The 72,089-nt window shown below is 44.4% G+C and overlaps 1 long non-coding RNA gene across 4 annotated transcripts; it reads left to right on the top strand.

Moving 5' to 3' along the window:
* The first annotated feature begins 24,834 nt into the window (after positions 1-24,834).
* On the top strand, positions 24,835-69,542 carry LOC128342494 (uncharacterized). 4 transcript variants are annotated; one of them, XR_008315020.1, is made up of 6 exons: positions 24,835-24,972; positions 47,560-47,678; positions 49,022-49,105; positions 55,019-55,059; positions 65,532-65,696; positions 69,161-69,542. It is a non-coding gene; the product is annotated as an uncharacterized LOC128342494 (long non-coding RNA). The 4 variants fall into 4 exon arrangements; XR_008315019.1 differs by having other exon boundaries at positions 49,022-49,131; XR_008315021.1 differs by lacking the exons at positions 49,022-49,105; positions 55,019-55,059 and adding an exon at positions 61,533-61,633.
* The last annotated feature ends 2,547 nt before the right edge of the window (positions 69,543-72,089 follow it).

The raw sequence follows: 72,089 nt of genomic DNA, 5'->3' as shown, positions 1-72,089 counted from the left end.
ATGCAGCAATGGAAGTAGGCGGGTTTATGAGGTTGCACACTGTGCTATAGCCTTCCAGTGATGAAAAGATAGAAATGTGACTAACTAAGTCATGTGGTTTGCTTGGGCATCTGAATGAGCTTGCATGCAGGTGCTTTTGTGCAAGACCACCAAAAAAATACATTTTTTCCTCTGCAGAAATCCTGAAAATTTTTGATGAGAAGAACCACCCTGAGAAATATCCTCCCCCTGCCCCAGGGAGAGTATGAAAGTTCTTTTGGATTGATCACTGTGCTCAGTGACTGTAGATTGGTTTGATTGATCTCTTCCACATAGATATCCGTGTGCAAGTACTCTGGGATGTAGCCAGGGGGCAGGATTAATATAAATAAAACAGATACCAAGCATGCACTTGTACTTTTGTGTACAAGTACTCCTTGCCTACCTGGGCTCAAGGTGAATACACCAATGGGAAGCAGAAGGCAGGGCAACCCAACCCCCTATTGAACCCTACACAGTTGGCCTCTGAGAGGCCTGGGGTGGCCGCTGCGCCGAGGGGTAGGGCCCAAACAGGCCGAAGAGCTGGGCAAATGGGCAGATTTGGGCTACACTGAAGCCGGCAGGGGGAGGGGAAACCTCTGCAGACCCCCACCACCACCTCAAGGAACTCCCCTGAAGAGAGTAAAGTGTTCACAAAACTCCTAACAGTCGTGTGTGTGTGTATGGTCTGGGGTCGGACGAACAGGGAGTGGTTCAGTTCAACCCCAGACCATTGAACCAAACCAGCTCGACGTTGAACCCGTTTGACGTCGAACTAGTTTGCACATCCCTAGTAGCCAAGTGACACCTTCTGAAATCTCCCGAAAGGTATGAGTGGAATAACTGCAAAGCAGTGCCTCCTACACCCATTTCCCTCAAGAGATCCAGAAAGACTAACAGAGTCATACTCCCTCTGTCAATTCCCAGTTGGAGATCATCCATCAAGCTGACCAAGGCAGTCTCCACCCCATAACCTGCCCAAAATCCAGTTTGAAATGAGTTTAGATAATCTGTTTCATTCAAGACTGCCTGGAGTTTAAAGGCCACCACCTTCTCAATCATTCTGGCTAACCATAGGAGATTGGAGACAGGCCTATAATTGCCTAACTGAGGGATTAAGTATAAGCGTCTTTAAAAGGATCTAATAATTGCCTCCTTTAAACAAGAAGGCATTCTACCATCCCTCAGAGAAGCATTTGTTATCTCAGCCAGGCCCTCTTCAACAATCTCCCTGCTTGATAATATAAACCATGTCAGACAAGGGTCTAGAGAACAGGTGGTAGGACACACAGTTCCAAGCAGCTTTTTCACATCCTCAGGAATCACAAACTGAAACTGATCCAATTTAACTAGACAAGAGAAGTTGCTAGATGCTAAAGACTCTGCACCAACAGTGGAATCCAGCTCAGCTCAAACATGCATTTGTCCACAAAAAACTAATTAAAATTTCACAGTGGCTAACTGATGGTTCCAAAGCCTGTATATGTCCCCTTACCACCCTTGACAATTCCACTGGACATGAACCTGCGGTTGCAATACATGCAGCAAAGAATTGCTTCTTTGCCGCACATATTGAAAGAGCATAGGTCTTCAATTGTGCTCTGTGCTATAATCTGTCAGGTTCAAGTAGAGGCCTTCTCCATCTCAGCTCTAGTTGTCTATCTAGCCGATTCAACTCCCGCAGTTCTTCCATATACAATGGAGCTAATTTAGAAGTGTGCCGGAGAGGATGTTTAGGAGCGATCGTGTCTATCACCCTAGTGAGCTCATTATTCCAATTTTCCACCAGGGTGTAAAGAAGATCACTGGCAGAGGCAACATTAAAACCCTCCAAGTTTTCTTGGAATCCTATTGGATTCAATAGCCTCCTCGGACACTCCATCCTAATAGGCCCTTCACCCTTGCAGAGATTAGGGGTGTGGACAGAACTGGCTGTTCCTGTTTGGTTTGAGTCCAAACTGGACCTGAACCAAACCAGGCCACTTCAGTCTGGCACCCCCTCAAACCCCGGCTCCCAGTTTGGTCCAGCCCGGGGGGCAGAGGCATATCTAGGGAAAATAGCACCTAGAGCAAGCACTGAAATTGTGTCCCCCATCGAAACATCTGACACCCATCCTTCAGATAACTTTACCCTAATATCAGCTGAAAAATACAAGTCAAGCTTGTTAATCTTTTAATAGTTCAAAAAACTATTTAGCAGTGGACATAGCAAGACCAAAAAATGCTGGAAAACTGCACATTTCAGTATGCTGGGGCTCATGAAATACCCAAATACTACGTGGAGGTGTACTTGGAAAACTAAACAGAAGTGCCTGTCTAATTCTCTACTATGCATTGTAGCATCACTATTACATAAGTTTTAAAAATAAATGGAGAATCTGAGTTTTCCCAGATACTCTGAAAATAATTAAAGGATATGCAGAGTAAACGGTGTCACTTCTTGGAATATATTCTAGTCTTTCAGAAAGACAGTTAAAATGAGAGAAAGAGAGCAAGAAACTTCCAGTGGCCTTAATACTAAGGATTTCACACTGATTCAAAGACAAACTCACCATTAATAGCCATATTATTAAGACATCACATTTAACTCACTTATCACAAGAAGCAAAGTAAGAGCAAATGAATACAATCCTAGCTCATAAGCTTCAGCTCAATTTTCACAAGCCCTGATTCTCTGTACATAGTGCCAAACTGAATATGTGTACAGTGACTTATATTATATTAATTTTAATATATATATATACCTGTAGCCCCTTTGGGGGGCTTCCTAAAGGCCATGGGGGGGTCTACAAAGGTTCCCTCTCCCCCTGCTGACCTCTAGGGCCTCACAGGGACCATTTGAGCATGTGTGTTGGCCATTTTTAAAAATAACTTTTTAAAAAAATGGCCGCTGAAAACAAAATGGCCACCGAGCATGCTCAAACGTGAGGCCTGACATGGCCTAGAGCCTCACAAAGGCCATTTGAGCATGCACAGTGGCGATTTTGTTTTCAGTGGCGCACCCCCTTCAAGTGGCACCCGGGGCATGTGCCCTGCCTGCCTCACCCTAGATATGCCCCTGCTGGGGGGGGATGTTCACAGACCTTTTTAGGGTAAACTTTTTTAAAAAATAAATAAACTTACCTCCTCCATGGGGGTTCTCCAAGGGGGGGTTCCACAGAGGTTCCCCCTCCCCCCACCAGCCTTTCTTCCTTCCCAAATGGTCCCATTTGGCTGTTCTTTGGCCCATCCATGCCTTTTCCCTGGCCCAGGGGCCATTTTGGAGGCTGCCACACCTGTGCAATGGGCCTCCGCATGTCCTCAGCTTGACCCAGGCCATGGAGAGACCCACTGCACCAGCGCGGCAGCCTCCCAAATAACCACTGCACTGGGGAAAAGAGAACAGCTGAATGGGGATGTTTTTGAAGAAGGAAGGCCAGCAGGGGGAGGGGGAACCTCCATGGACACATACCCTGCTGCCTCAGAGTAGCGGGAAGGGGCAAGTTTTAAAAACATTCAAACCATTTTTTACCCCAAAAATGTCCATGAACCCTCCAAATGGGCCAGTGGAGTGGGGGTTGGCTTGACCCTGATCCTTAGAACCAAACTGGTTCAACTTCAAACTGCTTAGGTTCTGAATCTGTTTGCACATCCCTAGCAGAGGTGACTAGTGGCTGCAATCTGAATCTTCATCAGGTGGTGGTCCCTCCATGACAATGGGGAAATCATAGGCATCCCCACCCATGGAACACCTCCCTGATCCAAGCAAAAAACCAAATTGAGCATATAACCAGAAAGATGTGTCAGACCTGAGACCACTTGGGAAAGGACTATAGTTGTCATAGCCGTTATGAACTCCTGAGCTGCTCCTGCCAATTCATTCCCAAAGTGAACACTGAAGTCACCCACCAACATCAATTTGGGTTGCTCCAATGCCAAATCTACAACCAAATCGGATAGCTCAGTTAGGGATTTGGTGGTTCTTACAAACCAAAGCCACTCCACATCCTCTCACCTGCTCCACAAAAGAGTATCCCAGTTAGAAGCTAGGACCAAACTGGGCCACTAGCCTCTCCCAACAAGGTCTCTCTAATGAACCCCAGATCGGCTCCCTCATCCACAATCAAATCATGGATAATTTCCGATTTATTTTGGACCGACCTGGCATTGCAAAGGAGCAAGTTGAGATTCTGCAAGTAGTTGGTACTGCACCCCAAGGTCAAGTAGCTGACAGGGAAGCTTGAAGGGTAAACTGTTAAATTTCTGTTTCCCCTCCCCTTGTTATGGCCTGCTGACCTGCCAACACTCTTTCTTCAGTACCTCACCACCACTGGAATAGCCACCCCCTGCTGACATATCCCTCAGTCAAACTAACAGAGAGGCAGTCCCAAGACCCACTACAAGTCTTTCAAATGAATGTTACTGTACCCAGCCCTCAGTCCCACCACCCAAGGCCCAGCCACCCAAGGCTGGCCCCCTTTGGCAGCTGGCTTCAGCAGCTACCTATAGGCAGGCCATTGGCTGTGCCTTTGGCTGCCTTAAGTAGTCCAAGAAGAGGTGGGGTGGGCAACCAGCCAACCAGCCCTTCTGGCAGAAACTCAACGGCTGGAACAAACTGAGGGTTATCAACAGCAGGAGCGGCAGATTGCTAAAAACAATGCAAAACAAAACAACAGAGCAGGAATACAGCAACAAAGTCCTTAGCGGTAAGCAACAGAAGCAAGATCGAGAAAGTCAGCTCAGGAGCTTACTTCTGCCTCCCCCCTTATATATTTGCTTTATATATTCCTGCACTAACTTAGACCACTTTGCACTGTAGTAAAAACCCCAGTCTGGGAAACCGTCTGGAGAGCTGCTGCCAACCAATGCAGACAATACTGAGATGGACCAATGGCCTGACTCAGTATAAAGCAGCTTCTGATGTAACATTACCCAAATGCCTTAAAAAACTATAGTAAGCAAAGAACAACCAACCACCAAACTTAAATCTCAAGGTGTCATGAGTTAGACAGGCGAGAAACCTCTGAAAAATGTTGTTACATTTATCAGATTTTTAAAAACATATTTCCCAAATTCCTACCATTGTTTATTTGTTAGATTATATACTGGCCATCCTAAAGCCGCTCAGGGCAGTTTATAAGAATAATTCAAACCATTTAAAAGAAATTTAAAATTTAGTTTCGCTTAAGCAAGACCCTCTAAATCCCTCTTGAATGTCACTTTAACCAAATTTGTACCAAAGTTTTGCCTAAATTGAAATTGTATGTCAGCTCTATTATATTGAGAAGGGTGGTATTTTTCTTTTTAAAAAAAAAAAATAAAATAAACCCTGTGAATATTTGAGCACTTACAGAAGTTGTTGTGTCAATTCATAGCATTCTCTTTACCTCAGCCATTAATTCAGTGTTGAGGAAACTGCATAGGCTAGACTTGCTGTGGAATTTATGGATGCAGTCTTTACATTAAAAGGTTTAATATTTCTTCATAGTCAGCAGGCATTCTGCATCTTCTGCTTTTCTTTCTTTAATGGTACAGTGACAAATGCACCAGAGATAAGAATAGTGCTTATCATAAATAGCAGGGTGTGGGGGAGAGAGAGAGATTAAATTTCACTTACTGGTTGGTACAGAAAGTAGACATTCTGAGAAGAGGGTATATATATCAGGTCTTTGCCAACTTGAAAACAAGTCTATATCCAATTACTGACTTCAGTAAATTGCTGAATCATCCTGCTCTTATGTTAATTCAACATGTGAATTACTCTGACAGTTGCTGACATTCAGAGGTGAACCTGTGACTCATTGTTTGTAGGAATAGCCCATTCGCCATACTTGGATTTTGGACCCCAATAAATTGCAGAGGAGTTTTCAGTGTAAATTTCAGGGGAAAGGCTAGATGACATCTTGGTGTCACATGGCAGCATTAATGCATATATAGATAAATGGATCTCATGACTAGAGTTGTCACTGAACTTTGCTTGATGTGAATTCCTGCTTGGGCAAAACATCCATGCAATTATGACAAAAGCAAAGCGTTTTGCTAATAAGACTTCTGACATTTCTCAGGATTCCACACATCCCTAGCAATAGCATTGCTGAGCTTCACATGGTATTATATCAGAAGCTATGTTACTGCCTTAGGCAAATGGAGTCCACCCCTTGACAGATGTAGCAGATTTCCTTCCTCTGTGAGTGTCTGTAAAAGTTCACCATATAAATGCCTATCGCTATTCTCTTTCCTCTTCTTGTGCCATCATTCTCCCAGTACAATCATGGCTATGTGTGCATGCAAGCTGTTAGTGGGCTGTTCCTTCTGAGAACATAACCAACCATTAAGATCCTTAAAAGCTGTTTCTGCCCAGTGATTGTGAATGCAAAACATTACTCTCTCTTGGCAGGAAACTGTAGTGTTTATGTTCCATGGAGTCACTCCAGATGACAAGCAAAGGTGATGGAGAGCAAAGGTAATGGAGAGATCAGAAATCCATATGCTACATAGGTACCTTAGATCTATCCTATATTCGCTCAGATTCAATTTTGAGAGTGGCTTTCTGGGTCTTTTCTCCAGCACCTATGCAGAGCTGTTTTCATATCCCATCAAAAACGACTTATTATCCAGCTTGCCATGCCAAACTAATCATGTCCCAGAAATAGAGGCATATATCCCAATTCATTCTGATGCATTCACAATGGACAGTTCCAAAAGTGCTATTTCCATTACAAGCTCATTTGAATAAAGCACTTTGAAATGCCTAACATATGCATGCAACAATAAAAGTAATGCAATGGTTATGATGACCTCCATTAATAAATATCAATAGCAAATAGCTATGCCTGTTAGCATCATCTGAATGGAGCATTTATGGCTTAGGAACACAATGAATGATTAGCATGGTACACACGACACAAATAGTAATGTTGATGGTCTTGAGCAATAACCAGAATTAAAATGGAAGGATTCATAGTTCAAAGCCCTCAAGGGGAAAATGAATACTTTTATTATACTATTTAAAGAAACACCAAATGAAATGGCATGTGTCAGAGTATTAAACAAAATGAGTCTATCCCTTTTCAAGCAATATATATTTGCATGGAAATGATATGAGTGTTATCTAGTTAATGAAGTAGCTTCAACACATATGAAAGGATTTATTTTGTTTCTATACATGGATGGAAGCCACCACTGCTTAATTTGTAAGTTGCAGGAAACTGTAAAGTGTGTATGTGTGCAGATACAAACTGCAGAGATCACTTAGTAGGGTGTTTTGAGCTTGAAACATTTTGAGCTTGAAGCATTTCAACTCGAAACGGGTCATTTCGAGCGTTTCGAGCTTGAAAGAAAATGCCGTTAGAATAAAGGGCCTGTTTTGAGCTCAAAACAAAACAACCCCACTTTGACTCGAAACATTTCAAGTGCTTCAAGCACAATTTTGGAGGCCTGTTTCCCTCTTGCTGGTTAGTTTTCTGGCACTGGCTTTTGATCTCCTTGCTTCTTGGTTGGCTTGTTATCATCTAAAACAAGGGTTGTCATGGGCAACTGCCCCTATTGGCTGGCGGGAGGGAGGGGGAGCCAAAGGAGGGATTTTCAAAATGTATTTAAAAGGAATGGGTCAGAGAGCACTCTCTCATACAGGGGGACCTCATTATTCATGGTTCTGTGGATCTGTGGTCTGAAAACAGGCACCTGACCTTGGCATACACAGGTACAGAAAGGGTTAATAACCACATATCCATGGTTCCTGGGCAGCCGGAAGGTAATTTCCCAGCTAATTTCCGACCACCATTTTAGTTAAAGGAGCCATTTTGTGGCTCTTCTGTTGAGAGAGAAATAAAGGATTCCCTCCTGCAATTTATCGTGGAAAATTGGCCCAATTGATGGTTTTGGTGGGAGGGCATTGCTGGACAGATGGAGCAGCACAGTAGGCAACTTTATTTCCATTTTGTGTGTGGCCATTTTTCAGACTCCTCCCCCCCCCCCCCCCAATGTAGGAATCTCACCTCCCAGTTCCCTTTGCCCCAAGGTCTCCTTATCTGTAGTTTTGTTACCTGTGGGAATGGAACCCCACAGTTAACACTGCATATAATTGTTGTGTGCCTCTCAAAGGAGAAATGATTGGCAGCACAGACTGAGATGGGTGAACTGGGACCTGCTTGTGTGGAGAAAGACAGAGAGCGCCTGTGACTTATATCCCTCTCTCGTTTTCCTTTGCAGTGCCAACTGCTTATTATTATTTTTTCTATTTGTTTTCAATTGTACCTGAAGCCCCAGTGGCTTTAACTGGGTGCTGCTGTGGATTTGTTTTTCTTGTGTGGATTAAAAAAAAAAAACCCAAAACTATCTTGTAGCCAGCGCAAGTGGCTCTAATAACTTGGGTGCTGTGCTGACTTTCCCTCCCCAGCCCCAAGCCTTTGCTGCTGTTGTATGTCTTTTTCCTTTTTGATTTTTTGAGGTGGGTGGGTGCCAACCAGCCGAGAAGGTGGTGATTGGGTTAGCTGCTACTAGCCCAGCCAGATCACACTCACCACCCTCCCCAATCCCCCTTGGCAGTGCACGCCCTCCCCCATCTGAGACTGAGGAGGAGCAGGAGAAAGTCATTCTTCCTTTTCATGAAACTTCTCAGCCCCGGACCGAGGGCATTGGTGATGGTGTCCCCCAGAAGGAACCACCAGCCTCAGTACCACCAACATTGAGACAGACAGAAGGCAGCATGGTGTGGGATTACTGTCATGGTAACCCAACCCATGCTGTCTGCATCCACTGCAGGGCACAGGTAAGCAAGGGGAAGGACCATAAGCATCTTTTGATGTTGGGGATGTTGCTGCACCTGCAATGGTATCATATTGGCAGCAATAGGCCTGGTATGCCCTCAACTAACAGCAGCAAGTCAGCTGTTCCTACTTCCAAGAATGGGAAGTTGCCTGAGTAGTGGTGGGCAAGTGGTCTGGTCTCCCAGAGCTTCATCTCATCACCCAGGCCATTGCCGAGATGATGGCTTTGAAGGACCAACCATTCTTGGTGGTGGAGAATGTTGGCTTCTCCTCCTGCTTGCCCCTGACTATAAAACCCCCTCAAGCACCTCCTTAAGCAGGCAGGTGGTACCCTCCCTGTACTGTTCATGCAGTGAGGCCATGTATGGGCTGATGCGCACAGCAGCGCCTGACACCAGCATGAACTTCACTGAGGATCTGTGGATCAGCTGCAGTGGACTGCATGCTGCTCTCCTGACACTCACATTGCACTGATGGGGCATAAGAGCAAGGGGACATCTGCTGGTGGTGGCATGTGAAGAAACCACCTGAGAAATTTTTTCAAATGTTTCTTTTTGAGAATAATATTTAAATTATCTTTGGAGCAATTTCGATTCTAACCTTAGCCACATCACACTCCTTTTGAATTCAGGCTACAGTCGTTCCTCCCCAACCACAAGGGTTCCATTCCTGGAAACCCTCGCGGTTGGCAGATTTGCAGTAGATGAGCCATTGGGTTCAATGGTAAACAGGGGGTTAGGGGGATCACAGTCGTGACCAAAAACAAGGTAAAAAATTGAAAGAATCGCCCCCTTGACCCCCCATCACCTGACATCCCCCCCCTTTTTTAATCGCCAAACCATGGATACTCAGGTTCCAGTTGTTGAGGATGGTCACAATTTCCCAGTCGTGGATACTCAAATCCGCAATTGGGAAAACTGCAATAGGTGAGGGATGATTGTATATGTATTTATTCTTCAGAAGCACACTTATTTCCATCCCACTCACTGGTTCTGTGCACTGAGGGCCTTTCTACTAGGGATGAATGACAAAGGCACAAATCCCTTAGCTTTAAATATTAAAATGTGAACATACCTGTGTTAGTAACAATACTATAGCAACATTGCAATTGTCCTAGTAAGTACTGTCGGATCCAAATTCCCACCCTGGCATCTCCAGATAGAGCTCAGAGACACATCTGCCTGTAACCTTGGAGAAGCTGCTGCCAGTCTGTGCAGATGATACTGAGCTAAGGATGTGCAAATCAATTTGGATTTGAATTGATTTGACTCAAATCTGGCCCTAAAAGGGGTTACTCAAATTGGAATTGAACTGAATCTGGCTGATTTGATTCAAATCAATTTGAATTGATTCAACCCATTTTTAAAATTGAAGCTGGGGCGGGGGAGGGAAGAAGACCCTCCTTTTAAAGAGACATGGAGAGATGCTGAGGCACCAGGACCTCGCCTTTCAAGTTCAGAGAGCACAGTGGGGGAGGGGGGAGGCAGCAACAGGAACCCACCATGCCCCAGTGGCCCACTGGCCACTCTTAAGGAAGAGGTGCAGAGGTGCCTTTGAACCGCTCCTTGTTGGTGCTGCTGGTGCTGCTGAGCAGTACCAACTGCAGAGTGTGCAGTGGCGGGGAGGTGATGACCCGACTCACCATCCCCCCATGGCCCTCCGGTCACCCACCTGGCCTCTGTGCAGGCATGGGAGCAACTAGAATGGATAGCATAGTGCTCTTGTAGAAGAGCACTGCACTATCCATTAGTTTAACTTTAAAAACAGGTTGAATTGATTTGGATTTGGATTGAATCAATTCAATTCCAGATTGAATCAACCTGTTCCAGGGGTTACTGGATTTGAATTGAAACAATATGTTTCAATTCAAACTTGAATCAAATCACAATTTTGATTTAGTGTACATCCCTATACTGAGCTACCTGGACCAATTGTATAAGACAGCTTCCTATGTCCCTATGTAAAAATGCTCTTAAAGTATAGTGGGCAGCATCCAGATTAGTCTGTCATGACTAATCTTCATTGAAATCAATGTCTGTGTTTGCTCAAGTGCTTATGCATTCAATTAAAAACAATCAATTCAAAAGCTAGAACATACAATAAAAGAGAATGGATGGATTTTCAGAGAATAAAACCAACCTAGTAGTAGTAGTAGTAGTAAATTTATTACGGTCCTTAGACCAGCTTAACACAGAACCAACCAAAAGAACCCACCACTGTCAAACCACCTTAAAACTGCCATTTGAAAGATATATATTTATATGCATGGAAGATGGCAAAAACTGTCAGAGCTGCAAATAGTAGAAATGCCTAATATTCATAAAACATGGAATGGAACAATTGGATATCTAATAAATATACTCTTATGACCCATACATATTAACAATACATATCACCTAATAACACATCTATATATTTAATTCTCCTGGGTGTGCCTTGGAATGTGCATCCCAGCACCCAGCTGATTGGCTGGGTGGCAGAGTCGCCTGATTGGCTGAGGTGCACCCAGGAGGATTGGTTGCCACCGTGGCATCAGGCCCTGCTGCGGAGTCCAGAGGTGGCGGGCCCGGCCCGGCTGTGAAGGCAAGCGGTGGCAGCAGGCCTGGCCGCGAAGGCAAGGCCCAGGAAGGGGGGGAGGGGGGCAGAAGTGGTGGTGGGGAGGAGAGGTGGCTGCTGGGCCTGGCACGGGCCAGCCGTGGTCAGGAAGCGGAGACTGGGGCAGAAGGTGGGGGGGAAGAGGTAACCGCTGGCCCCAAAGAGCGCACAGATGCTCTGTGCGGGGTCAGCTAGTATCCATGAAAAGACAAATTTTACAATCAATCTGACCATCAGAACCACCAATATCAATATACAAGAAATATGAGAACTTGCAAATCAGTCTTTCATATGGCAAGTTTCTCAATAAATATTATAATAGTTCAGTGTAAATACAAGAAAAATCAAATGGTTCTTGAATTCGATGGTCCAGTAGGTTCTGAGTCTTATAGGACATAGGTGTTCATAACAGCTCACATATGTATTCACTTTTGCTAAATGTATTTACTTTCACCAGATGTGTTTCAGCCTATATCAGGCCTTCTTCAGTGGCAATGTAAGGCAAATTCCTGTAGTGTCTGAACAGTGACTATGCTTCTCACATGGAGTCCAATGTTTAGTCTGCAGTTAATCAGATTTCAAGTTTCCTCTATAAAAAGCACATATCATTTAAATAGATGACCATGTGTGAACACCATCAGAAGCCAACTAATGGCACAGCAGGGAAATGACATGACTAGCAAGCCAGAGGTTGCCAGATCGAATCCCCACTGGTATGTTTCTCAGACTATGAGAAACACCTATATTGGGCAGCAGCAATATAGGAAGATGCTGGAAGGCATTATCTCTACAGGAGATCGCAATGGTAAATCCCTCTACCCCAGGGCTCTATGGTTGCCAGGAGTTGACATCAACAGCACACTTTACATTTAGACACCATCACCACAATCCATATAGGGTCTACACATATAAAACCTCTGAATTGTTAACTTAATTTCATGTAAACCATCCCACTCTTCCTCTCTCCTCAAATTTGTAGCATAATATAAAGTAAAAGGTAAAGTGTGCCATCAAGTCAATTTCAACTACTGGCACCCACAGAGCCCTATGGACACCAGGAGCCCTTCCAGTTACAAAAGGATACCCATACCCTAGTAGGGAAGGGGTTTAAATACTTGAAGCCCAGACCCAGCCTATTAGGAACCTATTAGGAACCACCGCCACTCTGCCCCCACACTTTCTTTCCCCCTCCTGGGCCTTGCCTCTGTGACCAGGCCGGCCCCCGCCACCGCTTGCCTGCCTCCATGGCCGGGCCAGGCCCACCACCACCTCTGGCCTCTGTGGCCAGGCCAGGCCCAACCCACCACCACCTCTGGCCTCCGCAGCTGGGCCCGCAGCTGCCACGGCAACCAATCCTCTCTGCCACCCAGCCAATCAGCTTCGCACCGGGATGCACTTTCCAAGGCACACCCAGGAGAATTAAATATATAGATGTCTGTAGACAATGATGGAAGCAGGAAACAGAGAGGACAAGATGAATCTCACAATGGAGGGAAAGTCATAACCTGGATGCTACCCGTGAGAAGGATCTCTCCTGCATACCCACTACCTTTCCTTCTTATAGAGATGGGACAGGCAAGTGGGCCTTCCCAGATGACCATAAAGGGTGGTCTGACTGAATTTGTAGACACTTGTGGCTCCACTGGAGAAAAAGGGAAAAAATCCCAATGACTGCGAGAGTAATCTCAGGCAGCTCTTCCATATCAGATGCAGACAGCTGAGGTGGGGTGGGGTGGGGGGAGGTTCCTTTAAAAAATTATTACCAGTGATAGTGCCTGCACCTACTTACAAGCCGCTGGGAGCAGAGGTGCCCCAAACAGCATCCCTCACAATGGCTGCTGCGGCTATGATGCTCACCTGGCCTCTGCACTACAGTTTGCAGAATCTGGGAATCTTTTGTACTGTGATGCCATTCTGCAAAGGTTTATTCAAGGAACAGAGAGTCCTCCCTTTCAGGATTCTTAAAAGAGAAAGAAATCTAGGAACAGAATGAGCCAAAGTAGCAATTGGGAGCAAAGTAGAAAAAGGACAAAAATGCGGTACCACTGTTTTTGCACTGAGCAGGCAGTTGGAGCTTAGACACTTAGCTGTCTAAGGTCTATTCCAGCCCTAAAGTTCTGCTGGCCAGCAGAGAGAACACTTTGTCCATACAGGCTGGCATGAGCCATTAGAAGTGTTTGTTTCTATCACTTTTCTGGCTCATAGGGGCACCTTTCCTTAATTGCAATGGGAGTTGATTTTAGTGCATGTGGGCGGGTGTCAGTTCCTTTGCATGTAATTCAGATATTAGTTTAAAGTAGTACCTTGGTTGCATGTAGAGAGATGGTTCAACTGAAATCCCCCCCTCCCGCCAACACACACAATTAGGGAAAATCAACCAATGCACGTTGCATTCATGGAGTGTTCACTTCCTAGTCACAAATGGGTCAAGCAAACAAAGTATCAACTGTGTGGGCCTATGATACTAAGTAGTTATGAAAAAATTAAAGAGAAAAGGAGTGAAACCTTATTTTTAATCTATCTCATCAGGACAGAAGTTATAAAGTGCACTCTGGTATAGAATTCCTCTTCTGTTGTTTTAATATTTGCAGCTTAAAGCAGGAACCGGTAGTTCTTCATTAACAGAACTTACACAAAAAATGTAAGAGGCAAGGTCATCTATGTGCCATTACCCCACCCCCCACAAAAGCCTTTGTCACACAAGATACTGATTGTTAACTATGCAAGCTGTCTTTTCTCAGTAAAGAGAAGTGGGAAGACTGTTAAGTGTTAACCACTATCACCTGCTTTTCATAGCCTGCTATAATGAACCACTCTTGTTTATGGGCATTTGGTGACAAGACATAATGGTGATAAACCAAAACAGATGCCAAGTGCTTCACTTAGCGGGAATTTAAATCAGGCACTTGCAGTTATTTCACAGGAACTGTTCAATAGGGATATTTTCCGACAATTGCCAACTTCCTAGTAGATGATGTTGCATTAAATGAAAAAACTGGGTTTGTGGGATATTAGAAAGTTTTAAAAGGGAACTTAACAGCCAGTGTCTTCATGGGGGTCTTTTGATAAGGTAACCATGTGCTGCTGATTGTAAGTTTATGTGTTGCCTGAACTCAACGTTTGTTATTTGCTAACTCTATTCAAGTTAGTAATCTGCCCTGCTAAACCAGTAGTTTCACACAGAGCTACCAGTGAATGGGGGAAAATAATCCTAGCCATGATTTTTCTTTTTTGCTTTAAATCCATTTATTTCAATTTTTTAGACACAAATATCAAACATATATAAAACAAAAACAAACATAACCAATAGAGCAGGCCTGCTCAACTTAGGCCCCCCAGCTGTTTTTGGACTACAACTCCCATAATCCCCAGCCACAGTGGCCAATAGCCAGGGATTATGGGAGTTGTAGGCCAACATCTGCAGGAGGGCCGAAGTTGAGCAGGCCTGCAATAGAGCAACTTACACAGGAAAATCTGGGTAGCTGCTCCTCCTTCCTTGCTTCCACACAATCACTTCTCCCTCCTTCTCCTTCCTTGCTTCCACACAATCACTTCTCCCTTTTGTTGTGAACCCACACAACAAAATTGGGAGCACACACAGTTCCCAAACCTGGGTAGAACACAGTTTCAGCTTGTATGAATGGCCGCTATAAATATTGTCTCTATATAATATAGGGTTGTCAGGTACAGGTGGTGGAAATAGTTGAAATCTGTCACCAAAAAAGTGGAAATAGTTGATGCTGTTCACCAAAAAAAGTATCTAAAAAGTCTCCATTTTGCATTTTAAAATTGCAAAGAATTTACATATGCCAGTTGGTATAATATATGCATGCTTTGCTAAAAACAGGATAATTTGAGGATAAATACAACTCATACACCCCTTCCTCTACACAGTTCAAACACCATCTTTCCTCTGACTGGATCACAGAATCCTATGGGACAAATGGTGCATTTTCATTTTCAAGATGGAAGGAAATCACCACAAAACCCTTTCCACACAGTTCAAACACCATTAACCTCTGGATCACAGAATCCCATGGGGCAAATGATGCATTCTAATTTCATTTGGCGTTGGGGGGATGCACCCCTTCTCCACAGTTCAACTCTAGCGGTGGATATAGGGAAAGCATGTTTCCTGACCTGGAGGGAGCTTGCTGGCCAGCACAAAGTCCCTCCTTCGGGCCACTGGGCCAGTCACAGTGAGTCACTGAGAAAACGAGGAGGCAGGCTGCAGCAAAAAATGCTTGGCTGGGGAAGTGGGATGGGAACTGTCATCACAGCAGCAGCAGCATACAAATGAGCTCCTTCTGGGGCCACACAGCAAACATTACACATGAGTAATCCCATTGTTTCCAATGGGCCTACTTAGGGGTAACAGCTTCTGAGCAATTTAAGCCACTTGGCACTTGTAGCAGGATCACTGGAACTCCAGACATGCCCTCCAGCATATAAATGGTTGCAGGGGGTTTAAAATAGTTGCAAGTCCGGGGTAGAAGTCCATGTCTGGGAACTCTAATTATGTACTTGCCCATTTCATGTTGGATGAATAGCAGATGACAACTTTTGCATACTTGGTGAATGTTGCCATTTTCCAATAGCTATTTAGCACTGTTGTATACAATATAATGTGACTATTCCCCCAAATCCATCAGTATTTTAGTGGTTGTTAGCAGGTTTCAACTGTTTCTTTGACCCATCAAAATGAGAATGAGGTTGGAATGAATCTGGTATGACAACATATAGTGGAGTGCGGTGATGAATTCATATGTGAGAAGGAAGGAGCCAAGGAATAAGGAATACATCCACAGCTCATTCCTGATCTCCTAATCATGGATAGGATTAAGATATTGGAAATGTTAACATCTGCTCAGGGCTTAATAAATAGACAGTCATGTCTCTGAATCTGTGTAAAGATGGGAAAAGTCATAGAGTGTCAAGTGATAGCTTCTGATTTACACTAGAAGAGATATTCAGAACTGGCAGCATGGTGACACCCGACTTTAGAATTAAAGACTTGTAAATAATTTTCAGCACAAGTCCACCAAGCAGCTAACTTGGCTATGTCCTCCCTCTCTTTCTTTCAGTTCCATCCTTTCTAAATTTCCTTGCACTGGCATTCTTCATATGGCATTACCTAATTAAAATTCAGACAGGTTGTCTCTGCCTTGGTACTGGAAAAATTCAGATTTTCTGCTGCATTTTTATGTGCAATTTCATGCCATTTTCAGCAAATTATGCTGGAATAAATGGTTGTCTTTTAAAGCCATTTTACATCTAATTCATTGACATTCACAGTTCCAAGTTTCCCGCTTAATTGAAGTGCTGGGTCTGAATTACCAATCTGTAAAAGTTCCGTATGATGCACACAGGTACATATAGTGCACAAGACTGAACATTAAAAAGCCATTACTACAGCTCTCCTCTGTAGCACAGGGTAAGAGTATATTTTACATTGTGACCCTTGGAATGATGATGAAAAAGGACAGAAAAGTAAAAAACAAAGCATCGTGTTAGGTTTTGACTGTGAATGCAAGCTCATGCCCAATTTGTAAGACTCAGGGCATAATCTAGTCCAGGGGTGGGCAACCAACTGTAGCTGAAGATGATGGGAGTTGTAGAACAACTGGAGACCCCGAAGTTGGCCACCCTAGGAACAGTCCATGCAGTGGTGGATTAACGGAGAGGCAGAGTAGGCATTTGCCTATGGTGGCAAAATTTGAGGAGCAGCAAATTTTGCCCCTCCTCAAATTTTACTGCCCTTCTCTGTGGGCAGCAGCAGCTGCAGCAAGGGTGGAGTGGACGAGGAGAAAGTCCCCCCTTTTACCTTTTCTTTAAAAAGGCAAACCTTTTCTGTTTAAGGTAAAAGGGCAGCAAAAAGCTTAATCCGCCCCTGAGTCCATGCTCTCCATGTTGGGGAATAGCAGGAGTTGATGGTAGGGGAATCCTGCATGGTGGAGGAAAGTAATGAGGGATTGAATTATTTGCCTAGATCATTTCATGGAAACTAAGATGATTCTTACTAGCAGCGGGTGAGACTTTCCAGGCACCAATCCATTCCAAAAGGGCATCTATCTATCTATCTATCTATCTATCTATCTATCTATCTATCTATCATATTTTTATACCACCCAAATTTACGTCTCCATATAAAGCAAACTGAGTTGGAATTGACCTAAATTAGTTCATTTTAAGCTTCACTCCCTTTTAAGATCCAGGTTATGATGTTATCAAGAATATGCAAAGGGCTGGGGGCCTTCCATCTTTACTCCAAGCCCCTTATTTATTTATTATTTATTTTATTGTTCCATTTCTTTACCACTTTTCATTAAAATAAATGAATTGAACCCAGAAACAAATTGGTAGCCATTGCAGCTCTTTCAAAATGAGTGCAATAAGACCCCATTTTTATGGGGGAAAGACCCATGGTGGTCATTTTGGACATCATCATCATCATTATTATTATTATTAAGTTGGTTTCTATACTGCCCTTCCAAAAATGGCTCAGGGTGGTTTACACAGAGAAATAATAAATAATTAAGATGGCTCCCTGTCCCCAAAGGGCTCACATTCTAAAAAGAAACATGATGCTTGGGCATGTGTTGCCTAGGTATGACCCATGCAATACAGAGGCCCATTGCGCAGGTGTGGCAGCCTCCAAAATGGCCACCATGCTGGGGGAAAGGCCCAAATGGGCTGAAGAATGGCCAAACGGGGTCATTTTTAGAGGAGGGAAGATCGGTGGGGGAGGGGGAACCTCCACAGGCACCCTGGTGACCTCGGAGAACCCCTCTGGAGGGGGTAAGGTTTTTTTTTTAACATTTTAGTTTGTTTTTTTTTCACAACCCGGGGGGGGGTTCTGGGGGGGGCAGAACACACTGAACCAGGGTGTGTGTGTGTGTGAGGGAGTGCCATACCGAACTGGCCCAGTCTGGTTTGGGTCTGGTTTGGAAAGAGTAAACCTGGAAGTTTCAAGTTGGGCAAGTTAGCACTCCAGAAGAAAGTAGGTTGGGGGAGAATGATGTTTCACCAGTAAACATAAGAGGAAAAAAGGGGGGGAACCCCCAAAGGTGCTATAAAGGAGTTTGTAAATTCTTCATTCAGCACTTTTTGGTGTGTGTGTTGTGTTTTGAGCCCTCAAAGCTCTTCTTCAGAAGCAAATGTTGTATGAGTATTTCACATTTCACATTTTAAAGCAGACATTAAAAGTATTTTTTTCAGTTGTAAGGGTAGTGCATGCTTCCCTGTTTAATTCAGAAAAGTGGGGTGTCACCTATCAGAAGATTTGGAAAACACTGTCTAGACAGTGTTGCAGAAAGAGGTACTCATGTATTTGTTCCAAGTCCATTTGTCATGAATCAATTTCCAGCATGCATCTGTGTGACAAGAAATATGAGACTTATGGTGAAGGACATCTGATATGTCTCCAATCAATGTACACATTTGTCACTTGTTGATAAAACCTTAGTGCATTTTGTGCCAGAATGACAGTAAAATGGGTCAGACCTACTGATCAAAGCAATAAAGAGTGGGTAGAAGAGCTTAGGTGGTTATGCTTCATAAAGTGACTAACCAATACATAAGCAGGTGTGTTTATGCATTGCCAAAAATATAGGTACATGGTTGGGAAAGGTAGGCTTCTGAAATATAAGGGAAAAGCTATGAGTGTATGAGCTGGCTCTGTTTCAGCCGGGCTCAACATTGAACCAGCTTGGCTTGACAGGTTTGGTGTCAAACCGGACTGGCCTTGGCCAGTCCAAGTTCAAATCGAACTGAGCCTGGTTCAGACTGAGCCAGCTTGGAGCTCTACTGGTAAAGGGGAATCCAGTGAAGATACCTCATTACCAGTAAAGGGGCAGGGGGCTTGCCTAAGGGTAGAGTGGGCCAGAGGGAAGTAAGTAACTACTCACAAGTGCTGGTGATGTCTGTGGTGGCAGCCTCGGGGTGGCGGTGGCAGCAGGGTGGCAGTGGCAGGGTCTCCCCCGCCGTGCTTGTCTCCCCCAGTGTAGACAAGGCCAACAGTGGCTTGGTTCAGGCCTTCTCCAGACCAGTTTGGGCCTCTGTGCACATGTGGAGACCTTTTTAGTGACCTATGCACATGTGCAGAGGCCATTTGCATGAATACACACACACAAAAACATGTGCAGGAGCCCAAACCAGGCTGAAGAAGGCCCAAACCAGACCTCTGCCAGCACTGCCTACTCTGGGGGAGGCCACTGCCATAGCTGCCACCACTGGCATTTGTAGGTAGTTACTTACTCTCCTCCCACCTGCTTTACCCTCAGGTAAGCCCCAAAGCCCCTTTACAGGTAAAGGGGAATCCTTACCAGATTCCCCTTTACCAGTAGAGCACTGAGCCAGTTTGAAACGGCTCAGTTCAAAGTCAGACTGGGTCGGCTCAGCTTGAATCCAGTTCGGATTCGAGCCGGACTGGCAAAATCGGTTTTGTGCACATCCCTAGAAAAAGCTGCTTTGTAAGAATCACCTGCATAAGACAGGAGAGTTGGTTTTGTATTATTTTAAAAAAGGTAATTGTAAATACTGGTAAACATGTTCAACGTAGAATATTTCTGATGTAAAAAACATTGGGGTGTCTTCATAATCTGTTCATGTGTCCATCCTTTTTTAATGAGAGCAGCGTCACTGAAGTAGCTAATGTCTAAAACATTTTTTCAGGGGGAAAACACTCACTTGTTTTTATCATAAGAATTTTTAATCCTATCTGTTCTCAAGGTAGGGAACAAGTAGACTTCCAGGAGACCTGGGGATTTAGTCGAAGGAAGCTCTGTTTGCAGTTCATAATTAAACTACCAAAGTTTGTAATGGATCCTTACTTCATCTTGCTTCAGTCCAGTCATTAAAATGAGGATGTTATAATTATATACTAAATGAAATAGAGCTATTTCTGGACATTGGAAAGGCATTTTTCTCCCCAGTCCAAAGCCTTCACTTTTCAATTTGATGTGATTTATACAGAGGAAAAATATACTTTTTGGTACTTTAATTTTTTTTAAGCAAATCTGTATAACATTACAAGCAACATACTTGTAAAAACAATTGTCCTTGGCATTACGTTTTACAAACATTTTGTATATTTTAAAGAATATTATTCAGTACAGCCTACTATAATAACTTGGTACTTGCTAATAAATATATAATAGGTATTAGGGTCAAATTCTGTTTTAGTCTGAAAAATAGCCCTGTGAAAGAACATAGTTTGAAACATGTATAGGCAGGATTTTTTTTAAAAAGAAAGTTGAATGCAGTTGGTTTTTTCCTTGCACCAATAGATTGCTTCCACCTGCACCTTTTCTGCACTTGAGTCATCTTGGCTACTTACTAAATGAAATAAAGGAGATCATTCCTTTTGTGTAAAAGGGAAGCCATTTCATCATTTTAATCTGAATTTCTAAACAATGACCCTCTAAACCATATTTTTCATTGTAGCCATTAGAATGTAACAAGCTACTCAACCCAAGGACTATCAAATAAAATTCCCCATATTTTCTATTATGTTAATGTGAATTTGGCCACATTTTTAATCATTTTGGGCATCTTTTAAGTGAATCTTCACTTTTCTATAACTTTGGCTTTATAATGCAGTATTTCAGAAAAGTAATCTTTTCAAAATGTGCAATCCAATCATTGATATGTACAGTTGAATGCTCTGCTGAACTTAATTTCAATCAAGTGACAATTCAATCTCCATTGAAGATCCATATAAGGAGTTAATTTGTATGGGATGATGAATTAATGTGAATAATTAAACCCTTAAAAAGACCCTTGCAAATATCATATTTATTGTTGCTGGCCACGCATCAGCCTTAATGAATTGCACTCTCGAGCATCCTTTGCACAGTTTGTAATATTTATCATTTCAGCTGTAATGATTAGAAAAGAAATGCAAGCATATTATAGACTGTAGATGTAATTATGGTCCACATAAAATAATGCAGAGCAGCACACGAGCATTTAAAATGAGATGGAGAATCCCATTCTGTCTTGATTATGTGTCACAGAAGGTGTTGGGCCAGCAGGCAGAGATGATTCCAACTTTACAAATTAAAGCTCAAACTAGAAGGAATTCTGCAATCATTGTTCAAATCTTGTGAGAAAGTTCTGTGCTCACAGAAGTTTAGTTCTCATCTACACAACAAGGTGATAGAACTAAGATGGCATTCATTATATTACCACTTGAATACTACTGTTCTGTTTTGCCTTGCCTAGCCCAGCCCACTGAAACTGAAGAACAAAGCAGGAGAGGAAAGAATGGCCGCTTTGACATGTAACGTAGAATGAGTCCCGCCCCCCCCCGGTCTGCATTCGGATGTTCAGAAAAGCATCCCTCTGCAGTCAGTGAGACTGCAAAGAGGTGGGAAAGCTGGCCGTGCAGGCTTCCTTCTTTACAGAAGGACAGCCCACACAGCCAATCAGGGAGAGAGAGAAGGAGGAGTTTCCTCCCTCAACTCCAGTTCAGCCAAATGCAGCCTCCAGTGCTGCATTTGGATGAAAAGGAGGCTCCCTGGACCCTCTGTTTGGAGCAGCAAAACTCACTACAAACCGAGGTTTCAAATCAGAGTTTCATCAGTGCTACCTCAGGTCACGCTGCCAGTGGGACTGGAGTTGGCTGTGTTTGGATGTAATGGTAAGGAAATGGTGGGTCCTTCCAACTCCAGTCCCCCATTACATGCAAATGTGACCACTGTGTAATAGACCACTACTGATTCTTTCTTACTGCATGGAAGTGACACCATTGCCTGGGGCTCCATGTCTTGTGTTGTTTCAGTAACACAAACACATCAGGATCCTGTGGCAGAGACGAGAGTAATCATTGGGGATGTGCAAATAGGTTTTAATTTGAACAGATTTGAATTTGAACTGGTTCGGTTCGAAGGTTCAAACTCGAACCATTGGACTGGCAATGCCGGTCCAAGTTAGAACCAAACAGAACCTGGTTCTATTTGAACTAGTTTGAACCAGTTCCAAGGTTCAAGCCTTGGAAACTGGGTTGGGGTGGTAGGCATCCATGGGTGCCAATGACCACCCAAACCCAAAAGTAATCAGACACTCCTGCAATTTTTAATGATTGGGAATTTATTTATTTTTGCATTTCCCCATAGGGTATAATGGGTACTCAAACTGGCCCATTATTCCCTGTGCAAAGCACCTAGGGGGACAAACCTGGGTATGGCAGTAGGCACCCAGGGGTGCCTACTGCCTACCACCCACCACACCTCAACCCCAAGATTTTAGGGGGAAGATTTTTCCATTTTTCCCATTTCTCCCATAGGGAATAATGGGGATTTGAGGATGCCCCAACTGCCCCCATGGGGGTTGCCGGGGCACCAAAGTGGGTTTGGGTGCGAGGCAGGTATGGCCACAACTCCCCCCAGGAGCCCCAAGCCAGTGGGGTTTATTTTTTATATATTTTGAAAGATTTTAGCCTGTTTCAGTACAATGAATAGGAGTCCTTCCCCCATTCTTAAGTAGAACAGTGTGTGACCTTAATTGCTTTGAACTCTGAACTCAGAGTTCACGGCAATTAATGTCACACACTGTTCATTGCATCATTAAATCATGAAAAATCGCAGGAGTGTCTGATTGCTTAGGAGTTTGGTGGGTGGTGGGCACCCCAGGGGTGCCTACTACCCACCTCAGTTCTGTGCCCCTAGGTACTCTGCATAGGGTATAATGGGCCATGAAGAACCTTTTAGAACCAGTTCGAGTTGGGTTTGAACTCAAACCGAACTGGGGCGGGGGAGGGGGGCGGGTTCGAACAAGACCAAAATTGAATCTACCCACCCTGGTTCAAATTGGGCTCAAATTTGAACCAAACAGGCAAAACCAGTTTTGTGCACATCCCTAGTAATCATTCCCACACCAGATTCTCCCCACATTACATGGACAGAAAGAATGGCATATGAACATGCCTTATACTGAGTCAGACCTTTAGTCCATCAAGCTCAGTACTGTCTACATAGACTGGCAGCAGCCCAACTGGTTTCAGGCAGGAGTCCTTCCCAGCCCTACAAGGATTGAACCTGGGACCTTCTGTGTGCAAAGCAGATGGCCCATCTAGTCCAGCATCCTGTTTCGCACAGTGGCCCACCAGATGCCGCTGGAAGCCACAGGCAGGAGTTGAGGGCATGCCCCATGAGAGCGCTTGCCCCCATGAGAGTGAAGAATACACACACACACACACACACACACACACACACACACACACTTACACACTTCCATCTCCACAAATTCTGGCAATAAAAATGAGTGGGGAGATTCAGGCCAGGCCTAAACTGCAATGAAAATAAATATGGAGGTGGTTCCCACGATAAGTGGGAACCGCCAAAATGGGGTTAGTGGGGAGAGCGGGCTTAGCCCGCTCCCCCCAGAGATGACCCATCAGTCGGCTGCGGACGGATGAATTGGCCGCCCACACAACTGCCGGCTCCGTTATGGAGATGGCAGGGGCTGGGGAGTTTGGGGGCTATACAGCCCCCGGAAGCTCCAGCATGTCCTGCTCGAGTTTGCAGGGCATGCTGGAGAGACCCCCGAGCTGGGAGGCTGCTTTTTAGCCTTCTGGTCTGGGGTCCACTCATGAGCTGCCACGGCGCGGAGCCGCACCACAGCAACTCACGATCGGAAAGCCCAGGTTAGCTGAGCACTCGCTCCGCTAACCTGGGTTTAAGGCAGGGGCAATTAAGCGGGTTACCCGCTTTGACTCAACCAGGCTCGGCTGTGAGCCCGGTGAGTCTCACCATCGGTGGGAAGCGGACTAAGCACCCTTAGCCCGCTTTCCACTGATTGTGAGAATAGCTTCATGGTGTGGTTTTTCATGAGTCTAAGATGTGCCTAATTTGAAGTCTTGCTTCTACTACTTTGTCATTAGCATAATTCACTAATAGCATTGTACAGAATTTTATAGGTTTCCTTCACACAGAATATGAGTACCCAGCCCAGATAATTTTTGGAAGCAAACTTCAGTTGCTTTTGACACTCCAGCAGCAGTAGTTAATGGTGTTCAGTATATTTGAGGGATCAGGCTGGCATGACAGCATTTATACTAGGCCTGACAGGCAATCTAGTAAACTGTCACTCACCATTTGTGTGTCTCACCCAGATAGAACTCTTGCCGATAAGCTTACGTTTTTCTAGGACGGGAGATTCAGATATGATGAGCCACTTAACTGGCTAAGTGCAGAACTAAACCTAATACCCCTTTTATTTTGGAAACAAGCTGCTCTTGATTGAGAGCTAGGCTGGATGTTACACACACCATGTGGATGCCACTAATAATGAGTTTCTCTAGTGAGCTCTTTCTCTCCCTATTATAACATTCTGAAGAACTACCACATGACTTAGCATCATCACACCATGAGTTTCCCCAGTCATGTCACTGCTGCTTGAGTGGGGGGGAAACACTCAGTCGTGAGACTGAATGAAGGTGTTCTCATTGTGTTCAAATGTATTTTTCCTCTCCAGAGTCAACTTCCAAATGGAAAATGGTTCTGAAAATTTGTAGCAGAAGCTGACTAATTAAATGACACCCTTGATGTCACCAGTAAACCTCCGCATCATTGGGACAGTTCTGAACGTCAGTACAAGTTGAATGAATAAGGTAAGGTAATGAATGAATGATCAGAAGTCTATGTGGCCCTGTTGAAGTGCGGGAGAGTCTCAAGACTGACAGTTGAGCCAGTGTTCAGTTTGCTAGTATGTTTGACTGTCTATGGAATTGTGAAACTAGGAAGCTGAATTCTGTGGCTGAAGGACTTGCTGTGAGCTCTGCCTTTTGACTACATCTATCTCCACCGTTCTCACGACCACCAAAAAATGGGTTAAGGGAGCCTAGAGTGCTTTTTGGCAGTCGTGTGCTGCCACGGGAGCCGAGCGGCTCCCGGAAGCAAACCAACCTAAGTACTCCTCCCCTTAGCCCAGGTTAGCAGAGCAAGCGCTCCCAACTCAAGGGTTTCTCCAGCATGGTCTGCGCACTCGTGCAGAGTATGTTGGAACTTCCGGTGGCCGTGTGGCCCCCGAACGCCCAAGCCCTCGCTGGCTCTGTAACAGAGCCAGCAGTCGTGTGGGTGGCAGATCCAGCTGCCCAGGGTGGAATGACAGATCGTCTGTGGGGAGAATGGGCTAAGCCCGCTCACCATGCTCAACCCCATCTGGTGGTTCCTGCTGACCGTGGGAACCGCATCCATATGTCATGTGGTAAGTAACTCTTTATATAGTTATAGCAGGGAGGGGAAGAAGCAGGGGTGCCATTTTTGGTATTGCCACCATGGTGAGAGTAAGAGTCCAACCTTTATCAAAGCCAAAGGATTCTTAACACAATATCAAAAAAGGCTTATAAAGAAGTGTTTTGATCTGTTATGAATGTCACTAGTGAGGAAACCACTATTGAGTTTATTCAGTCCTTTAGTAGCTCCTTCGGTAAGCTCCTTCTTGAGGCAAGCAACTGGAGGCTGTTGAATAAGACCTTGCCCCCATGTATCTCTCTTATAATTGTAGTTTTGAGTGCAATTTTAAACTACTTCAGAAGCCAGTCTTGGCTGAAAAGTGGGCTATAAATATGATAATAATAATATTGATCAATGAAACTTTTTACCCATATTGTACGCTCTAGATAGATAGATAGATAGATACACAGATACATGTGTATGTGTGTGTTTCCCCAATCTTTTCTACCTGGCTGTTCTCATTTGTCTCACCCTACAAAGCATTATGGCTTTTATCTTTCCTTGGGGGCAGCAGCCAGAACCTTGTACGTTCAGCTCCTTCATAACTGAATCTTTGTTACTTCTTTTGGTTGTTCATTGCCTGTCACTTCACACTCCTCATGAGATATGTTACACTGTACACCCTTGAGTTGGCCTCCACTTCTTATAAATCCAATGTGGAACATGATTAAATGATTTCATTCCAGACATGACCTTTAATTTCAGCACCTCTGGTGGCTCAGCATTTCTAATGCAGTGGTAGGCAAGCAACTATTTAGTTTGCATGTTGAAAATGAAATTCAGTTATCTGACTTTGCACTTTGCTATCTCATCAGCTCTCAAACCAAGTAGTGTCAGGCCAGGTCATGCTTTGGACAGGGTCCAGGATGGCGTGTCATTCTCTCAAATGTAGATTCATGTGGTGTGGCTTATCTTGGACTTTACCATTTCTGACTACCAGTGTGAGATTATATATTTAAATATTCTTTTCTTAACTTATGTACACTCAGTATCAGCACCATGTTCTATGTATTTTTCCAGTTCCCGGCATGAAAAATAATAATACCAAATTCCTCAGGAAAAGAATTAAATTTTGAAATCAAATTATAATTCCAGCAACTCTTTACAGATTGATAACTATTTCTGCTGAGGCTAAATTCTGGAACATTTATGGCTTTAAGCTCTGTCTTTCTAGTCTAACACACTAGACTCCTGTATTGTCCTATCATATGTGCAAAATGGCAGTAGAGAGTTTGAAAATAAAAATATGATATAATGATTTTATACTAGCAGTATTATCCTTCTGCAAAATCGTAGATGGATGAGCTATACATCTGCCACCTAAATATTTCTTATTCAGTTTTCTGATGCCCATTTTATTCCACTTCTGTACCCTGTTCCCCACATCCAATTCCTGAACTAAACATGGGGTTGAAAACAGTGTGTATTTAACATTTAATCTACATTTTATTTATTTATTTGTTTGTTTCCCCCCACACACACATTTATATCCCCCTTTTCTTCCAAGGAGCCCAAAGTGGTGTATATAGTTATCTTTATCCTCACAACAACCTTGTGATGTAGGTTAGGTTGAGAGTTAAGGAACTGGTCCAAAGTCAGTAATATGTGGACAAAGTGAGCTTATACAGTTGCAGGGGGAAGATAAGCGTTAAATGATCCTGTGAATATCCTAATAATATATGACTGTATACTTGAGCTGAGTGGAGTTCTATGAATTTATTATTTTAGTGTGAATATGTACCTAACCTAGGTTTTCCTGAATTACATAGGGTGCCTTCGGCCATGACATTTAACTGTGGGTTCAACTGACCTGCAGTTTGCCTGCTGTCCCCCAGCGTGCTCCCAGACAATATCAATCTGCAGTTTGGGAGACTGCAAATGGGGCAGAACTGGCTGAGTGGGCTTCCTCCAATGCAGAAAGGAAGCCACGGCGGCCAATTGTGTTGCAGAGAGGGAGGAGCTTCCTACCCTTAACTTCAGTTTGTGCAGCTTGCACAAACTGAATGACTCATTTGGAGCCTCCAGACTCTTGGTGTGGTAAGTGTACTTTACTTCAAACCGAGGGTTCATCTGGAGATTTGTGGGAGGAATCAAAACTATGGTTGGATCTGGGAACTACACTAATAATCTGGACATCACAGAGGGGCAACCTGAGGTAGATTTGCCTCTGATTTCCCATGATGTCTGAAGGCGGCCATAGAGGTCTGTATTGAATCAAGGAGTCCGTACCTAATTAAAAAAACATAAATTGCATGCATTACATACTAGCCAGCAGAACTTTGCTATTATTTGTATTTATCTGTTAGAGATTTGAATTATTTGCATGGCATTTGAGTGTGTGTCACATAAAATTTGTTTTGATTTTCTAGGCTCTCTCAAAGTACAAGGCTATCAAATAAAAACCTAAAATCCCTTTTCTCCTGCATTTCTGTCCTCATAAATATTATATTTTCTTCCAGCTCATTTTCTTTAAAGGTTTTACACTTATTATAGTCCCAGTGGGTACTCTATTATTTGTGAAGTCTGCTAGGCAACAAACAGCTTTATGAGCTGAAGAATTCACAAGCTCAGAGGGGCTAGTTTTCAAGGATGTGCTGTTTTGTCAAAGATGACAGTGAGACTTCCATCACATAGTTTTCCCTCTTTTGATCAAGTCACATCCATAATGCAAAACTTGTATTTTTTAACCCAAGGAAACAGAGAACAAAGAAAGGGCCAATGATGACACATATAATCACTACATGAAAAGCTATGGACACATTCCTCTCAATATATTTACAAAATGTGCAAAAGGGGAATGAGATTGCATCTGCAGTCCTTGACCCCTATGGTTGCACATCCACAAGTACATCCTTACTTCATGGTTGTTCAGCTTCTGGTTGTCATCTCTCATTCAGAGCTTGACGTTTTCTGGATAGGGTTCCTCCTCCTTATAGAGCTCCTTGATTCCGGGTCCAGATCCAAGCTTCCTGCTTACAACAGGGTTTCCTCACCCCACTTGGATCTAGGCACAGACAGAGACCTTGCTGATGCTGCTAGTGCTACCCCTGTCTTACTGCCAGGTACCTTTGGGAGAAGGGCTTGCGGGTTGTGTCTAGCAAGTCACCTCATCCAATTGTTAGAATCCCTTTTCCAAATGATCATAAAGAATCCAAATTTTGTTCAAGTACTCACAAGGAAAGGTCACAAATTAGCCAATGGAAATTGTTGTGAGTGAAGCTGAGTTGGCCATCACTAATTCAGCATACACAAGGCCCACAAGAGAAATTGTGGATACAAATGAGCATATCTTCCAAACTTACGTTTGCTATTGACCTCAAATTTTCTTGGAAAAAGAAAAGTCCCATAGAAAATCTGAATACTTATATGCTAATTCTGCCCTTGCTTGGTGTCATCCTGTCTATCCAGTACTGCACTGGTACTTCCCCAGTCCTTCAATGGGAGGTTTCTACTCAGACCACATAAGTGTGCTCAACCATAATGAAAGAAAATGCACAGGGGAACAAGGCAGCAAGTGGAGGAAGAGTATTTTATTTTGTCTTAGTGGCTGTTGTTACTTGGCTATGGTTGGTTAGAGAAAAAGTAGTTCTTAGGATGCCCAGGTCACAAGACAGAGATGTATTTTGTAACCTGCCACTGAAACAGAGGGCAGCAGTACTGGACATCACGTTTTTCCCCTATCCATTTGTCCCTTCAGCCCAGTCCTTTCATTCATTCCCTCTCACTGTATGCTGTGTGATGTAAACACCTGGAGTCCTGCTTGTTACAGGACTGGAGGAGAAACTAAAGCTGACCCTTCCTCAATTTAATTAGTGAATTTAATTGTAGACTCTGGGTTGTGACTTGGGAACTCTAGTACTGTGTTTTTGACCCCCACCCCCCCAAAAAAAACCCTCATTGGAACTCCGCTTAATTCTGAACTGATTCAAATGAACAGCCTCCCCAACACATGATCAAGTCAGGGCTGCTATGGGAACACATCCGCTATGACATTGTTAAAAGACGTGCCGATGCATTCTCAGCATGTCCTTTACTCGTGTGTACTGTATATTATTATCATCCAAATAACCCCTCTATATGCACTCTAGGGTGATCAGCCCTTCCTCATGAGTAAAGGATGGGCTGAGAATGCTTTGGCATGGCCTTTTATTTATTGATTGATTTGATTTGATTTGATTTGATTTATATACCACCCTTCCGAAATGGCTCAGGGCAGTTTACAATTAAAACAGAAAACATTAAAAACAATTAAAACAGAGATACAAATATAAATACCAATTTAAAACAACTTAAAAAACAATTAAACTATCAAAACAATTAAAACCCTGAAAACCAGGTATTAAAACAATTAAAACTGATTAAAAACCCTGAAAGGCCAGGCCAAACAGATAGGTTTTAAGGGCTCTCCTGAAGGACAGTAAAGAATCAAGATTACGAATTTCCGCTGGGAGTGCATTCCACAGTCCAGGAGCAGCTACAGAGAAGGCCTGCCTCTAGTCGTCACCAAACGAACCGGTGACAACTGGAGACGGACCTCCCCAGATGACCTTAATGTGTGGTGGGGATCATGTAAAAGAAGGCACTCTCTAAGATATCTTGGACCCAAGCCGTTCAGGGCTTTAAAGGTAATAACCAGCACTTTGTATTTTGCCCGGAAACATATTGGCAGCCAGTGTAACTGTTTTAAAACAGTTACACTGTGGTCATATGGTCTCTCTGGGTTGCCCCAGAGACCAATCTGGCTGCCGCGTTCTGAACTAACTGAAGTTTCCGGACTACGTACAAAGGCAGCCCCACGTAGAGCGCATTGCAATAGTCAAGCCAGGAGGTTACCAGCTGATGCACCACTGTTTTGAGGTCATCCTCTTCGAGGAATGGGCGCAGCTGTCGAATCAGCTGGAGCTGACAGAAAGCACTCCTGGCCATGGCCTCCACCTGAGATACTAGGGTGAGGCCTGGGTCCAGGAGTACTCCCAAGCTACGCACCTGCTCCTTCTGGGGGAGTGTAACCCCATCCAGCACAGGAAGATCTAACTCACCCCTCAGATTCTGAGCCCCCACAATGAGCACCTCCGTCTTGCTTGGATTCAGCTTCAATTTGTTCTCCCTCATCCAGCCCATTACTGCCTGTAGGCAGGCATTTAGAGAATGAGTGCCATTTCCTGAAGATGAAAAGGAGAAGTAGATTTGGGTGTCATTAGCATACTGATAACACCCAGCACCAAACCTCCTGATGACCTCACCCAGCGGTTTCATGTAGATGTTAAAAAGCATTGGTGACAGAATGGAGCCCTGAGGGACTCCATATAACAGCTCCTGTTTTGAGGAGCAACTGTCACCAAGCTCCACCATCTGGAATCTGCCCGAGAGATAGGAACGGAACCACTGCAAAGCAGTACCCCCTATCCCCAACTCGCCCAGGTGATCCAGAAGGATAACATGGTCGATGGTATCGAACGCCACCGAGAGATCCAGAAGAACCAGCAGAGTCACACTCCCTCTGTCGATTCCCCGGTAAAGGTCATCCATCAGGCCGACCAAGGCTATCTCAACTCCATAGCCCGTTCTAAAGCCGGTTTGAAATGGGTCTAGATAATCAGTTTCCTCCAAGACTGCCTGGAGCTGGTCAGCCACCACCCTCTCAATCACCTTGCCCAACCAAGGGAGATTGGAGATTGGCCTGTAGCTGTCCATCGCTAAGGGGTCCAGGGAAGGCTTCTTTAAGAGTGGTCTAATCATTGCCTCCTTCAGGCAGGGAGTCACCCTACCCTCCCTCAGCGATGCATTTATGATATTAATTAGGCCATCTCCAACAATCTCCCTGCTAGACAGAAGCAGCCAAGTCGGGCAAGGATCCAGAGAACAGGTGGTAGGCCGCACTGCCCCAAGCAGCTTGTCCACATCCTCAGGAGTCACAGATTGAAACTGATCCAATCTAATACTGCAAGAGGGATTGCTGGACACCTCCTCCATAGACCTTGCAGAAATAGTGGAGTCCAAGTCAGCCCGAATACAGGAGATCTTATTCGCAAAGAACCCATTAAAGGCATCACAGCAGAGCAACCCCGAGGACTGATTGGAAGTAGAAGGAGGAGAAACCAAACTCCTCACAACCCGGGATAGCTCCGCCGAGCGTGAACCTGCAGCTGCAATGCGCGCAGACCAGAGTCTCTTTTTCGCTGCGTGCACTGCCACCGCATAAGCCTTCAAATGGGTCACGTGCTGAATCCTGGCAGATTCGAACCGAGTTCTCCTCCACTTGCGCTCTAGTCGCCTACCCAACCGCTTCAGCCCCCGCAGCTCCTCAGTATACCAAGGGGCCCTTTTTGCAGCAGGTAGGAAGGGATGCTTAGGAGCAATCATGTCTACTCCCCTGTTGAGTTCCCTGTTCCAGGTTCCCACCAGGGCATCGACAGAATCACCGGCTGCACCAACGTCAAAATCCTCCAACGCCTTTAGAAATCCCACACTGGGTCCAGCAGCCTTTTCGGAAGGATCATCCTTATAGGCCCACCACCCCTGCAGGGGTGGATTGCGGCTGTGAGACCAACCTTAACCAGGTTGTGGTCCGTCCATGACAATGGGGAAACCACTGGATTCCCCACCCACGGAACACCCCCCTGATCCAAACAAAAGACCAAATCGAGTGCATGGGCGGCAACGTGAGTCGGTTCAGAAACTAGTTGAGATAGGCCCATAGTTGTCATGGCTGCTATGAACTCCTGAGCCACACCAGACAAGCCAGCCCCATAGTGGATATTGAAGTCCCCCAGCACCAAAAGTCTAAGAGACTCCAACACCAACTCCGCGACCAGCTCCGTCAGCTCAGTTAGGGAGTCAGTTGGGCAGCAGGGTGGACGGTACACCAACAGAATCCCCAATCCCCTAATGATGTCAGAATCCCCTAATGATGTCAGAGCAGGCATGTTCTCACAGTAGTTCCTGTGTTTGTATGTTGGGGCTGCTGCTTAACTGGCCCTCTATTTTATTTTGAAATTGAAATAATAATAATAATAATAATAATAATAATAATAATAATAATAATAAGAAGAAGAAGAAGAAGAAGAAGAAGAAGAAGAAGAAGAAGAAGAAGAAGCATCTCTCTCTTTTTCTGTGGGGTGAGGGAGAGGGGAAGAAGCACCTATTGGATGAAATCAGGCCCAGCATCAGCACAAGATATCCTTCAGCAGCTGCTGAGGGTCCAGTGCCCTGGGTGACCCACTGCTAATCCCTGCCCTGCCCCGCCCTGTCCACCAGCTGAGTGAGCTACTTCTCCTTACTGACATGAGGCCTCTTCAGATATTCAAAACAAGGGATTCTGTACTTGTGTACTGTATCCTGAGAGCCTGCAATCCCCACCCTGGCACTGATGTGCTCAGAAATCCTCACCTCACCGCCCCGCATTCTCTATGCTTATGTTGTTTGTCTGAAGAGGCAAGTGCCATAAGCCTGATGGCAGTTGTTTCTGTGATTCAACTGCCATCATTCTTATGGCACCAGACAAACATCATGGGGCCTTTCTCACAATCAAACGTGAGGGTGAGTGGGGACTGGGGAGGAAGCCTTGGAAAGCTTACTTCCCTTGCCAATGATCATCCTATTGGTGTTGGGCATGAGGATTGTGCTCGCAGATACTCTGCCCCTGCCCCTGGTAGCATGGAAGTGCGGGGGCTGGGATACATTGTCCCATCCCCCAGAAATCCCAACTGCACCAGTGTGCAGTGCATTGTGGCGATCCTCCAGCAACAGGCAGGCACCCATCAGTGTTTCAGCACTGACTGAAAGTAGCTGGTGTTGACATACAGTCAGGTAAATGGGGTTAAGGCAGCACTCGCTCCCTTAACCTCATTTAAGAGGCGGGCTCCCTAGGTGGGTTTGCCGCCGAGGTGCCACCTGGAGCTGGTCGACTCCTGGGAGTTCCCACGGGCAGCCAAGCCAGGGCTTAGCTGCCCCAGCCCAGTCTTGGCTGCTCATGAGAATAGCCTCCAGAAGTCTAGAGACCACAGTGGGTTGAAGCTCTCTGAATGCATCAGCACCCAGGCAGGACTTATGGGTACATTTTGGGGAACTTGAGCACAGCATTCCATTTTTTGATCCTCTGAAAAGGGCTATTGGTTTCTTTCATTCTTGGTGGGCCAGCATTCCAGCCAGCAACTATTTCCCTCCCCTACTGACAGTGCCCTTCTGTGATGCAGCATGGCTGGTGGCAGCCACTGGCTAAAGCACTGTCTCAGACCTGGAGGAGGCTCTGAATGAAATAACACCATAGATATCAGCTCTGACAAGAGGTCACATCTGACTGCTTCTGTGTTCTGCAGAACCAGAAAAAAGTTCCTTATAGGCTTACACCATATGTAAAAAGGAATGCAAGGCACTCTGGTGTGTGTGTGTGAGAGAGAGAGAGTGATTTGTCTGGTGCTAAAGGGGAAATATTAATTATTTTCTTATTCATCATCAGCTGTATTCATACATGCCTCAAAAGCAGATTATATAGGATAAGGCACTATTTGAATAATCCAGTTGCACATATACTATCTCTGTGAAAAATGGTTCTGCTTATTCTACACTAATAACATCTTGGAGGATTCTTTTGCATTCATCTGTTCCTGGGAGATAATTGTAAGAGGACCATAGAAAAGATTTCACAAATATTTGAGAGACTGTAGCTAAAATTCTCTCTCCCAACCCTGCACCTCCTTTTCAGCTATAGTGCAACAAACTGATGAGGAAAAAGCCTAGTTCTCACAAAGAACTTATGAGGTGGGGAACCCATGTGTGGACTGTACCACTTAAGATGTTCACATGATTGAATAACCTTACACTAAAAAAAAGTTGTTCTAGTAAGAACTAATCAGCCTACTTTCCTTTCAATGTCTCTACAACTGGACTACGTTTGGTTCAAATCGAGGTCCACAAGTTAGGTTTCTTGCACCTCAAATGTCCATGCATTTGTCATCTTGGATTGGAGTGGATGACATCATTACAAACTACCTGTGTGTCACTCACTACAACTGTACCAAATTTGTTTCAAATTGGTTAGACAGTCCTCATATTAGTGCACTTTTGCCTCAAAAGTTCAAACGTGCACCATCTTGGATCAGGGTGAATGACATCATCACAAACTACACCATTGGGGAATCCCTATGTGTCCATACAGCTGTAGCAAATTTGGTTTAAATTGGTTAGACTGTCCACAAATTAGTGCACTTGTGCCTCAAAGGTTTATGTATCCACCATCTTGAATTGGGCTGGATGACATTGTCACAATCTACGACATTGGGGTGTCCCTATGTGTCCCTACAGCTCTAGCAAATTTGGGTGAAATTGGATAAGCAGTTCACGTTAGGCCACTTGCACCTCCAAAGTTTACACATCTGCCATCTTGAATCAGTAAGGATGACATCATCACAAACTATGCCATTGTGGTGTCCCTGTGTGTCACTCACTGCAACTGTACCCAATTTGGTTCATATGGGTTAGACCATCCACAAATTAGCCGGCTTGCACCTCAGATGTTCATGCATCCACCATCTTGAATTAGGGTGGATGACATCATCACAAATTATGCCACTGAAGTGTCCCTACGGCTGCAGCAATTTTGGTTCAAATCGGTTAAGCGGCTCACAATTTAGCCCACTTGCGCCTCAAAAGTTTACGCATCCACCATCTTGAATCTGCATGGATGACATCATCACAAACTATGCCATTGTGGTGTCCCTGTGTGTCACTCACTGCAACTGTACCCAATTTGGTTCATATGGGTTAGACCATCCACAAATTAGCCGGCTTGCACCTCAGATGTTCATGCATCCACCATCTTGAATTAGGGTGGATGACATCATCACAAATTATGCCACTGAAGTGTCCCTACGGCTGCAGCAATTTTGGTTCAAATCGGTTAAGCGGCTCACAATTTAGCCCACTTGCGCCTCAAAAGTTTACGCGTCCACCATCTTGAATCTGCATGGATGACATCATCACAAGCTATGCCATTGAGGTGTCCCTGTGTGTCACTCACAGCAACTGTACCCAATTTGGTTCAAATGGGTTATGCAGTCTACAGATTAGCCCGTTTGCACCTTAGATGTTCATGCGGCCATCATCTTGAATTGGAATGAATGACATCACCACACACCACACCATTAGGGCATCCCTATGTGTCTCTACAGCTGTAGCAAATTTGTTTCAAATTGGTTAGGCAGTTCACAAGTTAGGCCACTTGTGCCTCAAACGTTCACATGTCTGCCATCTTGGATCTGTGTGGATGACATCATCACAAATTACGCCACCCCTATGTGTCTCTCACTTCAACTGTACCTAATTTGGTTTAAATTGGTTAGACAGTCCACAAATTAGCCTGCTTGCACCTCAAAAGTTCACTCACCCACCATTTTGGTTTGGGGTGGATGACATCATCACAAACTATGCCGTTGAGTCCCTACAACTGTACCTGATTTGTGTCCCTATGTGTCCCTACAACTGTACCCGATTTGGTTCATATTGGTCCAGGCGTTACAAAGTTGATTTTTGGGGTGGGGACACTCAGACTCACACACACACACACACACACACACACACACACACACACGGAAAAATGGACAAATACACACAGAAAGCCAGGTGATCTCATAAGCCTACTGGAAAATAGGCTAAAAACACCCTCCCTATACATGGGGCAACTAGATAAAGAGAAGGGTTCTAGCTTAGCCTTCTCTTCAATATGATGGACTTCTGTGTATAGAATTCCATCACCAGAAGTCTGAAGTGGTTAGTCAACATAGATTTATCACTTCATACTGTCAGATCCTTTACTGTCATGATTCTGTCAGCATCGTTCAATTCAATAGTTTTTGCTTGACCCTCACCTAACAGTTTTAACTTGTTTTTTACAACTCTGAAGTGAGAAGAAAACTGTAAAATGTTGTCTTTATCATTTCCTGTGCCAAGGTTTATCATCTCTTCATTATCATAAATAGTAAAACAAAATCCAACATAAGCAGATGTATAAGTAACAAGGAGAGGTAACAAGCTGAGACTGAATCCAGATAAGACGGTGGTACTTATTGTGCAGGGTCGGAACTCAGAAGATGATTTTGATCTGCCAGTTCTGGATGGGGTCACACTTCCCCAGAAGGAATAGGTACACAGTCTGGGGATGCTTCTAGACACAAAACTCTCCCTGGTGTCCCAGGCTGAGGCAGTGGCCAGAGGTGCCTTTTATCAGCTTCGGCTGATACGCCAGTTGCACCCGTTTCTTGAGATAAATGACCTCAGAACAGTAGTACATTTGCTGGTCACTTCCAGGCTTGATTACTGCAATGTGCTCTATGCGGGGCTGCCTTTGTACGTAGTCCGGAAACTGCAGTTGGTCCAGAATGCAGCAGCCAGGTTGGTCTCTGGGTTATCTCGGAGAGACCATATCACTCCTCTCTTAAAAGATCTACACTGGTTGCTGATAGGTTTCTGGGCAAATTACAAGGTTTTGGTTATAACCTATAAAGCCGTAAACAGCTTGGACCCTGGGTGTTTAAGAGAACACCTTCTACACTATGAGCCACACCACCCATTGAGATCATCTGAAGAGGTTTGTCTGCAGTTGCCACCAGCTCATCTGGTGGCTACTCAGGAATGGGCCTTCTCCAGTGCTGCCCCGAGGCTTTGGAACACACTTCCTGCTGAAATAAGAGCCTCCTCATCTCTTAGAACTTTTAAAAAGGCAGTCAAGATGCATTTGTTCACCCTGGCTTTTAATTAGATATTGAGGCTCTTCTCATGATCAGTGAGAAGAGCGTGGATAGGGTTTGCGGGGAGAGTGGGCTAAGTCTGCTCTCCCCGCAGACGAGCAGTCAGTCTGCTCTAGGTGGCCGAACCAGCTGCCCACACGACTGCTGGCTCTGTTACGGAGCTGGCGGGGGCTGGGGGGATCGGGGGCCATGCAGCCCCCAGGAGCTCCAGCATGCCCTGTGCAAGCACGCAGGGCATGCTGGAGAGACCCCCCGAGCCAGGAGGCTGCTTTTCGTGAGTTGCCGTGGTGCAGAGCCATGCCACGGCAAGTCACAAATCATAGAGCCCGGGTTAGCGGAGCGCTCACTCTGTTAACCTGGGCTTAGGGGAGGGTTACTTAAGTGGGTTAACCGCATGGAGGCCACTGGGCTTGCCTGCGAGCCCAGTGGTTCTCACGGTCAGGCGAAATCAGGCTAGGCTCCCCTAGCCCAGTTTCGCCTGATTGTGGGAAATCGCCTCATTGTTTTAATTGTGTTTTTAACAGTTTTAACATTTTAAATTTTAATTAATTGTTGTGCTGTTTTAATCTTTTTATCTGTTTTTGTTATTTTGTTGTGAATTGCCTGGAGACTTGCATTTTGGGCGGTATATAAATGTTTTTATTATTATTATTATTATTATTATTATTATTATTAATAATAATTTCATAAATAAGTATAATAGGCTGTTGATGCAAGAAGCAAAGATATATTTTTGATGTAGCTGTTTTTAAAGGAAGTTGATTCTGAGTAGTAAACCCATCAGTGGGCTGGTTCAGTTATAACATGGAACCATGGTTAAGCCTGGTCCTGTGCAATGGAGAGGTGTTCGAGCCAAACCGGCAAATCCAGTCTTGTGCACACCCCTAGTGCAATGTCCCAAAGGCTTGGAAGGACATGTTCCCCCCTCCCCATGTATGCACAAGCACTTCTGAAAATAGAATAAACTAAGTTCAGTCATGACATCCCAACCAACCTTCAGTTTCTTCTAATCTACTTACTTGAAATAAACTGCAATCTGTAACTCACTTAAAATCTTGAGTACAGATCTACTTATTGTATTCCAAGTAAGCAGATTAGACTAAAGCAAGGTTGGTTCAACTTCAGACATCACAACCAAATTTTTATTCTAACCTGAATCAAAAGTGGACTGTTGTGCAGGTATGGAAGGAGGGGAGCATGTGCTCCTGAACCTCAGGGAGATTGTGCGGGACCAGACTTAACTTTGGTTCTGTGTTTACATATGAACAAGTTCAGTATGTACAATCGCATCAAGGATATTTTTTACAGTGTTTTTTTAATAAATGCAGACAAGAGCACATTCACATTTTAAAAATACTGTACAAAAACCCTGATATTATCATCTGGGGGCTTTTCATGTTTTATGCATGTAATGTAGAAAAAGAAAGAGACTAAAATTGAAAAGGGTTGCAAAATTCAGAGGCACAACACTTTGTACAAAATCCAGACCTAAGCATTCAAACAATGGAGTAGAGCTAATAAACTGAACATCTGGAGAGAATTTAGTTGAGAATAATTTAAGCCATCACCCTAAGTTAGGGATCGACAGCAGAGTTTCTATCCATTCGTTCCTGGACTTCAAAGACCACATCAGTTCAGTTCAGTTTAGTTTATTGCAATCTTTGATCAAATATACAATCTAGATCAAATAAATCTACCCTGAGGGTAGATATCAATATAAACACATACATGCATATACAGGGCCATCCTAAGGGCGGGGCCACTGGGGCAATTGCCCCGAGCCCCGCACTGGCACAGGCCCCGCTCTGGGCACACTGAAGTGCAGCTTGCCCTCCTCACTCCTCCAGTCCCAGCCACTTATCTTTCCCTGCAGCCGATCTTTTGTGTCTGTATGCAGCTTGGAAGGCTCCCAGGCAAGCTGCTAGAGTTCCATTCAGTGGGTGGTCAGGGCTTCCAGAAGCCTCCATGCAGGTCTCCCTGAAGCCTGAAGCTCAGGAAAGAGGCAAGCAAGCAGGCAGGCAGAAAGGCAGAGAGTGTCCAGCACCAGAACTGTCTGCAGACCCTCTGCCCAGCCAAGCCAAGCCTTAGTAGTGGAGGTATTATTTGATTTCCTTTTTGTGGTTATTCCCCACCCCTTGAATATTTAGGCATTGGCTTGCCATAGGGCTTTGGTATTGAGCAGAGATGTAGGGCAGGGTGGGAGGAATATGTAACTTTAAATTAAAGTGGATTGGACAAATTGTTGGTTTTTAATTTTTTTAATTAATTTTTTAAATCCATCCAAAAAGTCCTATAAGTGGCTTGTTTCATGGCAGAAAATGACAAAGATGTCTGGAACTGAAGCCCCCGCCCCCAGACCATCACTCCCATATGCAAGAATCTGCCCTTTTCCTTCATAAAAAAAGGTAAAACACCCCCCTTTCTGCCCCAGCCTTTAGATCACCTGACCTGGAATGACTTGGCATAGGGCTTTGGTATTGAGCAGAGATGTAGGGCAGGGTGGGAGGAATATGTATATTTAAATTGAAGTGGATTGGACAAATCGTTGAATTAAAAAAAAACACCACCCAAAAAGTCCTATAAGTGGTTGGTTCCATGGCAGAAAATTACAAAAACTTCTGGAACAAACAATATATAATATTTGCTTATTTATTCATTCATGAATGCACTATGCTCAAGTTGATTTGCAACCCAAAAGGTCTGAGAACTGTGAAACATGTGTTGTGCTTTTTATTTTTATTTCTTTAGAAATGCATTATATGTCCAAGCAGAAACCTCACTCACACTATTTACACTGTATGTCATCATCAATCAGTATGATTCTGTAATGATATGAAATGTTAAGGAGGCCCGGCACATGCTGATTCGCCCCCAGCCCCACATCGCACCCCACTAGGGATGGCCCTCTGCATATACATGTGTAGAATCAGTTACATAGAAGATTGAGATTAAAAATATAGGATAAAACAAAATTAAAAATAAAAAGAAGGGATGATTAAAATTGACCGTTTCTGACACACCATGAGCGAATTTTAATCACAGCCATACAGAATTTGGCTACTGAGTATGAGACATAAGTATGTTTATCAGAAAGAAATAAGTTCATATAAAATTCATCCTAATTGTCAGGGTATCTAAGAATGAGAGGAGCAATATATTTGGAATGCAGCTCATGATAGAAAGAACAATACAGAAGCACATGGCCAACTGCTTCAATATTCCCACTTCCACAAGGGCATAGTCTTTCCAAACAGGGACCTCTCCTATACCTACCCTCTAGTACTGAAGAGGGCAACACATCCAGCCAAGCCAATGTCAGGGCTCTTCTGTGTGCTGGATATATCAGGTCATACAGGTATTTATCTGGTTTTTGTGAGGGATTGGTGCCTGGCTTAAATCTGTATGGTGTTCCATATCAATAATACACCTCTTAAGGATCAACATAGCATTATCATAGCCCAGGAAGAGAAGATAATCCATTGACAGCCCATATGATTTTAGCTTTTCAGTAATTAGATGCATCCAATCTGAGGGATGTTCATCCTTAAAAATTAGGGGAGCTAGACCAGAAGGGGGAAAATTCAATTTCAACCAAAAGTTGAAGATAAAAATCCAGGCACAGGACTCCCAAGTTTGACAAGCCCTCTTCCAAAGGCAACTTTGCATTTGGCAAACAGCATGGGGTTGAAAAGACGGCCCTAAGGAGTTTAGACCGGACCCTCTCAAGTGGATGGAAATCACTTTATATACAGATCTGAGAGCCATAAAGAAGCTGGGGAATAACCTTGGCTTGAAAAACCTTGATGGCAGAAAGACCAGATCTTCCACAGACCCTTGAGTTTTGTTAAGCAGCTAATTAGTACATCTTTATTCTATGCCCTCTTGAAATGGCAGCAGGAAGATCAGGAGTAGGAGTTAGTTATAATAAGGATGGTCAGGAAGAAGAAGGTCACAGCACTCAGAATATGATACAGTTCAGGGGGGGGAAAGCCTAAAATGCTCCTATGAGTGTAAATATTTTATCATTGTGCAGGCATTAATCTCCAGCTAGCTGTGCTGATGCTCAAGATTCTAACATTTTATTGTAGTTATAGAATTTTACGGTCTTAACTGCACACCGCCATTTCTCAAATTAATGTAGAAATCTCTGACAACTGTTGATAACTTCGCCATGTCTCAAAAAGGTAATTTTAGTATGAAGGGCAATCTCTTTTTAATACTGCAGTAATGAAATCTAGTAATGCAAAAGGAAATATTCTGGACTATGCAATTATATTGCTGATGCATCCATGCTTTTGTAATTGTCCTTTCCAATCCCCCTCTAGTCACAGTTTTAAAAAGGTATTTATGTATGACTAATTGTACCAGAATATTGATATGTGCACATTCAAATTGCATTGAAATTGATACCCAATGAAAGCAGTGCACCATAGACCGAGAGCACTGATACATGAATGCTGATTCCAATATGCATTTGAATGAGCATCATATGTATCCATCATTGCTGAGTCAAGATGATACACAGTGGGGGCCTGCTTACATGAATCTGTTTAACTGGATCAGGTACATATCTTCATGGAATGGCCAGTGAAATCAGGAAGAAAACTGGAAGTATGTTTAAAGTCTAAGAACAGGAGAAAGTTCAATTTAAAATAGTGGATGAAAAACAGAGGCATTATTTTTTTAGAAGCAGCCATTTTCTATAAGGGTGCTTTAAAAATTTCTTCCTCTGAAATGTTGATGTTCCAAATTGTCCAAGCCCAGTTGTGGAGCAGCACTGATGTACTAATTTATTTGCCATTCTTTTGAGTTTAGATTCCCATACTGTGTTGAAAGCACTGCACATGTGCCTTTTGCTACAACTTTCCCTTCTATCTGTTGGTGTGAATGGTTTTCCCTCTAGGAAAGCCATGCTCATGAGCATCCATGCACATTGAACAGTGCACATCCGTGTGCACATCAAGTTCTCCTTTTCTATGGGGCTTTCTTTCAGCTTATAGGCCCTGATCCATCTCATGTTCTGTGGTTTAATGTTCTGGTGCTTTGCATACAGCATCCAACAGACTGTGACCTATCCTTCTAGAACTTCCCTTTCCATTCCCCTAGTGGACCAGCCTGAGATTGTGAGGGTATTCCAAAGCATTGGCCTGGATCAAGGAATTGATTAGTTACAAGCCTGATCCCAGTACTGCCCTAGTGGGTAGCCCAGCTTTTAATCCTGGCCTTTAGACAGGGTTAAGGCCATGGGGTCATTTGTATGCTCACAGCCCAAGCACATTATACAGAGTAGGGTGCCTAGAGTGTCCAACTCCAGAGGGAATCCCCCAATGCACTGGGCTCATCGCGTGTTGCACTCTGGGATTCCTGGAGGCCAGGAAAATGAGTCCCAGCCTCCAGCAATCTGTGCTGCATGGAGCAGCATGGTTTGTGTGGGTGTGCAGCAGTGCGTCAAAGATGTGACAGAAGATCATCTGTAGGGAAGGTAAATGAAACCCTGCCTTCTCCCCCACCACCCTCCCTGCCCTGTCAGCGATCATGTACATAGCTTTATTGTTTATGACTAGAAAGAAATGATGGTTTTTTTAAAAAAAGAGAGTTAGTGGTGGTATATTGGAACCACCGTTGCCTTTTCACATTCATCCTACTATTGTTCCAGTTTTCATAATACTTTGGAAACCTGCCAGATCTGTTTGACCAAAGATGAAAGCGGGACAAAAGAAACAGATGAGTATACCATAGGTCATGATTCCTCTATTGTATCATATCAACAACAACTTCCTTAGAACTTCCTGGCTGTCTGTGGGCTTTGAAGAAAAATATATTGGTTGCAATGGAACTTGGGTATCTGACTGTGCACCTATAAAGGCTAATGGTATCATGTTAATTGTTATGTGGAGATGAAAATAGGGTATTAGAACAAAATCTTTTTTTTCTTTCAGTGCTCAAAGGCTGAAAAACCTTTTTCTCCCACTCATGTCAAGCTTTTATTCTGCTAACATGAAAGAGAGAGAGAGAGAACACGTAAATTTGTATTTACTACAGAAAATTAATGGAGGCAGAGAAGAAACGCCTTGTTGTCTGTAGGACCGTTCAGCTGAAAGATTTACTGAATCTCTGTTTCACCATAATAAAAAGAATCAGAAGTGGATGATTTAGCTTGGAGGAAGAAGGGGATCAGAGGTATAACGAGGCAGCCCCTCCCACTGCCTGCAATCGTGGTCTTGCTGCCACTACCTACATGCACTCTACCTGCCCGCTGGCCTGCCAGTACTGGGACCAAGCACCACACTTGGCCTCAACTCCGCACTGGCCAAGCCATCCAATGACATGACTGTGCTGTCCCATGCAACACGAGAACAGGCCTGCCTTAATGGATCACCTGTTCTTGCTGGGATAGGGCAGTGAGCTAATGCTGGGCCCAAGCAAGTGGACAGCAGGGAATGGCAAGCACACAGAGCACACAGTGGCAGGGGGGTAGGTGGCTCCCAGTTTTTGTACCCCCTGTCCAATGGTGACCATGCCACTGACGGGAACCTGAGGATGATATTCAACAATTTAAAGTTATTTGACTAGGGATGAGTCTGCATTCTGCCCCACTGGAATCTAGGCTGGGAACATGGCTTTGTGGTGGTGGGTTGTATGCAAGTTTTATTGCCTGAGTGGGCCAAATCAAATCTAGCTAGCATTGACCATGAAACGTCTCCCAGCTCAGGGAGGCGGGGAACACACATCAGTATTATTCAATATGATTAACATCTGAATATTGTAGCATATTGTTTTTGAGCAATCTTTTAAATTTATGTTTAAATCATACAAGTTTTGCAATCATTGGGTAATACCCAGACTAGTCTAGTGCTAGCATAAGTAGTGTTGTACTAGTGTTAAGATGTAGCATTTGGTTGCTGCACAAAGAAATTCACTTCTGTTTTAGAATACGTCTTGCACTAGCACAACCTCTTGCACAACCTCTTGCCCATAAATGACAAAATGGGGAACTCCTTCTGCAAATGCATTCATCTGGTTTTGCTTCCATTAGCAGTAACTCAGCTCTGTGGAGCATCACAATAACAGCAACAAGTCCTTCAGTTAGCACATCTGTGGATGCTACCCATGCATTTGGGGAAATGTCTCAATACTCAATTAGAAATTGGCTTATGTGACAGCATGAGCCCGAATGTATTGCTTATCTGTGTGTCTTGCAGAAGCAATATGCTTGCAAACTATGTCTACAGATATGCAAAAAGGAAAAGGAAAAAAACCCACCAGGGACTCAGTATGCAAGATTTAAAGTTAAGACTTCTGTGCATGACTTGGGCTGGCGTTAGGTGGGTCCTTTTGAATGAAAACCATGTGAAACATTAAAGCAGATTTATTTTACCAGCAGATTTTTGAATGGGGAATAATTGTTTTATTTTTTGTTTTGGAAGGGGAATAATGTGTAAGACTATTGTGCATGCAATATGCAACAATGATGCTCAATAATGATTCTGCTATTGTGAACATCATACCAGTGCAAAAACTGTATGTACATTTTTGCCAATAAGGCTTCACATTATCTCTAGTGGCCCCTTGATGGAAACTAAGTGACTACGCAATTAACTCTAGGAAGTAGAGTTAAAAGTATTATTAAAAATAAAGTTGGTGCTCCATGTTTATCAGAGCACATGCACCCAAACTTCCACATTGCCTGATTCCATGTATTATGAAGTTTTAGGAAATTGGCGAGATTTGAGTGATGCCTGAATGCATTTATCATGCAGTTGTGATTTGTATATGGTTTGTTTTAAGGTTGTTAAAAATGAAGAACTCCTTCTGAAAACAGATTGTTAACATTTCATGAATAAAGAGAGTGCCATTGCACATAATAAGCAACAAATTAAATTCTGTTTCTGGCAGTCACATTAAAAGCCCACAGTAAATAATTCTCTTTGAAAACTCATTGGCGCTTTGTGTTCTGTTGAGATTTTCATGCCACTGATTAGGAGTCCTAATGCAGCACTAATATTTAGCACACTATAGCAATATCTGTTGTGTGCCTTGCTTTAATGTCACTTCATTAAATTTTTATTACTTCGATTCTGCAGACTCAAAAATGTGCCAGCCCAAGATCTAATGGCATGTTCAGAATTTTTAAGGATTGCTTTCATTTCTGTTGTGTTCTTTCTTTTGGTGCCATAATGGCTTAACAAATTGGCTTGTGTTTTGCTTGACCATGCATGGCTTCTGCGTGTATGTCCCACATTTGGCAGGGTATGAAAGCAACCCTCCAGTTCACATGGTCATTCCCTACTGCAGGCATAAGGTTGCTAACATGTGTACATAGATATTCATGAGTAGGCTCAACTCATGTCTGCAACCAAAAGTGGTTTGGTTGGATTATGTCCATGAGGCCTATTCAATATGCCTGTGCATATTCCTCCAGTGTGCATCCAACATAGTATGAGGCTATTCCCACGATCAGGAGAAATCGGGCTAGGGGAGCCTAGCCCAATTTCTCCTGACCATGGGAACTACCAGGCTCAGAGGTGAGCCCAGTGGCCTCCAGGCGGTTAACCCACCAATTAACCCTCCCCTTAACCCGGGTTTGCGGAGCGAGCACTCCGCAAACCCGGTTTTAAAAATCTCCGACGGGAGGCTGAAAAGCAGCCTCCTGGCTTGGGGGTCACCCCAGTATGCTCGCGCAGGGCATACTGGAGCTTCCAGGGGTTGCGCAGCCCCCGAACTCCCCAGCCCCCGCCAGTTTCATCACAGAGCCGGCTGTCATGTGGGTGGCCAATCCGGCCGCCCAGTGCTCCCGCCCTGCTCGTCTGAGGGGAGAGTGGGCTTAGCCTGTTCTCCCCACTTACCTTTCCAAACCAAGTCTCACTGATCATGAGACTCGGCTCTATGTGTCGTACAATCTCAGCCATGCTGTGTAGAGTTGCTCGCATACTTCATTTTAGTTAGTTTTGTTTAAATATGATGAACTAAGGAATTAAGTTAAGGATTTGTGGAAAAGAGATTTGAAGGAAGCAAGACAGGCTTAAAAGGGAGAAAACTGGCTATTTGGGACAGGGCTCCTGAATGGTGGCTCCAGAATAAAAAAACTTCCTCTGAAGAGATGTTCCTTTGCTCCTTCCCTGCTGGTTTTTGATGCCAAACAAAGACCATATTCATATACACACATGACCAACTATGTTTTACTGTTACAAGGATGAGTAGAACTGAAGAGCCAAATCTCAGGCTTCTGCCCTCTCCCCTCCTGTGTCCTGTATGTGCACAACTAGAGCCGATTTATAGCTTTTGCTTTCCCATTTCTCATTGTGTCAAAAATCAAAGAACAGTTATTTTTTCTGTGTTAGTTTACAAGCCAGCATCCAAAACCAGACTCAACCCATGGTTTCAGGTGCTGTTTTGCTGATTAAGTACTGCTGGACAAACCACAGTTCCTTGGGGCTGGAGAAAACTGGGAACTGTGACTTGTTCAAAAGTGAAAGCTTTCAATAATCTCCCCAAGTGTGTGATGGAGGAGGGGGTATAATCTTGAAGCTCCACTCTCTTTGCTGCTGCTCATTTCCATGATAATAAACCACAGTAAGGCTCTCCACATGAGCAGTGTGAAGAGCCATGAGTGGGTTTGCGGGGAGAGCGGACTTAACCCACTCTCCCTGCAGATGAGCAGGGAGCTCTCCCTGGGCAGCTGGATTGGCCTCCCACACGATTACCGGCTCCATCACGGAGCCAGTTGGGATGGCAGGGATCAGGGGCCTCCCGGACCCCAGAAGTCCCAGAATTCTGGGGAGCCCCCCGATGCCGGGAGGCTTGTTGTAGCCTCCTGGTTGAGGGTCTCCTTGTGAGTTGCTGAGGCACACAATCCAATAAATGGGGTTAGCAGAGCACTCACTCCACTAACCTCATTTAAGGGGAGGGGCATTTAGGGAGGTTTGCTGCGGGGAGCTGTGTGGCTCCCATTGCAGCACACAGCCAGGCGAAACCAGGCTAGGCTCCCTTAGCCCAGTTTCAAATGGTCATGAGACTAGCCTGTTTGTTCTTGTGCACACATGCAGCCAAAGACAGTTTAGTTTTGGATGGCTTTTGTGGCTCTCTGGTTATGTCATGCTGCAACCATTGCTTTGTCACGCTGCTCAGTTGGTTTATCTGTTAATTTTGCTTGTAGATTTAAAAAAAACAACACCTGTAGTCATTCAGAGTAACCATGCTTTATCATTTGTATTGCAGTTTTGTTGTTGGCAAGCTGCCTGAGGAATTCATTGAATCAAAGGTAGAGTACATGAATTTAGGCATCCTAAAGAGAAATTTCACAAATCCACATTAAAAGTCCTACTAATATCAGCAAGGTCAGTAGTGCAGTGATTGAATTTGCAGTTCCTTAATTTGCTCTAACACTCTTGTTCTTCTCTGCCTTTCTGGCAGGCAATATGTTCTCAACCAGCTTTCTTGTGACTAATGAACATAGACTGAGTTATTCGTTCACTTCTAACGTATCTGAAAAGAAAGAGGTGCATCTATCAACAGGAACAATTGAAACACATTTACTAGTGTGATTTGAGATGCAACTTTCTTTTCCTTCCCTGTCAAATTTAAATAATGCTTTTCCTTTGCTTAAAAATACGTTTCCTTCAGCCTGATAAATTCAGTGTAATGCACTTTCGCCTTCTCTTGCTCACCGACAGTGCTGAAAATCTTCTTTCTTTTCAAAAGGAAAGGCTTGGCAGTATATCTTAACTAAAAACGGCCTTGGAAACCAATGAGCTGAGATCATTTGTAGGTTCAGGAAATTTAATTTCCCAGGATGTTATCTGTTTCCTTTAAACAATGCTAATTATATTATGTGCCCACTTTTGAAGTGATTTAATCTATTGTCATCATCATTGTATAAGCAGTGTCTGTTGTTAAGGACTCACTTTTAATGTAGCCTTCAAAGTTTTTGAATTTGAAAGCACCTTTTGTCTAAAAGTTTTAATATAATGGAGGCAAACTTTTTTTAATCCTTGATAGTTTGGCTTCCCATTCTTGATCTTCCTACTGTTCTTTATTATAGTTAAAATGCCTGACAGCTGAAAGCAATCTTTCTCTCCTGAACAATTTACCTGACACTTCACTTTTTCAACTCTTGAAAAATTACGTTAGAGGTGTTTTGCATTTTCCTGTTACCTAAGCAGATAAAAAAATGTCTTCCTGGATCAGGCCAAGGGATCTTCTAATTTTGAATTCCCTACTTCTTTTGCTCAGCCTGTGAATAACAATTTTGCTTTAACAGTCTTCCATGCAGGATTGAAAGGAGGGACAATGAGATGTGTTATTTCAGATTCCAAACACAGTGACTACACCAGTTGACCGGTGATTGGCTAGTCAGTCTAGCTGGCCAATTGCTCTGTTTGAGAGGTGGGACTCAGATGGGCAATTTAGCCCTTCTTCCCTGCATCCAAGGCTTGGTTTTAGCACAGCACACCATTCTCACCTTTAAATATCACTTGTAAACATGGTGGGCCTGCTCTCCCCACAAACCCCATCCAGGCTCTTCTCAATGATTATGAAAAGAGCCTCATGATGTTGACTCTGATGTGACATATGGTTGTTTTGCTGTTACATCACCTGTCAAATGTTTTGAAGGTCTAAATTATCTTAGGTTTGTTCTGCTTTTTCATACCATGTTCTTATGTTGTTTGGACCTGGATAGAGTGGCTTTTGCTTGGACCTGACTATACACCTGCAATGGGAGAAGAAACTGAAAATTGCCCTGTGTGTCCAGCTGCATACCAAGGTTGGAGTGGGTCCGGAGATGAGATGGTAAAATGGGCCCCTCACTGCCTTCCTCTCCTTCACCTTCTACTAGGTGCAGAACAGATCTCAGTACACAGTGGGGGTGGCACTGGGACAAATAAAAAAGTGGCTACCCTGCCCCACTTTAATATAAAACCTGGCAGTTAGTTGAATCTATGTCCAGCACTAAAAAACAACACCCCCCGAGTTATTTCAAGGCAGATTCCCCCACCTCCACGCAACTTGACTTAAGCCCTATCTGTCTTAACCTCCTGTATACCGTCTCATGCCTAACACCAGGATTTGGGGCTTGTCTGTGAGCCGGGTCTCATGATCAGTGAGACCCGGTTTGGGGAGCTCAGCGAGGAGAGTGGGCTAAGCAAGCTCTCCCCGCAGACAATCAGGGTGGGAGCCCTGGGCAGTCAGATCGGCCACCCACATGATTGCCGGCTCTGTGACGGAGCTGGCAGGGGCTGGGGAGTTCAGGGTCCATGCAGTCCCTGGAAGCTCCAGTATGCCCTGCATGAGCGTGCAGGGCATACTGGGGAGACCCCTGAGCTGGGAGGCTGCTTTTCAGTCTCCCGCTGGGGGGGTCTACTCATGAGTAACCACGGCACAAAGCCGCGCCGCGGGTACTCGTGATTTAAAAAACCAGGTTTGCAGAGCACTCACTCCGCAAACCTGGTTTTAGAGGCAGGCTACTTGAGCGGATTACCCGCTCAAGAAGCACCGGGCTCGCAGCCGAGTCCAGTGGTTCTCATGGTTACAGAAAATTGGGCTAGCAGAGGCTAGCCCGATTTTCTGCAATCATGTGAATAGCCTCATTGTCTCTCTTTAACATTCAGCCTGAAAAAGATAACTTCAGCATGTGCTTGTGATATTTTAGTTGGTCCCAATAAAGGTATTACCTTACTTTGGAAGTTTTCCCTTAATAGACCAATGACCACCTACTGGTCAAATTCTGGCCACCCAGAATTTCCGGGGCCCTATCCCAACCCTATCTGACAATGCCATGGATTGAACCCTGGACTCCTCTTCTGCATGCAAAACATGTGCTTTTTGACAGAACTAGAGCCCCATGATCCCTAACAGACAATCGTACACCACAGTTAACACAGATTAGGGATTCCAACATAAAACACAGAACACTGGAAAACAGAACTGCACGAACACCTAGTCAAAGGGAGCCATGCTGGTAATGAACACCAAGGCTAAAGCTAAGCAATTAGCACAAGGCCAGCTATGGTAGAGATGAGTTGTTGTTGTTTTTTAACTTGCTCTTGTTAAATTAGTGAGAATCATCAGTTTTCTGATGCCAATCTACCCAATGCCTGCGTCTGCTTTAACATACCACAGGGCTCTTTGTCTGCTCTTTGCCCCTCTGCTCTGATTCTCACCCTGTGCTGCTGCTCTCCTGCTTTGGATGTCAGCCAGCCCTCTGCACCAGCCTTCCACCTCTTTTCTTTCATCCATGTGCAGGATGAATTTTGTTTTGGGCAGCAGTATCAAGGCACTGTGAGCAAATTTTGTCTGCCATTATAGATACAAGTGTACAAACACACACATATCCACAAATATGAAAGAAAAAAATGGATTTCACAGTTTTTTCCTTTCTTCCACTTCACATTGGCACATATATCTCAACCAACTGATAGGGAGCAGATTCAGTACTGAACAAAAAAAATATCTTGAGTTCATCCCAGTGAACACAGGTTTACTATGGAGTAAGTGTGTGTGTGTGTGTGTGTGTGTGTGTGTGTGTGTGTGTTTATGCCAGCCAACCTTAATAATGTTTAGCCACTCCAGACTTGTTTCATAGCTAAAATAAGGAGCTTAGTCTCCTTTGTTTCCTGCACTCAGTACCCCACTTAGATAAAAGCCTGGTTAGAGTGCTGGATGAGAATTGGGTTCAAATCCTTCCATATTCAGCCAGGAAGCTCAGGGGATAACCTAAAACTAGATACTCTCTCTCATCCTAACCCACCTCACAGGACTGTTGTAAGAATGAAAGTAGGAAGAAACAAACACTACTCTGAGCAACAGAAAGAGCAGTCACCCACCAGCAATCAGCAGTCACTTTAGACAACTCCCCCCCGCCCCGCGCTCTCTCTCTCTCTCTCATCTAATTTGATTTCAAACCAGACATCAGAATGGAATACATGGAGTCATCCGATCCCAGTTTCTTGGGATTTAAGTAGTAAGCATTTCAGGGACAGGAGGGAAAGGCAGCTTTTAAAAAAAAAATCGCCATCATCAACTGATTTGCAAAGTCTTATTTTGATGCAAGTCTCTCTCTTTTTTAAAGCATTTATTCAGCAGCTCTTTAGCCCCTTATCAAATGGGTGACTCAGCCTGCAGGATCCCAGCATTGCACACCAACTGTTCTCTCTACCTCCATCATGCCTACTTTTAAAAATACAAGTTGCTTTTACCTCCCATCGTTCCTCCCCTTCTTGGGAGACAGCAGTAGCAAGGCAGCCCCCACCCCTTTCTCATACGCTCTCCCTCTTTTTTCAATTGGTTTTCTTCACATTCCACTTGTTCCGGGTGGTTACTTTTAAAAATAAAAGTTTCTTCTTTACCGTCCTCCCCCTGCCTTGCCTTCTTGAGGCTCAGTCAGCACAGCAGAGCAAGGCAATTATGCCGCGGCCCTCCGGCAATTTCTTCCCCTCCCCCTGCCTAATAGGACTTGCATTTACTTTACTCCCTGCCTTCTTGAGAGTCAGCCTGTCAGCAACAAATACAAGGCTTTTCTGCACCCTCCAGGCAGGCTCCAGCCAGCAGCTTGGCTTCAAAGCTCCAGCACTCCCTCTCGCTGCTGCTGCTGCTGCTGCCTGACTCCTGCCTGCCAGACGCCACTCATTCGGCATGCTCTCCGTTTCAGGGAGTGAGTCTGCGCAGAGCATGGCCGGCCGGGAGCAGCCATGCTGAGAGGCAGGCAGGAGGCCAAAAGAAGAAGTGGGTCTTGGGTCACTTTGCTGCTGCTGCCGCCACCGCCACCGCAGCAACAGAAAAAGGAGAAGAGTAAGAAATGGGGGGAAGAGAAAGGGCAAGGGCTGGCCTTGGGGGGGCCCTCAGAGGCTGTGGGCCAGGAGATATTTGTCTCCCTTTGCCTAAATAATGGTACACCCCTGTGTGTGTCTGCCATTGTGGTGTCTCAGTACATGTGACCTGAGATTCAATATGGCTTAATGATGTGAATCTGCAATCTCTGACTCCGTTCTGTATTACCATTCAGATTACAAAGCTTGTTGACATTTGAAATTCTCAGAAATACCAGATACTAAAAAAAAAGAGAGAGAGCAATTAAGAACCTCTAAAGTGGCTTCCAAGACAGTTGTCTGAACCAGTTATTGTCATTAATGTTATCTGTCACAGTTTTTTCAAAGTGTTTCTCTTTCCACCCCCACCCTTACCTCCCATGTTTTACATTTCAATAAAATGGTTAGGGAAAAGTCCATTTTGCCTGTAATTTGCTCATCTGATTGTAACAGCTGTGTCGGAGCACGACTCTCCAGTCCCAGTGAGCACCAACCGGGGTGACCAATTCTGAGGCGAGACAAGATCCACTACCAGCTTCTGCTGCGTCAGCAGCACTGGGCCAAGAGCAGAGTGGCCGTAGGAACTCATAGGGACAGGGGAACTGGACCCCACTCCTGCCTGGTATGCATAGGTGCCACAATCCAGACAAGCCTGGGCCAATGGGAGTTTGCAGCGGCATGGGCAAGCCTTTGCATGTCCGGGAGGAGTGTTTTTACAGATCGTGAGTAGCCACAGCACATCTCTGCAGCACAGTTACTCATGAGTAGACCCCCAGAGGGGAGGTGAAAAGCCACCTCCCGGCTCCAGGGGTCTCCCCATTATGCCCTGCACACTTGTGCAGGGCATACTGGAGCTTCCAGGGGCCGCGCGGCCTCCAAGCTCCCCATCCCCCACAGGCTCCATCACGGAGCCAGAAATCATGTGGGTGACTGATCTGGCCTCCCAGGGCTCCCTCCCTGCTCGTGTGCGGGGAGAGCAAGCTTAGCCTGCTCTCCCCACGCATCTTCCAAAACCGGGTCTCACTGATTGTGAGACCCGACTCAATGACAACAGAAACTGAAGACATGCATGTATGAATGGACCATCAAGGATATAGATCCAGGGTTGGTTAACTGGCTTTCTAGTTGTTGTTGCATTACAACTCCCAGCATCCCCACCCATTGCTGCAGGGGATGATAGGAGTTTTGGTCCAGCAACAACTGGAGATCCACCAGTTAACCACCCCAATATAATACAACAGGAATAATGTCTCACATCTCCTCAAAAGCTTGGAAAGTAAGATTATGAGTGTGTGTGTGTGTGTGTGTGTGTGTGTGTGTGTGTGTGTGTGTGTGTGTCCATGACCATCCATCCCTGGTCAACTTCCCATTGCCTGGACTGGTTTGAACCAAATTTAGTACAGTTGTAGGGACACAGAGGAACACCTCAATGGTGTGGTTTGTGGTTTGTGGCCGAAGTGGCCACCCACACAGCTACCAGCTCCGTTACGGAGCTGGCAGGGGCTGGGAGGATCGGGAGGCGCATGGCCCCCGGAAGCTTCAGCATGCCCTGCTTGAGTGTGCAGGGTCTGCTGGAGAGACCCCTGAGCAGGGAGGCTGCTTTTCAGCCTCCCGGTCAGGGGTCTACTCATGAGTTCCCGTGGTGCAGAGCTGCTCTGCGACAACTCATGATTGGAAAGCCCGAGTTAGCGGAGTACTCGCTCCACTAACCTGGGCTTAGGGGAGGGCTACTTAAGCGGGTGACCTGCTTTGACTGAACTGGGCTCAGCTGCGAACCCGGTGAGTCTCACGATCGGTGGGAAGAGGGCTAAGCATCCTTAGCCTGCTTTCCACTGATCATCAGAATAGCTTCACCATCTATGGAAACCAAGTTCTATTCCATACCACCAAACCTCATCCATTCTGGAATTCCGTTTTTTGGAGAGACAATTATTAAAGCATTTGATAAACTGGAAATAAATTCTCTCACACAGTGAAGCTTTAGAGGGGAGGATTTTGCTGTACGCCATGATTTATCCAGAGAATCCAGTATAATTTTAGAAGAAGCAAGTAAAGATAAATAAAGGTGGAGCCATAGTTAGGTTAAATAGATCCGATTATTAGAAAGGTTGTCAAGGCTTGGTGTCAACCAGCCCTGTGATCTGACAAACTTTACTGCTGCCACCAAGTTCAATGCTTTATTTTTCTTTGCCGTCTCCACTAAACAGCCAAACAGCCCTCCATCTGTCACTCAATCTAGGTATGGTAGTGTGGCATCTAAGTGTGGGGTGGGACACCAGACAGAGACTTGAAAAGAATCAAAGGTGAAAATTTTACTTGATAGCAAAGAAATACCTATTTTAACAGAAGACAGCAGAGCAGTCACAATTGCTTTTCCAGCTAGGTGAGGGTGACTAGGAAGCTATTCTGATGATCAGTGGAAAGCAGGCTAAGGGTGCTTAGCCTGCTTCCCACCGATCATGAGACTCACCGGGCTCGCAGCTGAGCCCAGTTCAGTCAAAGCAGGTCACCCACTTAAGTAGCCCTCCCCTAAGCCTGGGTTACCGGAGCGAGTGCTCTGCTAACCCGGGCTTTCCAATCATGAGTTGCTGCAGTGCGGCTCCACACTGCGGCAACTCACGAGTAGACCCCCAACTGGGAGGCTGAAAAGCAGCCTCGGGGGTCTCTCCAGCATGCCCTGCGCACTCGTACAGGGCATGCTGGAGCTTCCTGGGGTCGCGCGGCTAAGGCTAAGCCCGCTCTCCCCACTAACCCTCCCCAGGCAGCTCCCACTCATCGTGGGAACCGCCTCTCTGGCTATGATTCAGGAAGTCATTGAGGTTTTCTCTGAAGAACTGGAGACCCTTTTCTTATCCACCCCTTTATTCTTACAGTGTAGCAAGGCCAGGAGGATGAGCAGTGTGGAGCGGCCAAGGTAAGGGAATGCCTCTGTTTGTTCCGAACTGGTTCATCCAAACTGGGCCCAGTTTGGTTCGATTACAGACCAAACTGCCCTGGTTCAGTCCTTGATTGAGCCTTTGTACTGGTCCCAGTTCAAGGCAAAGCAGCTCAGAATGAATCATTAATGCACACCCCTAGCACCTATGTTCAGAACCACAAAATCACTTGCTAGAAATTAGCAAGGGGGGAGGGGGAGTGCCTGCACTCTAGTTAATTGAGTTCCCCCTCCGACTGCACTGTTCCAGAACCATGTTAGATCGTTAATGAAGTGTGGCCCAATTTCAATCCAACATGTGGGTCCTATCTCTTACTGGGGCTTGGGGGTAATTTCTTCTCATGGTTTGGAATGCAAGGAGGTCTGTTCAATATTTGCCTTTGCAAACAAATGCTAAATGCAGACAGGAGGGAGGGTGGATACAGGGCATGTTGGCACTGGGAGCATGTCCCCCATGAACCTGGGTACATTGTACCCATTTGAATAACGTATATGTTGAAACATTCTCTGCTTGTAGGACAAGCTGTTGCAGGAAAAATGCACACACTGCAGATGGAAAAGATCCTTCAGCAAAGTGCAATTGTAGGGAGCAATGTTCCCTCTAAGGCGTGCACATGTGTGTGCGACCACAATTTTTTTTGAGTTAGTTTTAGAGCTCTCTCAGATTGAATCAAGAAGGCCCCACTCTGAATACACGTGTGCACACACTACCTTGATACTGCCACCCAAAACAAAACTCATTCTGTGCGCAGATGAAAAATTTAGAGGGAACACTGGTAGGGAGGGAGTATTTGCTCAGGCTGCAGCATTAGGGATAAAAACAGCAGTATTACAAGAACACAAAAAGGAGCCCTATTTTCATCTGTAAAATGCTGGAGGGTGTGGTCTGATTTTACCAAGGTATCAATAAAATCTATAAAAATGTCTGGGTGTGTTGTTGTTTTTTAAAGTCTGCAAACTGGTACAGGCCATTAGATAGCATAGGCGAATTTGCCACCATATTGCCACCAGGATCGCGTCCAATCTCGGTGGTACACACACACATGCAAAACCGGGTTGGGCTTCCTTAGCCCCGTCTTGCATGCCCATGTGAATAGCCTCAGTGACTTCAGGTGCTTTCCCATTCCAAGCCAAGAGGTGTTAACTGTGAGTGAGACCAGTTCCATTTGTTCCCAAACCAGAGAATATGGCACTGAAGGCCTGAAACTCCTTGAAAGAGAACCAACAATCACAGTTAAAGTAAAGCTTTCTGTTTTGTAGGTTGGTGAATTCCATAATTTGACCTGGGTCAGAAGAATTCTAAAACAGATGCTACACCTAATAGAACTGACCATTTCCCCGAGTGCTTAATTTGGCTTTGGAATAATTCCTGCTACTCTTCATAGCCTGGAGCTGTGCTGTTGATATACATCAGCAAAATCTGATGGATCAGATCCATCAGATCCATGGTCCAATGTAACAAGCAGTGAAGACCTGTCACCAACAAGCTCCCAACAAACACTCAGGAATGCAAAACCACCTTAACTAAGCCGTGCACCCAAACACACATCTGCTACTCATGAGAACAGAAGGATTTAAATGGCTGTATCAAACTAAAGTCCATCTAGACTCAGAATGACCAACCAGATACCTCTGGAAAGTTCAGAAGCAGGACTCACCAGGGTCCTCTTTGCTTGTCCCTAACATGGTATTCAAAGGTACACAGAGGACCACCTCAATGCCTCAGCTTATTCTATCTCCCAGTATTTGTGAGGCAAAAGCACCTTTTAAAAGTGGTTATTCTCTTTATTTAACAAGGAGAGAGCAACTGGCCCTATCCATCCCCAGCACAGGGTCCCCCCTGTAGCTGTTGCTGGTGTCTGTCTTCTGTTTCTATTTTAGATTGTGAGTCCTTTGGGGACAGGGAGCCATTTTATTCATTCATTCATTCGTATGTATGTATGTACTCTGTGTGTGTGTGTGTGTGTGTGTGTGTGTGTGTGTGTGTGTAAACTGCTTTGGGAACTTTTGTTGAAAAGCAGTATAAAAATATTAATCGTATTAATATTGTTTCTTTAACCAATAGACACTGAATGTTTCAGAGTCAGAATTATTAGAATATCCGTGGTGGGGGGAATCTTCTGTCAATCACTCAACTACAAAAGCTAATGATGTATCTGAAGGTTGTTGCACTGTTGTTGAAAAGAAGTTGTCTGTCATCATTGTCTATTATTATCCCTGCTTTGTGGGTTTTGTTGCTCTGATGCTTAGAGACTCCACTTGGAGGGAAAAAAATAGAATCCAATTACCACCACATGCATAGCAACCTTGCTGATTTTTTAAAAAGGGTTTAATCCAAACCCAAGATTCTTCAGACCATGATTGACAAGTTAATTAATTTCTCAAAGATTCAGACAAAAATGGACGGAAAAACCCCAACTTGTTCGTCTGATCAGAAGAAAACAAGAACAAAGCAATTACAACATTGCACAATTACCACAGAGACCTAGAATCTGTTGACAGAATTTTTACAGTTCCATTGTAGTCATCCCTCTCACATGAACCTTGCCCAAATTCCTGTTGTTAGATAAGCCCATGCAGTGTTAATTATTTTGCAATTTATTTGCATTATATAAAGCTCCACCAGAAAAGCACTTATTAAACCATGTCCATTTATAAATCTATAATTCATAATTTTACTGGATATGTAAGATTTACATAAGCTTCCAAATGAATTATTATGAGATTCGGGTGGGGTGGGGAGGGGAGGGGGTGTCTAAGTACTGTGAATGCACCTCACATTATGGTTTTGCCCAAGGCGTGTGCAGGCCTGATACAAGTCCTCCCACCCATGCCTGAGGTGGCTTGCCAAATTGCCATCCTCACAGGACCAGCATGTCCACTAGGCAAACTAGGTGATTGCCTAGGGCACAAAGCAGGGAAGGGTGCCAATGACCTGGGTCACATGCTACCTGCACGGGAGATCCTGCCCCCACAGGCATGCACACACAACTCCCATCAACAGAGCAGGCAGGCAACCGGATGGGTGTTCCCCATCCCTGTCGCCTATCCAGCTGCCCACTTCTCACTGCCTCTGCCCACCACTGCTGCTGCTGTTGCCAACTGCTTCTGGGCAGCTGGCCTGCCACGGTGTGTTATAATCACATTGCTGCATCACACCGGGCCAGCTGCCCAGAAGCCGTGGCAGGAGTGGCAGGCAAAGGTGGTGAGGCGAGCAAGTGGATGGCTGGGTGGGCAACAGGGACAGACCATCTGCTGGGAGGCATTTGCCTGCATGGGTGAAGGGGAAAGGGGTGCCCACACAGTGAAGGGGGTGGGGGCCACCAAATCCAGCCTTCGCCTGAGGCACCATGAATCCTTGGGCTGGCACTGCACCCACAGCTTCAGTCTGCATGCAACTCCCTCCCACTCTCCCACACAATGTCCCCACATCCCCTGCAGGTCATTCCCTGAAACCACATTTCCGTCTTGTTCCCATATTCTTTCTCTCCCACTCACCTGATATCCCTGCAATCCAGCAGAGTATGGGGATGGTTTAGCTGGGGTAGTAAATAAAGCTGCCAATTTACCTCCACAGTCCCCTGAGTTGCCTATCTACCCACAGGCCCCAGACGATGCCAGGATCGTTAATCCATCAAATTTGTTCCCCAAGCTGCCTTTTGCATCAGATCCACACTTTGATGAAATTACTGGCATGTTGGCATCGGGCTCTTCTCCTTTGCACCATGTGGTTACTCCTGCTTTGCTTAGATCTTCATCTTCATTGCAATTAAACAATACTCCAGACAACAGTTCATCAGATCTTCTACAATCTTTTTTGGACCAATCTTTCCAAGGAAGTTCTGTCTTGTTTCAGTCTGTTGCTGATCTGAAGTTGGTGGAACAGAATCCTGTAATATCTCTACTACTAATGGTGCCCCTGATCCGGGAAAGCATATTAATTAGGGGTGTGCAATTTGGATTTTCTGTGTTTCTATTTGTAACCGAATCGAAACAACCCTGATTCGATTTGTATCTGAATCTGACCCATCCGAATCACCCCAAATTCGATTCGGATCTAAATTGTGCCTGATTCGATTCGAATTGATTCGGGTTTTGGATCTGCCCTATTAATTTCCCCAGATTCCCAGCTTTCATTAAAAAAAAAAAAAAAAGCTAAGCTCTAGCCCTTATAGAAGTGGAACAAAAACCAGCCCTTTGTCCAATTCCTCTGCAATTTGGGTGGTAGCCTCTACCCATTAGGCACTTAACTTAAACTGAGTAGTACCTCACTGCCTTGCGGGTGGGAGTGGGGTGTAGTTGGTACATGGCAGTTGACAATTGGCACTGTCTAAAAGACAGTCAAAATGAATAGAAGAAATGAAGGTGTGTAATGAATCCTCATAAGGATTCATTGAGTGAAAGTTATTATACACCAAAGAATCTGAACACTTGAAAAATAGTGACCACACATTTTGCTCCATAACTCCACTTCTATAAGGGCTAGAGCTTAGCTTTTTTTAAAAAAATGAAAGCTGGGAATCTGGGTAAATTAATAGGACAGATCCGAAACCCGAATAGATTCGAATTGAATCAGCCATGATTCGATTTGTACCCGAATCTAGCCAATGGACCACAGGGGTGATTCGTTTTGTCTCTGAATCACCCAAATCGGCTAGATTCGAGTACAAATCGATTTGTATCCGAATCGATTCGCACATCCCTAATATCAATGACAAGGACTCTCTTGCCAATTTAGATTGACAGTATCTACCCTCCTATGTGCTTAAATTGGTATCATGGAACGTGACCGGGTTAAGGAGCAGACTAAACGATCTGGGATTTGTAAGATATATAGCAGACTTTGCAGAGAAATTGGTGGGTGAGAAAGTGAGTGATTCAGGGAGGGTATGCGAAGCACTCCATGCTCTGCTGAGCTGAGTGTTGTGGGGAAATCAGGAGGGTGGGAGGGAGAGAGCAAGTCTCATGTTTTCCCATTCATCCCAAATACATGCATACCTCTATATCACATACCTCTACAGAGAGGAGAGCTGGTCTTGTGGTCTCAAGCATGACTTGTCCCCTTAGCTAAGCAAGGTCTGCCTGATTGCATATGAATGGGAGACTAGAAGTGTGAGCACTGCAAAGTATTCACCATACGGGATGGAGCCACTCGGCGAAGAGCATCTAGGTTCCAATTTCCCTTCCTGGCTTCTCCAAGATAGGGCTGAGAAAGATTCCTGCCTGCAACCTTGGAGAAGCCACTGCAGTCTGTGTAGACAATACTGAGATGATGATGATGATGATGATGATGATGATGATGATGATGATTTCGATTTCTATACCGCCCTTCCAAAAATAGCTCAGGGCGGTTTACAAAGAGAAACAATAAATAAATAAGTTAGATAGACCAATGGTCTGACTCAGTATATCTCAACTTCCTATGTTCCTATCCTGTTGCAACCTTGAGCCAAGCTACATGATCAGCAGCTTCACCTGATGCACCTGTTGATGGACTGTTGCTGTGCCGTCGAGTCAGCGTCAACTCCTGGTGACCACAGAACCATGTGGTTTTCTTTGGTAGAATATGGGAGGGGTTTACCATTGTCATCTCCCGCAAGTATGAGACCTTTCAGCATCTTCCTATATTGCTGCTGCCTGATATAGGTGTTTCCCATAGTCTGGGAAACACACCAGCAGGGATTTGAGCCAGCAGCCTCTTGCACCCTAGGCAAGTTACTTCCCCACTGTGCCATTAGGTGGCTTTGATTGACTGTACCACTTGTGCTCCCACACATAAAAACAAAACTCACTGTACTTACAAAACTAGCATATCAAGACAAAGGTTCTTGCTTAGTATTCTTCCTGATATGCTACTGTGGAATGTGCAGGGAATTTATTACACCTTCGAACTTTTGGTCCCATCTGAAATGCTGCAGTCCAGCAAGAGAAACTGCAGGTGAGGTTGCTAATTCTCCTTTCCCCCCCCTCCCAGTTACACACTTTTTCATAACACAAGCATGGCAACCAGGCCTCTAGCCTTGGTTTGGACCAAACTGCCAAGCTCATTCCAAAACACACAAGCCTGGAAACATCTTATCAGTAGTCTGAAATTGCACATTGACTTACCCTCTTATTTTCAAGCAGAGTTAAACTCTGCTCAAGGCAGGAAATTAAACCTCCATCACAATACTAATCCTGAGGCACACAGATCTTAACATAGCTTCTGGTTTACATGCATATAAAACAAAGATTGCAAGACACTACTTCTTCTGGAGCAGTGTTGGAGAACTCCTTAGGGATGATCCAAACCCAAATAATTGAGTTATGAATGAGAACTGCATACAGAATGAATATTTCTGAAGTGCTCACTGCTCAGCAATTATGCAATGGTAGCCTATTCCAGGGAAACAATGTGTTCACATATGGTATAGCTACACCACTAACATAATATCCATTGCCTCTTCCTGTAGTACTGAACCTATAGTTCTGTGAGATAGTGAAGGAATCTTTAACAGAGTGCTTAGAAACTTCATCCAACCACCTATCCTAGGATTCTTTGGGGAAAGTTGAGGTAAACGGGCATAACATAAATATATTTCTATTGGAAATAAGTATGTTCCTAATGTAATTGTGTCTTTAGGAGTGTATATCAGAAAACTCAAACTTCTCTTAGGGGACACTTATGTGTGTTCAATCACATGAATAGCAGCATCAAATGACTCCTGAGGATGTGGACAAGCTACTTGGGGCAGTGTGGCCTACCACTGGTTCTCTTGACCCTTGTCTGATATGGCTTATACTGAGGCTCTACACATGATCTGTGTATAGATCCTTAAGGAGTTCTGGGGGAAGAGCCAGCTTGACCCCCTCTCCCCACAGATGAGCAGTAGCTCATTGCTGGGCAGCTGATCTGGCTGCCCAAACAAGCGGCGGCTTCGGTTAGACGCTCCCACGCCCGGCTGTGGCTCACTCGGGAACTCCGGGGGTCAGGGGAAGGGGAGCACTGCCGCACGGTGCCCCAGCCCCAAGAAGGCAATGAACACTTGCTCAGTGCCTTCCTGGGGTCTCCCCTCCCCTCTTCCCCCATCCTGTGTCAGCCACAGCTGCAAGCAGCCGCGGCTGACACACAATCAAAGCAACAAGGTTAAGGGAGTGCTTGCTCCAGTAACCTCATTTAATTGTAGGAGTTTTTAGGCGGGCTAGCCACCGTGGAACCACTGGGCTTGCCTGTGAGCCTGGTGGTTCTGAAAATCACTAGAAACTGGGCTGGGCTCCGTTAGCCCAGTTTCTAGTGATCGTGGGAATAGCTTCACTATCTGGCAGAGGAGTTGTAGTTGTGGAAGGCCTGGTAGATATTACAAATGCTTCTCTGAGGGAGGGCAGGATGTCTTCCTGTCTTATGGGGGCAATAATTAGACCTCTTCTGGAAAAGGCTGCCTTGGATCCCTCAGAATTAAGCAACTATAGGCCTGTCTCCAATCTTCAATGGTTGGACAAGGTAACTGAGAGGGTGTGGTGGCCTCCCAGCTCCAGACAGTCTTGAAGGATAGTGGTTGTCTAGACCCATTTCAAACTAGCTTTCAGGTGGGCTATGGGATGGAGAGTGCCTTGGTGAGCCTGATGGATGATCTCCCATTGGGAATTGACAGAGGGAGTGTGACTCTGTTGGTCCTTTTGGATCTCTTGGAAGCTTTTGATGGATACTTTGACCATACTATCCTTCTGAAGAATCTGAGAGGGTTGGTGGATGGGAGGCACTGCTGGGCAGTGGTTCCACTCCTACCACTCAGGCAAAATCCAGATGGTATCCCTTGGAGACTGTTCTTCAAAATCTGAACTTATATATGGTGTCCCCCAGGGCTCCATATAGTTTCCAAGGTTTTTAAACATCTACATAAAATCACTGGGAAAGATAATCAGGAATGTGGTGCAGGATCTTACCAGTAGGCTGATGACACCCTAATCTATTTCTCCATGTCAACATCATCAGGAGAAGGTACAACTTCCCTAATTGCCTGCTTGGAGGCAGTGATGGGCTGGATGAAGGATAACAAATCCAGATAAGACGGAGGTGCTTATTGTGCATAGCAGTGTGCACAAAACCGGGTAGATGAGTCATGATTGGTTTTGCCACCCTCCGAACCTCCCACCCCCAGTTCAGTTCAGTCTGGAGGGGATTCATACATTTTGTTTTGTTTTTTAAGTTTAAAAAACCTACATTCACTCACCGCCACCCGTTCTGGGGTCTTCGATTTGGCCATGGGATGGGGTGTCTCCAGAAGTTCCCCTTCCCCCTGCTGGCCTCCATTATGTACCAAATCACCCTGTTTGGGCGATCTTTGACCCGTTCTGGGTCTCACTGCATTGTGGTGGCCATTTTGGAGGCCACCGTACATGTCCAATGGGCCTTTGCATTGCCTGGGTCATGCGGTGAGTGAATTTTAAAAAAACAACATTTTAAAAAATGCATGAATCCTACCCCAAACGGCTGGGTGGTGGTGGTTTCAGTCCAATACCGACCCAAATGATGGGGAGGGGGCTTCTATATCAGACCATCGGACCCAACCGGTTCAATGTCAAACTTCCCCAGAAGGAACAGCTCCACAGTCTGGGAGTACTTCTGGATCCAAACCTCTCCCTGGTGTCCAAGGCTGAGGCTGATATACCAGCTGTATCCATTGATCTGATTTTTAACTAATTTTAAAATGAGTTTTTAAGCTGCTTTGTACTGTATTTTTTCTTTTCTTTTCTTTTCTTTCTTTCTTTCTTTCTTTCTTTCTTTCTTTCTTTCTTTCTTTCTTTCTTTCTTTTTGGTCTGTTATGATTTAATGTTATGTGTTTTTTTAATTGTATGTTTTAATCCTCGATTGTGAGCCACCCAGAGAACAATTTAGTGGCTAACTAAATCGGAGTGGCTACCAAATAAAGTTTATATTATATTTATTATTAAGCTTTTAATTCGACTTTGATTTCAAGGTTTTCATTTTTAATTTGTTTTATGTTGCCCAGAGATGGACGTTTGGAGTCATCTACAAATCTGAGAATCAATCAATTAATCAATCAGTCAAACAGACAGACAAACAAACAGTGACTTGCATCTTTGGCCTTGTCTTTGACCATGAAGCAGAATGAGATGAAAGTGTCTTGGGGTAGTAGGGCAGACTGTACCACTTCAGGTCGTCAGTGGGTGGGGGGGATACCGTTTTGGATTGCTTCCTCAAATAAAAGCTCTCTTGAGTAAAAACTTCAGGGCGATGGATTCTAGGATGGTCCATCCTGCTCCCTACAGTGTAGTTTCCTGTTGCAAGCAGAGGTGGGTTTTATTTTTATTTTTTAAATATTATTTTCCATCTGAAGTGATACAGTCCCTTCTGACATCTCACAGCTCTCCTACCTCATTCATACTTCATCCTGCTGCATGTGTTGAGCAGTAATGAACCATCACCAGGGACATCTGATGTCACCTCTCAAATACTATTTTCCAATGGAATAAGCTCACAAATTCAGCTGTAGGTTCACCAATTATTCAAGTGAGATATGTGTATTTGTGAACTGGCCCTCAGAAACAATGAGGAACTCAAATGGTACACATGTCACTGTGAGTGGTGCTGGAATAATGTGACGGATTAGGGCCTCCTTTTTTCAATGAGTCCAGCATCACATCAATATTTTGCAGTAGCAAATGTTACAAATGACACTGATAAATTCCTAATGTTGAGGGTTACCAAACAGTGAGGAAAATAATAAGCTTTGTGAGCTGTTGCACCTTAGGCTTTAACAGCAACTTGGCAACTCTTCTTGCATCCCATTCTCTGTGTGTGTCTGTGTGTGCACATGCATGTGTGTTTAAAATGTGGGAGCTCCTTTTAACACATATGCACACAACCTGATAAGGTTAGGATTTCACAAAGCTGGAGACATAGATATTACAATCTGGGAAATTTTCCATTCCTTAAATTAAAAGATGTGAGCGTAATTAGGCAAATGCATTACAGCAATTAAAAACCAATTATACTGTGCCATCACTGTTCTCCCATAGAATATATCCAAATCACCACTGAGAGCATTATCTTGCCTTTTATGAAATGGTATGTTTTATTTTAATTATTTTAAGAACAATATTCCCTACAGGCTATCTGCAGTGTGAATTAAACCTGAGGTTAGGATTAAGATAAATGCCAGTTCTTTCATTATTATGCCTTTGTTTCAAACGTTTCACCTTAATTGTGTTATAGACTTAAGGAAAATGAAGCCAGTCTTTAAAAAGTCATGATTTCACAAATTGTTAATGATGGTTCTGTTATTACTCTTCAGTTTCCTCACAACTATGAGCTCAATTTTCAATATGGTAAATCTCCTAGTAATATAGAGTTGATTCTCCTTGTAGCAGTTTTCATCTCCTTATTGCAATTGAGAAGCTTGATGTCTGATATTAAGTTATATTCAAACTACTTGTCACCTCTCTTCAGGAAATAATCTTTAATTTACACTTGGAGTGGATAGCTGAGGTGAAGGATCTGGATAAATGGGCTGAGAAAATTATCCAGTATTTCTCCTTAGACTCACAACCTTGAAATTCTTTCGATATTCACTTTGGCAAAATTTCAGTTCCAACCCTAAGGACCCTGCTAGCGGTAAGTAATGGGAAGTATTATTGATTTGAACAGAACAAACTGATTATTAAGGAAGGAGAGCTAGTCTTGTGGCAGGGAGCATGAATTGTCCCTGTTGCTAAGCAGGATCTGCCCTGGTTTGTGTTTGAATGGGAGACTTCATGTGTGAGCAATGTAAGATATTCCCCTTAAGGAATGGGGCCACTCTGGGATAAGTGCTTGCATGCCTGCATGCAGAAGGTTTCAAGTTCCCTCCCTGGCATCTCCAAGATAGGGCTAAGAGAGACTCCTGCTTGCAACCTTGGAAAAGCCACTGCCAGTCAGTGTAGACAAACCTGAGCACTCCCATTTTAAATGGTATTTAAGAGAACACCTTCTTCGTTATGAACCCCGCCGTCTATCAAGATCTTCAGGGGAGGTTCATCTGAGGGTGCCACCGGCTCATCTGGTGGTGACTCAGAGGTAGGCCTTTTCTGTGGTTGCCCCAGGACTGTGGAATGCACTTCCCACTGAGATTAGAGCTGTTCCATCCCTGTTGGCTTTTAGGAAACAACTAAAGACACATCTCTTCAGCCAAGCTTTTTAGTTCATTTGTAACGAATTATGTACAAGTGCACTTTCGCTCAAGTTTAATTCTGTATTTCATAGTACTTAAATTTCACTCCTGCCCACGAGCTTCATTTTTTGCCGATCATTGTGGACACTAAAATTCTTATGAAAGCAATGTTCTGCTCATTTATAGACGTTTAAATTTTTCATGTAGCAATGAAAGTGTCACTTTTACTTTCACATGCATGCTTAAATGTGTAAAATTTCATCCCTAATAATCTCCAGCTTACAGTGGGAAGATCAGAAAACAAATCACCAAAAGCCCTTCTCCTCAGAAATCAATGTCTTCAACCAGAGAACCACCTGCTCAAAGGGATTGCATATAAAATCAATTTAAAGCAGTTAAATTACAATATCGATTTCTTGGTGGTTAACAGTGTTCACCATTGACATTCTGTTTAGCTGGCTTTAACCTTTTATTATTATGTTATGGGCCATTTTCTGCTTTCTTTGGCTTGCAGTCCTCCCAGAATGCAGCATATGTCCACTTTGCTATTTTGTACTGATAATAATAGCTGTAGAGAGAAACCGACACAGCAAAGTACACATTATCACCATTAGATTTTGACTCTATAATTGTAAGTTTGAGATTATTTAATAAACGTTAGGTTTGCTAAAAGAGCTTTATTTATAAAATAACAAAGTAGTGATGATGGGATGCAACATACAACTAGATCTCTACATATTATACTGGCACAGTCGTGCCAGTACAGTTAAGATGAGGAATGTTTTCAACAGTCCGTCATTATAATCCCTGAAAATTCTATTGCTCATAAAGTCAGAAATATCCACCCAATCCTTCCGGAACCATGCACACTTCAATTAGGAGGCAGGACACACACACACACACCACAAATTGGGAGCAACTCCATTGCAAAATGGCCAAGATATAAGTTTATGTTTGTAAGTCCTTAAAATGTTTCAGAGTTTTGGTGACCTTTTTTTCCACCACAGATAATGAAGCTATTCCCACAATCACTGGAAAGCAGGGAGCTTAGCCCACTTTCCAGTGGTCGTGGGAACCACCAGGCTCACAGGCGAACCTGGTGCTCCCAAGGCTGCTAGCCCACCTAAACCACCCTCCCCTTAAATAAGGTTAATGGAGCAAGCACTCCATTAACTTCATTTCATTGCTTATGTGTTGCTGTAGCGTGCGGCAACACATGAGTAGTCCCCTGGCCGGGAGGCTGCAAGCAGCCTCCTGCGCTTGGGTGTCTCTCCAGGCTGCCCTGCATGCTCACGTGGGGCATCCTGGAACTTCCAGGGGCCGTGTGGCCCCCGATCCCCACAGCCCCTGCCAGTTCCATGATGGAGCCGGCGATTGTGTGGGCGGCCGATCTGGCTGCCCAGATACAAGCGGCTGCTTGTCTGCGGAGAGACTCTGCAGAACGCCCTCAGGCACTTCATACGTGTTGTGTGAAGTGCCTCAATGTATATTTTTAATGTTTGATTTCTTTTAGCATTTCCTAAAAATTCAAGTCCATAAAGGATTGGTGCTTTTTGCTGGTTTGAAAAACATCAATCTAGTGAGTTTTGAGTAATTACTGTTCAAAATCCCCATAATAATAGGGGAAATAACTAAGGGAAAATTAGGTAAGAGCATAGCTGAGTCTGCCCACTGAGAATTCAGAAGCCAAAGTTGGGAGGGGGAAAGCTTCCTTTCTCACAGCTGGGCGAACCAACTGGCTTGGAGGCTGAAGCTTCCTCCTTGCCACACAGTTTTCTGTGTCGAGAGAGGGTTACCCATTTCATCATCCTTACACCCCAAAGCTCTGAGTGAGCAATTCCCCAAAGGGGTTCCATTCCCAGACATCTTTGGGCCACAAAACCCTGAGGTGCTGGCCAATGAAAATCCCCCCTCACACTAATAGTGCTTCTGGTTGAAAACCATTGGTACAAACTACTCCCCCAAGCCCACAATCACTTGCCAATGTGACCAGAGCTATGTTTCTTGATGATCCGGTCCCTTACCTAAAAGTCCAAATGAAAACTCAGTGAGAAGTGAGTAAAAACATTTCCAATCAGATGGATTTTTTTTTTAAACCTACTTTTCCCTAAAAGGTGAACAACTGTTCCCCCACTGAGACTCAGGTGGGCAGGTAGGTGCTGAGCTCCTAGCAACTTCTGGAGACCGTGGGCAGGGCCAGCCTATAAAGTAAACATCCCACCCACAGGTGACTGGGTATGAAGAGTCATATTCCCAGGAGACAGCAATGGACATGCCCAGTCTGCCACAAGGCCAGAAGCAACTCTATCCCCCTAACATTACCCTGGGCACCAAGGGCAAGGGTGGCTTTCTTCCAGGATTTAACACTTGCCTCTACAGAAAAGTACTGAACACAGTGGTGCTAGGAAGGGGCATGGCATGCGCCAATTTCCCCTGCACCTGGTTACACTGAACCCACTTGAATAATATTTGCATAAGGCTAATGTTAAGACATCCCTGAAATCTCCCTCAAAGGCAAATTAGCAACAAAACAGGGACAGATACCAGGAAATAGGGACTTTTCCTGGTAAATTGGAACAGTTGGAGCACAGATCACCCTTGAAAGATTCGATGTGGTTAGCACATTAGGCTTGATTTGGGAAGGCTTCATCTTGAATCTGTGTTCAGTCAATGGACAAATTGGGTGGCATTGAGCAAGCCACTGTCTCCGGCTATCAGTTCCCCTTCAAAAATGGAAATAAGAAAGACTAGCTTCTTGGGTTTGCTGGAGGATAAATGAAATTGCAAGTTTTACACAGTAAAAATTTCCACATGAATCATTGTTAATTTAGGTGAGGAAAGTAAAAATAAGCAAACAGATTTGTAAAAGCATTACAGTTTACCCAGTAAACAAATAAACTTCTGCATTGTCCATTTCCCCCCTAACCAGATGGCAAAAGACGAGAGATTCTTGATGGAACCATAAAGAAGCTATCAGAGGGATGAGATGCTAATAATTAGGGCCGGAAATGGAAACCCTCCTACAGCAAGGAACAATTACTGGTGACTGTGTGAATCTGTGGAGTGTCTACGATGTTTAACTGCCCCAGTGATGGGTAACAAGTTGTTGAAAGAAATGTTGCCTAATTAAATGGGAAGTTTATATATATAACCTTTCAAGACGTTATTGAATTTCCAATGGAATTGCTCAAACAGAGAACTGTGCTGTAATGAAAGGGATGATTAATCTTGTTCCTCCTATTACCAACTCTAATTAGAAAAATAAACGAGTAATCTTTAGAATGAAATTCACCAGCAGCATAAGCTTAAAACCATGTGTCTACTTCATATTTGCCTTACTGAATTTGACTGAAAACTTAAAGCTCTCCTTGTTAATTAAGGGAACAAGACTTGTGGATCTTACAGCTTGTTCTTAGAAACAATATCACATTCTGAAACACTGTTCTCTAACCTTCCTTTCCTCTGTCCATCCCCAGCACAGTATTCCGCCAGTGACTGTTGCTGGTGTCTCTTGTGTTTCTTTTTAAGATTGTGAGCCCTTTGGGGATGGGGAGCCCTATCTATCTATCTATCTATCTATCTATCTATCTATCTATCTATCTATCTATCTATCTATCTATCTCTATGCAAATTGCTTTGGGAACTTTTGTTGAAAAGCGGTATATAAATATTTGTCATATTCATATTGTGCCCTTCATGGTTGAAATTTAAATGCTTAGTTTATCTGGGCAGGGTCCAGTTTATTTTGCTGATGATACTCTGGCTCTGTTCACACAGTCACAGTGATCTCAGTTAAAGTACTAAGCACTCACTGAGCCCTATGGAGCTGATTGTGAGAACCCAGAATTTCCAGGCAATTCTCATCAAACCGCTGTGGTTAAACCACATTTAACCAGGATAGATATCAAGGCGGATCTCACAATCAAAGAGATCCACCTGGGGAGGGTGAGCAGGGAGAGCGGGCTTAGCCCACTCTCCCCACAGATGACCAGCCAGTCTGCTCTGGGCAGCTGCAGCAGGTGCCCACACAACTGCCAGCTCTGCCACGGAACTGCCCAGGGCTGGGGAGTTTGGGGGCCATGCGGCCCCCGGAAGCTCCAGTATGCCCTGCACCTTTCTCTCTGGAAAGGAGAGCTGGTCTTGTGGTAGCAAGCATGACTTGTCCCCATAGCTAAGCAGGGTCTGCCCTGGTTGCATCTGAATGGGAGACTTGATGTGTGAGCACTGCAAGATATTCCCCTCAGGTATGAAGCCGCTCTGGGAAGAGCAGAAGGTTTCAAGTTCCCTCCATGGCTTCTCCAAGATAGGGCTGAGAGAGATTCCTGCCTTCAACCTTGGAGAAGCCGCTGCCAGTCTGTGAAGACAATACTGAGCTAGATAGACCAATGGTCTGACTCAGTATATGGCAGTTTCCTATGTTCCTATGCTTTTAAGCCTCCCAGTCAGGGGTCTACTCATGAGTAGCCGCACTGCGGAGCCACGCCATGACTACTCACTCTTAAAAATAACTGGGTTTGCGGAGCACACTGGAGAATATCTTCCAGTGCTCACACTTCTAGTCTCCCTTTCATATGCACCAGGGTGGATCCTGCTTAGCTAAGGGGACAAGTCATGATTGCTACCACAAGACCAGCTCTCCTCATGGGTAAATGAATTACAGCAAACATATATGAAGAGCCACTAAAACAAGTAATACTGTAATTAAAGAGCTAGCTTGTGCAATGGACTTGGATTAGCCGAGTGGGATTCTTCCATTTGAATGGCAGACACCCACAAGCTACTATTGAATCATCCATCTCCATGGAGCATGGGAGACTACTGTTTAAGAAAAAGCAAGTGCAAAGTCTTTGTGAGTTCATAGAACAATATTCACAATTGGTCTGATCCTGGCAATACTCTTCAAGTCCTCCAATGCAGATGTTACAGATAACAAAGTTATATGAGAAGACATGGTGACTCATTGTCACATGTACTCTTCTTTCGCAATGACATATTGAGGCGCTTCACATGACATGTGTGAAGCGCCTGATGGGGTTCTGTGTGGGGAGTGGGCTTAGCTGTCATGAAGCCAGCTTAGGCACGGACCCGGCAGGGGCTGTGGGGATCGGGGGCTGCACAGCCCCCGGAAGTTTCAGGATGCCCCGTGTGAGCACGCGGGGCATCCTGGAGAGGCCCCAAGCTTGGGAGGCTGCTCAGGAGCCAGAGCGATCACTCCATTAACCTCATTTAAGGGGAGGGGGATTTAACATGGCTAGCTGCAGCTCCTGTTGCAGCACACACTCGCCCCAAAGCGGGCTGGGCTCCCTTAGCCAGCTTTTGGGCGATTGTGGGAATAGCTTCATTGTTATGTGATAAATTGAGCTTAGGGAAAACAGTTTATAAGTGCTTGACATAAAGAGGAATAATTAAAACAAGATTTGGCAGCAGGAGAATGCAAGTATTTGGCAGGTTGATGTCTTTATACATATGGAACTGAGGAATTCAGTGTCAATGTCATATTTAAAGGACTATAGGAGAGGAAAAAATCTCAGACTTACATCCAGACTAAATCAGCATGTGCACAAACACTGCACGTTCTCGATCTCCCCTTTGCTCTGAAGCTGACTGTGATGCTCATTAATATGTCTCTGAGGGTTGTGTGACCCTCAGGGATATATATTCAGGAATCACAGTCAGCTTCAGAGTGAAGGGGAGATCGGCAAAAATCGCCTGCACCCTGGAGCACACACAGTGCCACTGCATGCACACTTCATTTGTCTGGATGTGGGCCACTATCTTTATAATATGTTCTCAGTCTAAATAATGGAAAGAAAGACTCAGCTTATGGCTCCTTCCCAGATGACCAGTGTTATGTTTCC

Source organism: Hemicordylus capensis, chromosome 2 (assembly GCF_027244095.1).
Source record: "Hemicordylus capensis ecotype Gifberg chromosome 2, rHemCap1.1.pri, whole genome shotgun sequence".
NCBI lineage: Eukaryota > Metazoa > Chordata > Lepidosauria > Squamata > Cordylidae > Hemicordylus > Hemicordylus capensis.
The sequence above is the reverse complement of the archived record's forward strand: the minus strand, read 5'-3'. Positions and strand labels throughout refer to the sequence as shown.